Source organism: Chiloscyllium punctatum, chromosome 7, assembly GCF_047496795.1.
Source record: "Chiloscyllium punctatum isolate Juve2018m chromosome 7, sChiPun1.3, whole genome shotgun sequence".
NCBI lineage: Eukaryota > Metazoa > Chordata > Chondrichthyes > Orectolobiformes > Hemiscylliidae > Chiloscyllium > Chiloscyllium punctatum.
This window is the reverse complement of record NC_092745.1, coordinates 36,032,889-36,104,977: the sequence shown is the minus strand read 5'-3', so window position 1 is coordinate 36,104,977 and position 72,089 is coordinate 36,032,889. Positions and strand designations below refer to the sequence as shown.

At 45.2% G+C, this 72,089-nt stretch overlaps 1 gene segment (V, D, J or C); it reads left to right on the top strand.

Moving 5' to 3' along the window:
• The first annotated feature begins 22,980 nt into the window (after positions 1-22,980).
• LOC140479444 (immunoglobulin kappa constant-like) lies at positions 22,981-65,207 on the top strand. The segment is given in 4 exon segments: positions 22,981-23,057; positions 49,047-49,125; positions 54,018-54,149; positions 64,362-65,207. Coding segments are annotated over 3 exon segments (540 nt in total).
• The last annotated feature ends 6,882 nt before the right edge of the window (positions 65,208-72,089 follow it).

The window sequence follows — 72,089 nt, the reverse complement described above, 5'->3', positions numbered from 1 at the left end:
TTGAAGCTTTTGTCGTGCATACATCAGGACAATTTGCAAGAAATAGCACAGCAAAGGAAAATACCATTTACACTGAAGATCACAGTGGGTCAGGCAGCATCCATGGAGAGAAAGCAAGGCTAAACGAAATGATTTCACAAGAAGGCTTTTGCCTCACTCAAGTTCTATATGCTCAAATGACTATTTGATCCTGATTTCCTCTTTTGCTTCAGACCTGTTGAAATTCTAAAATGCAATTCTGTCTTTTTTTGAATGGAGCACTCATTTTATCATCATTGATCATTAAATTCCAATAACTGCATCAAAACATTTTCCCTGAATTCTTTTCTGTACCTGGTATATGACTTGAGAATATGTCATTTTGCCTTTCAGTTTGTCTGCTCTGATGGTAAATCTACATTTACTGCATTTCTTTGTTTAAGAACTTTTGAACATCAGAATACCCTCCCTACACTGTCGAGATCTTGTTCTGGCCTTCATAGAATCACAGAATTGAGGAATTCCTACAGGGTGGAAGCAGGCCACACAGTCCAGCAAGCTCATACCGACTCTTTGAAGGCCATCCCACCCCAACCCACACATCCCTTATCCTATCCTTATAACTCTGCATTTTCCATTTGCTAGCCTGCACATCTCTTGGACATAATGAGTAATTTAGCATGGCCAATCCCCCAACCTACGCATCTTCTCTCAGTTTTGCAAATGAAACATCAGTTTTGATTTTTACACTTTGGACAGTACAGTTGGAAACATGACTCTAGGCACACTTATTCACTCAAGTGACCCATTTCAATGCCCCCAATGGCAGCAAAATTTCTCCCAATGAATATCAGAACAGAAGTAGTGAACTGGAATTCCCAGCCACCATCAGATGATATCAACTAGACTGAGGAGCCAATTGACCCCTAAATTCCTGAATCTATCCTGATTTAATGACACCTCAGGGATTAATTCAGCTTAGCTTTCCCAAAATGTGTCCAATCAAGGGACCTTGCTTCAGATGATGTCCTCATGTTAAACCGCCACCTCTCCCATGACCCACACCTGCGTTTAGTTGCATTTCGTCTGGGATTCCATAATAAGCCAAGGTCTCCAGTGAGAGCCCTGTCTCCAACAAGCATTGCTCTGCTCGTTTCCAACTGGGGACCTCCCCATGAACCAGAAGGAGCTCCTCAGCAGTTCTGTCACTGATGGTTGAGATCGTTGTTGACCCACCTTAGAGTGCACTGAACCCAAACTTTCTGACTCCATGGAAGGAGTTCTACCAACTTAGCCAAGGCTGATACTTTAAAAAGTCATAAAATCTGTAAATAATTGGCACTGCTTTTGTGTAAGGTCAGAGTTTTGGAATGTAATGAAGTGTTACCATGGAGAATGTTGCTGCTGAGCAAGAGCAGCCAACTCTGCCCAAAACATCACCCCAATAATTAATACATCACCATCCAATCAAATGCTTTCTAGCATTACTTTCCCTTTATAATTGCTCTTTTTCAGGTTATTAAATCCCTTTTAAAATAGTGCACACATGGGAACACCGCCACCTGCAGGATTTTCCCTGACTTAGAAATACATCCCTGTTCCTTCGCTGTCACAAGGTTAAAATCAGGGAATTCTCTCCCTCAGGGCACACTGGGTCTACCTACAGCACATGGCTGCAGCGGGTGAAGGAAGGAAGCTCCTCACCATGTTCAAAGAAAATGGGGGACAGGCAGGAAATGCTGGCCAGCCAGCAGTGCCCATGTTCCACCAGAGAATAAAACATGGATAGGTTTTGTTTTAACAGCCTGTGGCAGAAAATTGCAAATTCTTACCACCTTCTGTGTAAAGAAATCCACATCCCGAAATAAAACCTTGTGACCGAGATCCCCTGTCCCTGTCCCATTCTGTATTGTCCCTCAAAGCAGCCCCTAACTGTGCACCATATTCTCGCCATGACCTAACCATTCTTCAGGACAGCTGCCATGGTCACTCTCCCCTCCATATACTCACTCTCAATATTCAATCCAAAATCACATTGACCTTTGTTTCTGATATTGTTCCCAAGTTAAAGGAGATATGTCACTTGACATCTTTTCTTGTGCACTGCAGTGTTGTTTATAATATAAACGGCCCTTCAACCTTTATCGTTCTCAAAGGCGTTATAACTGAGAAAACCCCTTCCAGATCTCAATGGAGAAATTCAGTTATTCCCGTTTCCCTGCTTCCTTTTTTGTGTGACTGTGCTTCTGGTGTGTTCAACAACATGACACTTGCCTGCCCAATGCTCTTACAACCACTGATGCCAATTGAGTTCTTCCAGATAAATTGCTGCTCTTTGCAATTTGGTGACCGGCTTTGATAGCCGTTTGTTTGGTCTTTGAGTGTAATTCATTTTGTGCCTGATCCCAGTGTCAATCCGAAGGACACTCCACCTTTCAGTCTGGCAAACCAGGTTCACCCATGTCATGGCTCTATTTCTAGCCTAGCCTCCAGTTTTTCAAAGAGATGAATTCAAGCCTCATCAGTTTGATCATTTGAAGTGTATCTCATTTATGTTGACTTCTCCTGGGATGGGGCGGGCACAAAAGTGGCTGCTATGTGTTGCACTTCCCTAATTGTCCTTGAGAGGGCAGTGGTGAGCCATGTAATATCTGGGAAGGAAGGCGCTGGGATCTGAACAAAAAAAACCCCATGAAACTCAATGTCATGTTCATGAATGTAGTTTGGACAAGGGAACCCAGTCATCACCTGGTCTGTGACTCCAGTCCCCCACAGTGACGCGATTACGGCCCCATGATCTGGATCGGAATTCAGTCCGAGCAACTGGAGATGGGCAATAAATTTGAGGCTTGATTTAAAATAGTTTATAAAATAGTCCATTCTAAAAATTATTTAAAATATTTAAATCTGAGTGCACAAGGCATAATTTCAAAATTTGCTGATGGTTTGAAACATGGATCTATTATGACTCATAAAAAAGATAGTGTCGAACTTCAATAAGGTAATGGAATGAACAAATGGTCGCAGATAGAACTTAATAGAAAGAGATGTCACTGATTCATTTTGGAAGGAAAACGTGAAGAGACAAAACAAACTAAAGGGTACAAGTATGGGTGGGTGAAGGGACAGTAGGACCTGGATATTTATGTGCATCAGCCATTGAAGGTGGCAGGATAGGCAACTGTTCTCATGAGAGAGCAGCTGATTAAAGCAGATGCCATATCAACATGAACATAGAATACAGCGTGGATGTGAAAAGAGTGTTTCCTTTTCAGGGAGAATATAAAACTAAAATAAGTTCCCTCAGTTAAGACCGAGAAAAACAGGGTTTTGATTTCTTGCAGAAGGTCATCGGTCTTTGGAACTCTTCTTCAAACATTGAAATGAAACCTCTGAATGCTTGTAGTGAAGAAGTAGACAGTCATTCCTTATCAAAAATCTGTCAGAGTAAGGTAAGAAGGTGAATAATCAGTTCAGCCATGGAGAGCAGTCTGAAGAGGATGATTCTCCTTCATTTGTCCCTATTTCGTATGACCGTGCATCCAGTTCCACCGTTGAAAGAACAGCGCCTTGAAAGCTTGTGGTTTTCAATAAAGTAACTGAAGTGGCTGCTGGTTTGTGTGGGCGCGAGTGGGAGGGGACTTTACCCATAATCCTCAGCAGCCGGGCAAGCACTCTCTCGCCACTAGAGGGCAGCTGCTTCACTGTCCCTGATCAGTAAAAAATAAACTGGGGCTCTGCTTGGAACTAACAGGCTCAATCTGGAGTGACCCATAGAGAGAGTTTACAGCTTCAAAAGCAGGGTACTTATCACAACACAATGAAAATATACCCTGTGGTAAGAAAAGTACTTCGGTGTGACTTTTGTTTGTCTTCACAGGTGCTGTTTTGTTCATTCTGTGTAACACGTAGACGATGTCTGTACTGAGTGGCACAAAGTATATTTCCTCCTCTAACCCCTTTCCAAACACCCTCTTCATCTTGCTTTACTCTCTATTGACTCTTCTACAATTGTCCCTGTTCCCTCACTCCATCCTGGTCCCAGAGGAATTGATGGCCAGAGTTCATGACCCTGCACTGTGTGAAGGTTGGTGTGAAGTGAGGCCAGTGTGTTGGAGCTTGGGCTCCTGCCTCAGGCCCAGGTGTAGGGGCCTGTTCAACAATCTGCACATTGTCCTTTTTCTCTTTCTGACCGTTCTGGAAATTTCATGCTGCAGTAACTTGCTGGCAACAAAGTGTCTTATCTAAAATGCTCCCAGCACTGGACATACCTCAGCTGTTGATTTTATTTCTCTCAGGAGCTAGCTCTTTATTCAGTGCCTGTTATCATTAGTTAGTTAGAGTTCACATGTCAGCTGCTGTTTCGTTGCTATGATACTGGAAAATAGTCATCAGTGCCTCTTGAGATTTAAATACTTCGTCTTCATGAAAGTTGTTCGCAAACTTTTTGACATCATTTAACAAGCTAATGATGTGAATGCATCAGTGTTGTTTCTGGCTGGGAGCATTTAACATCATGATACTAGTTTTTAATGGATCCTCATTCACGGTAATATAGTTTGCAATGGTTCTCTCTCCTTCTGTGTTTTAAGAGGCTTGCAAATGTGTTACGATGAGAACACCATGTGATGGAGTGGGTGGTTGTTTGAATTCTCATCTCATTATCGTCCAGCCTTCAAAGAAAATGATGTAGTCTTTGTAATGAGATTGTACTCAGTTTTTACACATATTGTGTTCGGAATTTATTTTTGGAATGCCAATTTTCATATAAAGTCCTGTTCAGTTTTGTAGCTCAGTAGTTGTGTTTGTTCCCTGAGATACTGAGCGTTTACACAACACTCCATTTGCCTGCGACCCAGTTTGTGGCTGAAGCCTCTGGTTGTTCGGTGAGTCCAAGCCATTGTCTTGTTCTCTGCAGTTATACCATCAACTTGGTTTCTCAGTGTGAGCCAGGAGACCACTGCGTGATGACTTCCTTTCCACTGTCGGGGTAAAGTGGGAACTGTCGAGTTTAATCCCATCATGAACATCAGAAGTTTATATTCAGCTGGAATTACATCCACTGACTAATTTCTTTGGCTGCAATTACAGTGTAAACAAATGTCTCCCTTTGCCAGTACAAAGAGAAAGTGTCTGTCAGATTCCCTCGTGTGTGATGGATTAGCCCAATAGGAGCAGCACTGTAGACCATGCTGCATCCGCCTGGACAGAAAGCTGGGCAACCTCCAAATAAAAGCATGGCTTCAGTAGATCTGCTGCCACACAAAATATGGAATTGGAATCATTGTTACCAAATCACCTCATCAAACCTAAATACAATTGAGAAAATATAAACCAAACCCATTTCTCAAGGACATATGCCACAACAAGAAAGTGGAGAGCAGACAGATACTGTTTGACTGTCTCTGGGGAGTGTCATGCATCCTGTCCTCTCTTTCTCTGCAGGATATCATTTTTACCATCCTTTCTGTCTGAGAATATTATTGTTCCTGTCCCCACTCTTGGGGACAGGGTGGGGGTGTCACGCCCACCCAGTTTGTTAGTTCCATTTACTCTCCCAAAATGGGGAATCCCTGCTTCACTATGTGAATGAGCCATGTGTGAAAGCCCTGCACAGCTAACCCTATATCTCAATCAGATCACAGGGTCTGAGGTTGGTCAGTACTGTCCCTACCCAGAACAATAACACTGACTGACTCAGACCAACTCAGACCAAGTCATATGGAGATTGCTATTGACCTTCATCCACAAAGCCCACTGAGGAGGTGATCATTAATCCCAGTGTTGTCATAGATTAAGTTCTCCCAGAGATTCATGATTCATTCCGGACTTGACACAAGTGTTGTTAGATAATAGATGTTAAGGCATGGAGATAAAATATAAAAAGGGAGAGAATTATATTTCTGTTATACCGTCCTTGAACTTAGGATGTTTGAAAATGTTTTACAGCCAATGGAATACTTCTGAAGTCCAGACATTGCTGTAATGTGGGAACTGTGACAGCCTGGCCAAGGCAGATCATTTGGCAGCACCACCTAGAGACTGGAGGCTGCTACTGCAGGCAGGCTCCAACCAGCTCTGCTGTGAGGGAAGGACACTGGAGCACACAAGGACATGGGAAATAGGAGCAGGAGGGTGACTCCAATGTCTGTCCATCCTTTCTTAAATACAGGGACCAAAATTGCACACAATACTCCAAATGCAGGCTCACTAACACCCTGTACAGTTTCAACAGGCTTTCTCTACTTTAAACTTCCAACCCCCAGCAATAAAGGCGAAAGTTCCATTCACCTTCTCAATTACTTGCTGTACCTGCACTAACTTTTAGTGTCCCATGCATAAGAACACCCAGATCACTCTGTACTGCACTGTGTTGGAATCTCTCACTATATAAATAATAGTCGGCCTTTAGATTATTCTGACCAAAGTGCATGGTCTCACACTTTCTGACATTAAATTCCGTCCACTGTATCTGAATGTTTCATTTCCAGTTTGGTCTTCTCTTTGTGAATGACCACCTCAATGCATCTATCTGTTGCATGTCCCATTTGTTTATAGCCCTAATACTTGATTGTCCAGCCTTTTCCTACAGTTTCCATTCAATGTAGACAGGGAGGAGGCTGGAGGAACACAGCAAGCCAGGCAGTGGAGTAGATTAGATTAGACTCCCAACAGTATGGAAACAGGCCATTCAGCCCAACCAGTCCACACCGACCCCCAAAGAGTAATCCACCCATACCCATTTCCCCTCTAATGCACCTAACACGATGGGCAATTTATCATGGCCAATTCATCTGACCTGCACATCTTTGGACTGTGGGAGGAAACTAGAACACCCGGAGAAAACCCACGCAGATACGGGGAAAATGTGCAAACTCCACGCAGACAGTCGTCCTAGGCTGGAATCGAACCTGGGACCCTAGCGCTGTGAGGCAGCAGTGCTGCACAATTCTCAATAGTGTGGAAACAGGCCCTTCAGCCCAACAAGTCCACACCGCCTCTCTGAAGAGTAACCCACCCAAACCCATTCCTCTACCCCATATTTACCCCTGACTAACACACCTAACACTGTGGGCAGTTTAGCATAGCCAATTCACCTGACCTGCACATTTTTGGATCATGGGAGGAAACTGGAGCACCCGGAAGAAACCCATGCAGACACAGGGAGAATGTGCAAATAGACAGGCAGGAATTGAACCCAGGTCCCTGGTGTTGTGGGGTAGCAGTGCTAACCACTGAGCCACCGTGCCATCCTAGTTGACATTTTGGTGTGGAACTCTTTTTCAGGAATGGCGGGGTGGGTGTAGGGGGAGCTAAGATAAAGGGGGTGGCAGGGACAGGATGATGAAGTGGGGATTGGTGATGACCGGTAGATTTTATGACATGTTTGGTCAATGGGAGGAGTGAATCCGGTTGGTGGCAGGAAGGAGTGGAAGGGAGGGAGAGAGATTGGGAAGAGAGACAGGGGAGTGGGAAGGGTGGTTATATGAAATTGAAGAACTCAATGTTGAGTCCTCTGGGCTGTTGGCCGCCCAGGCATAATATGGAGTGTTGTTCCTCCAATGTGCAGTTTGATTTATTGTGTCAATGGAGGAGGCCAAGGATGGTCATTTCAGAAAGGGAGTGGGAAGGGGAATTAAAATAGGCAGTGACTGGGAGGTCCAGTCAGCCCCTCCGGGCCCAGCTAAGATGCTCAGTGAACCATTCCCTAAGTTTATTTTTGGTCTTCCCAATGTAGAGAAGACCACAGTGGGAGAATCTGATGCAGTGAATTAGGTGGGAGGAGAGACAGGTGAACCTCTATCTAAACTGGAAGGACTGCTTGGGGCCCTGCATGGAGGTGAGAGATTGGTGTACCAGCAGGCTTTGCATCGTTTTGGGTTGCAGGGAAGGTACCTGGGGTTCGGGGGGGGGGGGGGGGGGGTTGCGGAGGTGGGGTAGGTGGGAGAGTGACGCAAACCAAGAATAGTCCTTGTGGAAGGCATCCGGCGGTGGGGAGAGGAAGATATATTTGGTGGTGTGGTCTAGTTGGAGTTAGCAGAAGTGTTCAAGGCTGATTCTTTGGATACGGAGATTGGTGGGCTGATAGGTGAGGATAATGGGGACTCTGTCTTCATTGTGTTTGGAGGGGGCTGGGTTTAGAGCAGTGGAATGGGAAATAGAGGGGATGCGTTGGATGACAGAAGGAGGAAAAGCACTTTGTTTGTAATAGATAGACATCTGTGATCAGTGGAAGGTCTCCTCCTCTGAGCAGATGGGGCGGAGGCAGAGGAATTGGGAGAATGGGATGGAGTTCTTGGAGGATACTGGATGGGAGGAGGTGTGGTCCAGTTAGATATGGGAGTCTGTGGCTTTGTAGTAAATGTCTGTCTGAAGATTGTCACCAGAATTGGAAATGGAGAGGTCAAGAAAGGGGAGGGAGGTGTCCGAGATGGACCAAGGGAATTTGAAGATGGTGTGGAAGTTGTGGGTGAAGTGAATGAACTGTTCCAGTTCAGCCTGGGTGCAGGCTGCTACACCAACACAGTCATTGATGTAATGGCGGAAGAGTTGGGGAATGGAGCCTGTGTAGGTACTGAAGAGGGATTGTTCGACAGAGTCGATAAAGAGGCAGGCGTAGCTGGTGCCCATCCGGGTGCCCATGGCCATATACTGGATTTGGAGGAAATGGGAGGAGTTAAAGTAAAAGTTATTGAGGGTGAGGACCAGTTTGGCGAGGTGGAAGTGGGTATTGGTGGAGAGGGACTGTATGGGTCTGTCGGAGAGGTAGAAGTGGAGGCCCTGGAGGCCATCCTTATCGGGTATGGACATATATGAGGACTGCATGTCCATAATGGAGATAAAGCGCTCAGGTCCGGGGAACTGGAGGTTACTGAAGAGATAGAGGGCATGGTTGGTGTAGCAGATGTAGTTGGGAAGTGCCTGAATGAAGGAGGAGAGGATGGAGTCGAGGTAGGATGAGAGGGGTTCAGTGGGGCAGCAGCATGCTGAAATGAGGGGTTCGCCAGGTAGTTGGGCTTGTGGATCTTGGGGAGCAGATAAAACTGGGCATTATGGGGTTGGGGTACTATGAGATTGGAGACAGTGGAGGCGAGATCACTTGAGGCAATGGGGGCACTGACAGTGTGAGTGATTTGGGTCTGATGGGTCACGGTGGGGTCATGGGCAAGGGGGGTAGAACATGGTGTCTGAGAGTTGGCGTTCGGCCTCTGTGACATGGCTACAGCCGTTCTCCAGATAACCACCCCTCTGCCATTGTCAGCGGGTTTAATAGTGAACCAGGGATTGGTGTGGAGAGAGTGCAGCAGTGCATGTTCGGAGGGAGTGTGATTGGAGAGTGTGAGGGGGTGGAGAAATTAAGGTGGCTGAAGACACATCAACAGTCAGTAATGAAGAGATCTAAGGTAGGGACACGTCTGGTGGGGGGGGGGGGGGGGTGACCAAGCAGAGGAGGAACATTGGAGGCAGGTGTAGGGGTCCTCAGAGGGAGGTTGTGAGTTTGTGTTAAAGAAGAAGACATGGAGGTAGAGGTGGCGGAAGAAGAGCTCCACATCCTGGAGGGTGTGGGATTTGTTGAGGTGGAAGCAGAGGGGAATGAATGGGAGCCCTTCCATGAGGATGGACCTTTTGGCCTCAGAATGTTTGAGGTCGGGGGCATAGTAAATATGTAACAAGGCTCGTGGGTGGAGTTTTTGTGGGAAAGGGTGATGGCATGTGGTGGGTGAGGGTTGGTTTTGATGTAGCACGGAGGAATGGGTGTGGGAGAGAAAGGGGATTGGGGCGGAGGTGGGTTGTGGAGTGAGGTGGGGGAGTGGGAAGGTGGGGATGAAGTAAAGAGGGAGAAGTGGAGGGATAGGGTGCACTGTGGGGGTGTATGGGTGAGGAGGGAGAGCGAGTGTTCTGGCTGGCTGCAGGTAGTCAGTAGGATTCAGGGGTGACCCTGGGAAATGTTGTTGCAGTCTTGGTTGCAGAGTGGGTGGGGCAGATGTGGAGGCTGAGGCTGGAGTGAAGTCAAGGCTTTTCTGAGTGTTTTGACCCAGGTTTGATTCCAGCCTCAGACAACTGTCTGTGTGCAGTTAGCATATTCTTCCCACGTCTGTGTAGGTTTCCTCTGGGTACTCTGGTTTTCTCTCAAAATTTAAAAACGTGCAGGTTAGGTGAATTGGCTGTGCTAAATTGGTCATAGTGATCAGGGATGTGTAGGTTAGGTTTAATAGTCGGGGAAAAGTAGAATAATAGGATAAGGGATTGGGTCTTGGGTGGGTAACTCTTCCAAGGATCAGTGTGGGCGTGTTGGTTCAAATAGCCTGTTTCCTCATTTTAGGGATTCTATGACAGTCTATTCCAGATTCTCACCACCTGCTGAGTGAAAAAGGTCTTCACCAAATCTTATTTGCAGTGTCCATGATGAAACCTTTCAAACCATTATTTTGTCTAGTGTCGTTTAGCTCTTGAGCTCCTTGTTCAATAAATGTTTTATTCTTTTTGATAAAATATGAGTTCTCTGACAGGGACAGTTAACCTTGTCAATCAGGGAGCCCTGGCTGACAGATAAAAAGGGGAGTGTCAGAAGGACTGATGCTCTGGGACCCGACTCTGAATAACAACCTGCCAACCAACCCCTTCCTTCTGTCACCCTCAATCTCTCCATGCTTACTCTTGATGCCCTTTCGATCCACCCTGTGCTGCCTTTGGGAGAAGTTGGCCTTCTCTCCATCACCCAGGAATGTGGTCATCATCCCAGAGCAGTCACACTTTTAATCCGAGGGTCATCACAGCTGGGGCGGTGTTGGGGGCGGGGGCGGGGGGCGGAGAAGGTAGCACCGTCATGGTGGTCAAACCTGTCATTAATCCACTGCAACCTCTCTTGGGGCTGCAAGAATTCAACCTCCCTCCATCAGACAGCTCCCCTCCCTGAAATGTAATATTGCTGCACCTAGTTTTGGGTTAATTAAGCAATGAAATATGACTATGGGGAGCCAGCAATGGCTGGGCAGGCAGTCACGACTGCTCTGACCCTGGATTCAGAGAATCCCCTCGGAATTGGGCAACACATTCCGGAGCACAGTGCCCACTGCCTCTGAAATCCCTCACTTACCGAGAATACACTCTCAGTATTCACCTTTCTCAGCTGCCATCTGAATTTACCATAAATTCTGTGTCCAATGATCCTGCCCCTCCAGCTGCCTGATGAAGGACCAGTGCTCTGAACGCTTTCTACTTCCAAATAAACCTGTTTGACTATAACCTGGTGTTGTGTGCTTTTTAACTTTGGCCATCTGAATGAGCTGCCATCTCAGGCTGAATCAGCTGAACTGTTTTTCATTCATGATTTGAGAAGATTAAAGCCTAATCTTCAATCCCGAGAACAAAGCCCGTTCTCAATACATCGCTCGGAGACACAGACCTCAGAGAGACACTGCCAGACAGCACAGAGTAACACATGCGCACTGAGAGAGACACCTGCAGGCAACAGTATGTAACACACGCACTCTGAGAGACAGGCAGCACTGAGGAACAGACTCGCGGTCCACAGGAGTCTCTGAATGTGGGTGTCTCTCTGAGTAACACACCCACACTCAGAGATCTACAGGCAACATTAAGTTAAACATTCACACTCAGAGAGACACACTAGGCCGACAATGTTGGTGAATGGCCAAAGATTGTTTCAGCGGCTAACCAACATGCAGCAGAGATTGCACAGTGCGATCCCATCAGCTGGGCCAGGACCAACAGAGTGATGAGGGAATGCATCAGATTGTACTTATTGAGTCCTAACAGCTTTCAGTTTGTGTTCTTTTTTGGAATCTTGTAACCTACACAAATCCCTGATCAAAGGGATCATTTGAAATGATTGATGATTATAATTGATTGGCAGGCCAACCAGCCAATCTTGAAAATGACCTGCTGAAATGCAGCCAACCAACTGAGGTGGGGGGGGAGGTCATCTATTTCCAAAGCACACAGAGACAGAGACTGAATTTTCATCTTTATTCCCTTTTCCAGATTCACATTGACAGAAAAAAACTGCAATTAACAGCCCAGACAGAGGAAGCTGCTCAAATTCACAGCCACAATGGAGCTTGAGAAAAACACTTGTGGAGATTTTCTCAATAACAGGATAATCCTGTCCCTTTAAACAGTGACCAAACCTTAAATTGGAACTGACAGCTAAGCAGGAAGAAGATCTGGTTTACTGAAGCAGAGAATTCTGAGGTTACATTGTTTTGTACAGCTGACAGTCTTCAGCAACTTCAAGAGATTTTTCTTGGCATCACAAGTCAACCCTGTCCCAATCAAACACTTTCTGGACAAGGTACAGCATGACGTTTGACATCGTGTAAAGCTCTCTTGACACTGTCGCAATGACCTGCTTTAATACCCAAACCTCAGAAGGTTCTCTGAGCCATCCTGAGAAGGAAAAGAGATGAAATTCAATGCTGACAATGACCTTTGTCCTGCAAGCTCAGCCCTGTTCTATTTAAAGTTGTGTCTCCTCTGCGGACTATCGCAAACACTTTAAACACATTCTGATCTCCTGATACTCTTGCTGAGGGGAGAGTGGAGTGTCACATGGGTGAGGGCACAGGAGAAGCGAGCATTGGACTCCCAGTCAGACCCAGAGAGGGTCAGCAGGCTGCTGACACTGTAGGTGCTGTCCGAAGCTCGCAGGTAGTTGCTGGTCTGAACCCCGTCCGAAATGACTGCACCGTCCTTCTTCCACTGCACCTCCAGCTCATCGGGATAGAAGTGATTGGCAAGGCACACCAGGGTGGCAGTGCTCTTGGCATTGACCTGCTCCGGGGAGGGGGGCAGAAGGGTCAGCTTGGGCTGAGAGTTCTCACGGCCTGAAAGATAAGAGGAGCAATTTTAATCCCTGCCATTCGAAGGGAATTCAACCCTCACAAATATTCACTGGCAACACAATCTTTTTGAACATTTTTAGACAATACAGAATAAACCCAACAAAAGAACAGATATTGTTCAAATTGCTTCTTGGGATGTGAGTGTCACTGGCAGGGCCAGCATTTATTGCCCAAGCCTAAATGCCCCTGAGAGAGAAGGGACAGTTTTAGACCATTGTTTATGGAATGAATGTGTGCACCTGGAAAGGCTATCAATGCGGGAGCATTTTCGTGACAGTGATCAGAACTCAGTGAGATTGAGAATATGGATGGAAATGGAGAACTGTGCAGTCAGTATAAAACTTTTCATTTTACTAAACTGTGTGGTGCTTTGGTAAAAGAGGACCGGGAGCAGTGACATGATGGGAAATCAGTGTCAGGGCAGTGGGAGCCCTTGAAGGACGAGACAGAGGTCATTCAGAATCTGTTCCCACAAAGAGTAAAGGTGGGACTTCCTGATCTAGACCGAATGAACAAGAGGATTGGGGCCATGTACTGACATGGATTGGGTACTGGTTGGCCGACAGCACAGAAAGAAGGAGTCTTTTTCTGAATGGCAAGTAATTACAACTTAGGGTGCCACAGGGGTCAGTCCTTGGTACCCAGTTACTCATAATAAATAATAATAGAGTCAGAGAGCCGGAAAGGCCCATCAGCCCATTGTGTCCACACTGGTCAAAAAACAACAACCTAATAATTGTCATCCATTTTTCCAGCAAAAGGTAATTAGATGCGGTGTATATTTAAGAAGGAATTAGATATAGTTCTTAGGATTAAAGGGATCAAAGAATGTGGGGAGAAAGCAGGAACAGGGGACTGTGTTGGACGATCAGCCATTATCATATTGAATGGTGGCGCAGGCTTGAAGGGCCGAATGGCCAACTGCTGCTCCTGTGTTTGATGTTTCGATCTGTTTCTCAGAAAATTGAGGAATGTCCCTCATCATTTTGAAGCTGGAAGTCAGATGTGTTTGGAGCTGAAGATGTGGCCATGGTGATTAATGAATGCGGGTCAGTAAGGTGGTTTAGAAGACACATGGCATAAACTGTTTTTCTTTTTCCCTTGATGGAATGAGGGCATTGCTGGATCGGCAGCATTTATTACCCATCCATAATCGCCCAGAGGGCAGTTTAGAGTCAACCACATTACTGTGGGTCTGGAGTCATATGGTGAGGATGGCAGTTTCCTTCCCTAAAGGACATTAGGGAATCAGATGGCTTTTTCTAACAATCAATGATGGTTTCATGGTCATCATTAAACTCTCAATTGCAGACTTTTTTTGTTTGAATTTGAATGCCACCATCTGCTGGATTCTAACCCTGGTCCCCAGAACATTATCTGGATCTCTGGATTAACAGCTCAGCAATAATGCCATGAGGCCCTTATCTCATTTTTGGTTGAGAGTGAAAGCAAGGAGTTTTTTTATTCTGGAATTGTATAAAACCCCAGTTAGAGTACACTGAGAGAACTGTGCACGGTTGTGGTCACCACATTCCAGGAAGGATGTGATCCCTCGAGAGACCAGGATAGAGGAGGAGTTTGTCTGGAATGGGAATTTTGAGCTTTGAGGAATGATTGGATTGGCTGGGAGTGTTTTCATTGGAACAGAGGAGGCAGAGGGGAGATTTGATGGTGTTGTGTAAAATGATGAGGGGCCTGGATGGATTGGATAGGAAGGACTGATTTCCACCAGCACAAAGGGCAATAACCATGGGGAGTTGAGGGTATTTGTTTTCACCCAGAGGTTGGTGGGATGTGGGACTCAATGTCTGAAAGGGTGGGAAAGGCAGAAACCCTCATCATATTGAAAAAAACACTTGGATGTTCACTTCAAACAGCGAAACCTCCAGAACTGTGGACCAAGAGCTGGAAAGTGGGATGGAGCTTGATATTTCTTTAACAAACCTCCGATCACCCACAGATCAGGAGAACCTTATCCGAGAACATTGGAGCAGACTCGGATGCACACATTTCAGGAAAGAGTCACATCGGGTGTCTGTGTAGAAGGTTCTGGATTATATTTCAAACCTTGCTGCACACTATTGGGCTGAGGGTCAAGGGTGAGGCTGCAAAGAGTCTCAGTGTCCTAGGGTCAGACAGGGTCACTGTTCCTAATGACCCCATGACCCCTGGAAGGTGAGAGTGCTCATACAATGGATGAGGATCCGAATCAGGAGACTCCAACCCTGAAAGAAAGACTTGCATTTGTGTAGCACCTGTCCCCATTTCAGGATGTCCCAATAGATCTTTCCAGCAGACTGTGCCCAGCAAGATCCCAAACCATGTGATAATTAGCAGAGAAATACATTCTTAGTGATTTTGACTGGGGGATAAATATTGACCAGGGACACCAGGGGGAACTGCCTGCTCTTTATCCAATAGTGCCATGGAATGGCATCTTTCACAACTGAAAGACTCTCAGTTCATCCAAAAAATGAAGAATAGTTCCTTGAAGACGAAGTTTCAGGTTGGTAGGGGAGTGACAAAGTCATTTGGTTTGCTTTCCTTTATTGGTCAGTGCATTGAGTATTGGAGTTGGGAGCTGTTGTGGCCGGACAGGACATTGATTAGGGCACTTTTGGAATACTGTGTGCAATTCTGCTCACCCTGTTACAGGAAAAATGTTGTGAATCTTAAAATGGTTCAGAAAAGATTTACAAAGATGTTGCCAAGGTTGGAGGATTTGCGCGAAAGTGAGAGGCTGAATAGGCTGAGGCTGTTTTCCCTGGATCATTGCAGGTTGATGGGTGACTGTATAGAGGTTTATAAAGTCATGGGTGGCATAGATAGGGTGAATAGAGAAGATCTTTTCTCCAGAGTGGGGGAGTCCAGGACCGCAGGGCATCGGTTGAAGGTGACGGGGAAAGATTTAAAAGGGACCTAAGGGACAACATTTTCATTCAGAGGGTGTTAAATGTGTGGAATGAGCTGCCAGAAGAAGTGGTGAGGGCTGGTACAATTACAACATTTAAAAGGCATGCATTTGTAAATAGGAACATGTTAGAATGATATGGGCCAAATGCTGGCAAATGAGACGAGATTAATTTAGGATATCTGGTCAACATGGACAAGTTGGAGCGAAGGGTCTGTTTCTGTGCTGTCCATCTCTCTGACTCTAATTGTATTTCAATCCAGCCCTTAACATTTCAGGCTCTCCAAAAGACTCCAACAGGTCGTTTTGTTTGACAAGCAGCCCCTGTTGCAATGTCAGTAACATGGCAGCCAGTTTCTGCACAGCAAGATCCCACTAGAAGCAATGAGATCAAAGAGCATTAATGATGTTGGCTCAACGATAAATATTGGCCTGAATTCAACCCAAAGAGAAAGTAATTTGGCTCAGTTGGATGAAGATGAGAAAATGGAAGGTAAAGGAGAAGGTAGGATTGCTGGTTAGTGATGGGATTACCAGAAAATAAAAGAAAGGGATGGAATTTTGAATATCAAAGGAAGCATAAAAGTGCAGGGAAAATCAATGATAGAACAAACTTAAAGAGGTTGTATCTAAATGCACGAAGCATTCCGAGTAAGGTCGACAAAGTGATGCCACATATCGAGGTAAATTGAGTTTCTAAGGAATTTAAACCAGTTAAAGTGGAGGGAGAGGTTTTTCAAGTTTCTAGAAGATGTAATAGGACAGAAAGTGTTGGAAGGATCAGAGATCAAACGTAAAGCACAGCAGATAAGAGGACAATGATGAGAAGGAGGGCAGTCAATGCAGGACTGAGGGTGTTGTACTTAAAAGCACACAGTATACACAATGATCTTGTCGTGCAGATTGAAACTGGCAGGTACGATGTTGTGGTTGTCACAGAGACATGGCTCTAAGGGGATCCGGGCTGGGATCTAAATATCCAAGGATACATGTCCCATCAAAAGGACAAGCAGATGGGCAAAGGGGCAAGTGTTGCCTTGTTAGTAAGAAATGAAATTAAATCAATAGCAAGAAGTGATAGAGAGACAGAAGGTGTAGAATCTGTGTGAGTCGAGCTGAGGAACCGCAAGAAATAAATAATCTGATGCAAGTTCTGTCCAGGCCTCCAAGCAGTAATCAGGGTGTGGGGAAGGAAATCAATCAGGAGATAGAAACGCCAGGTACAAAATGTCAAGGCAGACTTCAATGGATAGGTCGACTTGGTAGTGTATCTCAAGGAAAGGACTTCATGGAATGTCTACGAGATGGTTTTTGAAACAGCTTGTGGTTGATCATTTGGAACAGGCAGTTTTGTATTCAGTGATGTGTAATGAGGCAAGCTTGATTAGTGAGCTGAAGATGAAAGTATCCCTGAGGATAAGTGACCATAATATGATAGAAATCCCCCTGCAGTTTGAGAGGGAGAAGCTGCAATCAGATAGAACAGTGTTTCAATTGAGTAAAGGGAACTACAAAGACATGACGAAGGAGCTGACCAGAGTTGATTGGAAGGGGAGCCGAGCAGGTAAGATGGCAGGGCAGCAAATAGCAGAGTTTCTAGGGGTAATTCAGGAAGCAGAGTAGGAATTCATTCCAAAAAAGAAGAAACATACTAAGGGGAGGACAAGGTAACCATGGCTGATGAGGGACGTCAAGGACAGCATAAAAGCAAAAGGAAAAGGCATACAATGTGGTGGAAAATAGTGGGAAGCCAGTGGATTAGGAAGTCTTTAAAAACTTTTGGAGGATAACGAAAAAAGCACTCAGGGTTGAGAAGGTGAAATGTGAGGGTAAGCTGGCCAGTAATATACAATTAGATTGCAAGAGTTTTATCAGATATATAAAAAGGAAGAGGGAGGCAAAAATAGACTTTGGATCGCCGGAAAATGAGTCTGGAGAAAGAATAATAGGAAATGAAGGAATAGCCAAGGAATTGAATCGATACTTTGCGTCAGTCTGCACAATGGAAAACACCAGCAGCATACCAGTACTTCAAGACTGTCAGGGGGCAGAGGGGAGTGTAGTGGCCATCACTAAGGAGGAAGTACTGGGGAAGCTGAAAGGACTGAATGTGGATAACTCACCCAGACTGGATGAACTACACCAGTGTGTTCTGAAGGAGATTGCTGAGGAGATTGTGGGGGCATTGGTGATGATCGTTCAGGAATCAATGGAGTCAGGGTGTGGAGGTGGGGTAGGGTGGCATTTGGTGGGGGCAAGGGACAGGAAAATGGCTCACATAACAGCTCTGTTTAAGAAATGAGGGAGGTAGAAGATGGGACGTTATAGGCCAGTTACCCTGGACTCAGTTGTTGGTAAGGTTTTAGATTTCAATTGAAGGATGAAATTGTAGAGGACTTGGAAGTGCATTGAGAAAATAGGGCTGAGTCAAGGGGAGGTCATGCCTGGCAAATCTGTTAGAATTCCCAAAGGAGACAATGAGCCAGTCAGTCAAAGGAGAGTCTGAGGAAGTAACCTATTTGGATTTTCCAGAGGGCATTTGACATGAGATAAGCGCTGATAGTGTTAGGGGTGAGGTACTGGCATGGACTGAGGACTGGCAGGTTGGCATAAAGCAGAGAGCGAGGAACAATGGCAGCTGGTGACCGGTAAAGGTCTGCAGGGCCTTAGGACCTTAATTATTCATGTTATACATTAACAATCTGGATGAAGGAAATGAAGACATTGTTGCTAGGTTTTCAGATGACATGATATAAGTGGAGGGACAGGTAGTGTTGAGGAAGTGGGAAGGCTGTAAAAGGTCCTGGATATGCTCAGAGAGTGGGCAAAGAATTGGAAGATAGAATACAATGTGTTACAGTGTGAGGTTATGCCCTTTGGGAGGAAGAAGAAATGCAAAGACTGTTTGCTAAATGAGGAAAGCCTTTGGAAATTATAAGCACAAATCTCATTCAGGTTTCTCTTAAGGTTAACAGGCAGGTCCAGTTTGTGCTTGGGAAGGCAAATAAAATGTTTGCATTCATTTAAATAGGGCCAGAACACAAGAGCACCGATGTATTGCTGAGGCTGTGTAAGGCTCTAGTCAGACTGCATTTGGAATATTGTGAGCAGATTTGGGACCCATATTCTAAGGAACAATGTGCTGGCATTGGAGGGGTTTACAAGAATGATCCTGGGGATGAAGGGCTTGTCATATGAGACATGGTTGAGGACATTGGGTCTGTACTCGATGGAGTTTAGAAGGATGAGGAGGGATCTTATTGACATTTGCAGAATACAGATAGGCCTGGGTACAGTGGATGCAGATAAGATGTTTCCAAAAACAGGAGAGACTAGGTAACCAAGGCACAGCCTCAGAATGAAGGGCCAACACTTTCGAGCTGAGATGAGGACAAATTTCTTCAGCCAGAGGGTGGCGAATCTGTGGAACTCAGTGATACAGAGGGCAGTGGAGGCCACGTCACTGAGAGTAGTTAAGACAGAGATAGATAGGTTTGTGATTGTTCAGGGGATTGATGGTACCTGTGGAGTAGGCAGGAGAATGGGGTGAGAAGCATATCTGCCAAGATCAAATGGCAGAGCAGATTCAATGGGCTGAATGGCTGATTTCTGCTCCTATTTCTTAAAGTCTTCTGGAGAGTTTCCCCAAAACCCTGGAACACTGAACCCACAGCACTGTGAGCCCTGCTGTGAATCCTCCTCATCCTTCTAAACTCCATCGAGTACAGACCCAATGTCCTCAACCATGTCTCATATGACAAGTCCTTCATCCCCAGGATCATTCTTGTAAACCCCTCCAATGCCAGTACATTGTTCCTTAGAATATGGGTCCCAAATCTGCTCATCAGAACTTTGCCAAGAGGTAACCAAAGAGTGGAGAGAGTGTGCATCCATGTGGGAACTTCAGAATGCTTCCCAGTTCCTGGACTTGCAAGAGTGTAGGAAGTGTGGTCAGTGACAGCAGTTGGAGCTCCAGGTTTCGGAGCTTGAGCAGCAGCTGGTGTCAGTGCGGAGCGTCCGTGAGGCTGAGAGCTCCGTGGAGAGCACGTTTCTAGATGTGGTCACTCTGCAGCTTCAGAGTATGCAGGGAGAGAGGGAATGGGGGAGCAGCAGACAGTCCAAAAGGACCAGGCAGCTGGTACAGGAATCCCCTGAGTGCAGCTCACTCTCCAACCAGGATTCAGTTCGGAATCCTGATGAGAATGATGGTTCATCTGGGGAGTGCAGCCAGAGTCAAGTCACTGGCACCACGGGTGGCTCAGCTCTACAGGGGGGCACAACGAAGACTGGAAGAGTGACAGTGAGAGGAGATTCGAGAGGGAGGGCAATTGATAGGTGTTTCTGCAGTTGCAGATGGGAATCCAGGATGGTGTGTTGTCTCCTTGATGCCAGGCTCAAGGATATCACTGAGCGGCTGCAGAGCGCCCTGAGGGGAGAGGGGGAACAGTCAGCAGTCGTGGTCCACATCGGTCCCAGTGACAGAGGGAGAAATAGGATGTAGTCCTGCAGTCAGAATTTAGGGAGCGTGGAAAGGAATTCGGAGCAGGAACTAAAAAGAAGGAATCTGCACATTACTTCCAGTGCCCCCCACAAGTGTGAAGAGGAACAGGAGGATAACACAGGTGACTGTGGGGCTGGAGAGCGGGTCCAGGAGGGAGGCTTTAGGTTCTTGGGACATTGAGAGTGGGTCTGGGGGAGATGAGAATTGGCCAGACCAGACAGCGTTGCTCCTGAACAGAGCTGTGACTGAGCTCCTTTGGGATGAGCTGGGCTATGGGAGCCAGTGGGGAATATCAGAATGAAACACCAAAGTCCACGGAATCCTCAGTGTAGACAATAATTCACCACCCAGTGGAAAGAATGTGGAGGAATACAAATGCAAGGAATTTACAGAGTCCTGCAAATATGACAGAATCGTTATAAATGGGGGACTGGGTCTTTAATTTCTGAATATAGATTAGGATAGTAGCAGTGTAACAGGCAGAGAGGGGCCAGAGTTGTGAGAGTGTGTTCAGGTGAATTTTCAGATGGCATTGTGGACAGCGAAGAAGGCTGTCTAAGAGTACAATGGGCTCTTGACCAACTGGGCCAGTGGGCTGAGGAATGGCAGATGGAGTTTAATTCAGATAAATGTGAGTGCTGTATTTTGGTAAGACACAGGAGATGGGTGAGATCCTAAGCAAATATTTCAGGTCAGTATTTATTGGGAAGACGGACATGAAAGTGAGGGAATTTGGAAAAATAGTGACGTATTGAAAAAGTCCACAATACAACTGAGGAGATGCGAAAGGTCTTAAAAGATATAAAGGATATAATCCCTCGTACCTGATCAGGTGTGTCCGAGAACATTGTGGGAAACTAGGGAAGAGATTTCTGGGCCCCCTTGCTGAGATATGTTTATCATTTCAGCTATAGGTAAGGTGTTGGAGGAGCAGAGAGGATGGCTAATGTTGTATCATTATTTCAGAAAGGCTATAAGGAAAAGCTAGGGAACTATAGACCAATGAGTCTGATGTCAGTGCTAGGTAAGATATTGGAGTGGATTCTGAGGGACAGGATTTACATCCATTTGGATAATCAATGTGGTTTTGTGCATGGGAAATTTTGTCTCCCTGATTTGATTGAGGAGGCGACAAAGAAGATTGATGAAGGCAGAACAGTAGACAGTGTCTGTTCGGACTTCAGTAAACTGTTTCACAAGGTTCCACGTGATAGACTGGTTAGTAAGGTTAGACCACATGGGATCCAGGGGGAGCTAGCCATTTGGGTAAAAAAAAATTAGCTTGAAGATAGGAGAGAGAGTGTGGTGGTAAAGGGTTGATTTTCAGACTGGAGATCTGTGAAGAGCTGTGTGCCGCAAGGAATGGTGCTGGGTCCACTGCTTTTGGTCATTTAAAAAAAATGATTTCACTATGAATATAGGAGTTAACATCAGTTTGTAAATGACACCAAAATTGGTGGGACAGTGGATAGTGAAGAAGTTTATCTCAGGGGACAGTGGGACCTTGATCAGTTGGGGCAATGGGCTGAGGTGTGGCAAATGGAGTTCAATTTAGTTAAATGTGAGATGTTGCATTTTGGAAAGGCAAACCAGGGCAGGTTTTATACAGTTAATGGTAGGGCCCTGTGGAGTGTTGCTGAAAAAAGAGACGTGAAGGTGAAGGTGAAGGTGAAGGTGAAGGTGAAGGTGAAGGTGAAGGTGAAGGTGAAGGTGAAGGTAAGCTGCATTATTCCTTAAAACTGGATCACAGGGAGAAAGGGTGATAAAGAAGGTGTTGGAAACGTTTGCCTTTATTGGTCACTGTATTGAGTATCGGAGTTGGGACATCATGTTGCAGCTGTACAGGAGATTAGTGAGGCCACTTTGGGAATAATGTGAACAATTCTGATCATCCTGCGATAGGAAAGATATTGTTAAACTTTTAAAAGGTGCAGAAAAAGATTTAAAAAGATTTTGCTAGGAATTGGAAGATTTGAACGATCGGGAGAGGATGAATAAACTGGGGCAATTTTCCCTGCAACATCGGAGGGTGAGAAATTTATAAAATAATGAGGGACATAGGTAATGTGAATAATTCAGGAAGCTTGTGAATGTTTCGTAGAGGTGGCAAATTAAATTCCCAAAGGTCATTCCAGGGATGAGGAACATCAGTTATGAAGATCTACTGGAGAATTTGGGACTGTCTTCTTTGGAGAAGGCTGAGAGGAGATTTGTTGAAGGAATTAAAACCAGGAGGGGCCTGGACAGAAAAAATAAGGAGAAAATGTTCCCAATTGAGAAAGGATTGAGACTGAGAGACCACAAATTGAAAGTAATTGGGAAAAGTAACAAAAGTGAGATGGAGAACAACATGTTCAGCCAGTGAGTGGTTAAGGTGTGGAATGCACTGCCCGAGAGTGTGGTGGAGGCAGCTTCAATTGAAACATTCCGAAGGGAGTGATACTGTTATTTGAAAAGGAACAATGTGCAGGGTGACAGGGAGAAGACAGGAGAATGACACTCAGTCAATTACTCATTCAGAGAGCCAGTACAGATAGGACGGGTGGAATGGTCTCCTTTTACACTGTAACAATTCTGTGATTGTGTGATTGAGCAGAGTTAAGGCTGGGGGAGGTGGGAGCTCAGTGTCTCACTGTGCTGTGAGGTCAGTGAGAGCAGAGACTGGGACAGGGAGCCAGAGCTCACATCAAACTCTGCCCGTGTCTGTCACACTGAGACTGGCAGGAGGCTACTCACTGATTTCACTCCATGCTGCAGGAATGGGACCACAGGCTGCAAATGGACAGAGCTCCTCCACACGGTGAGTAAAACTGACTGACTTATATCTTGCTGTTTAAAGGGGGCAATGGAACTACAGAAGTACAGCTGGACACTCTGTTAGACACAGTGCTCCTCAATCAACCATTTCATTCGCTGCAGCTGCTCAATAACACCTTCAACAATTCAGCATTTGTGTTTTAGAAATTGTGTTTCAGTATTGACAGGGTTAATAACGGAGGATTGAGGTTTACTTACTCAGTCTGAGCTTGGTTCCTGAACCGAACGTAAGCCACATTGAGAGCTCCCAGTGCAGAGGCAGCACAAAAACTTCTGCTCTTTGTTACTCTCCGTCACTCTCAACCTCATCCTGTCTCTCACTCACTCTTACCCTCTCCCTGCCCCTCTCTCTCTCCCTCACTCATGGCTTTTTCTCTGTCTGTCTGTATCTCTGGGTTGTGTCCAGCTAGGCTTGGGCAGTTTGCGAAATATATTTTTTGATGTTCAATCTTGCAGCTGCTCTTCAAGTGTGGCCATGGAGTGTAGGTGGAAACATGAGGCCTTCAGTGAGTGGTGGACACCACAGGGACTGGAGTGTGTTGTGGACAGTGACAATTCTGGCATAGGTTAGTTTGTTCAGTTTCATTTAGATGTAAATGTGATTGTGTCAGTTCAGGTGGTGGGATGGTGTGTCCATCATTATATATTTTATATAACTGTAGATTGGGTCAGTATAGGAGGTTGAGTTGAGTGTGAGTTGAGGTTTTTGTACGGCGTTGTATCACCGTGAAGACCAGCTGTAATGCTGCATACAGTAATAGTCAGCGACATCCTCATTCTGAATGTTGCTGATTGTCAAGGTGAAACTGGTCCCTGATCCACTGCCGGTGAATCGATCGGAGACTCCTGTGAATCGAGTTGTTGCACCATAGATCAGGAGAGAGGGTTTCTGACCTTCTCGCTGCTGGTACCAAGCAAGGTAGCTGCTAATGCTTTGACTGGCCTTACAGGTGATGGTTGCGGTCTGGCCCAGTCCCACTGACAGCACCGGGGGAGACTGGGTCATGGTGATGTCCCCATTGATACCTGAGGGGTCAGAGAGAAACACAGTGAAGTCAGAGCTGTCACAGAAAGAGCCTGTCAAATGAGAGATTGTTGGAGACACTGAGCATTCCTCTGGTTTCAGCATTTTCCCTTCAATCACAAGTCAGTGGAATTGGAGTGAAATGGAGAGCAGCGAAAGATTCAAGGTGGAAGGAGAGAGATTTGTACCTGCGACACAGAATGCCAGGGGCCAGATCAGCTGGATGTGTGAAATCATGGTGTGTGCTCCTGTCCCTGTGCCTGGTTCCTGATAAACTGTCCCTTCACTGGGCTCTGCTTTATAAAGCTGCAGCCTGTGAGAGTCTGACTGGGTGTTCCTCAGTATGTAAATGGCATCAGGCAGGGAGAGCCACGTCAGTACCTCTTTTCTCTCTCTCTCACTCCCATTCTCTCTCTCTGTCTCAGAAAGTCATTGAGGTTAACAGCACTGAGTGAGACCATTTGGCCCATTGTGTCTAAACTGGTCAGCAAAGATCTGATGACACTAATCCCATCCGCCAGCTCTTGGCCCATTACCGTGGGGGCTGCAGCAACACAAGTGAATATCTCAACACTGCTCCAATGTCCCGAGAGTTTGTGAGTCAACGAGCCTTTCAGGCAGTGAGTTCCAGACTCCCACCACCCTCTGGGTAAAAACATTTCTCCCCAACACACTTCTCACTCTCTAATCAACTGGGCCTGGACTCACTCGAGTTCAGAAGGATGAGAGAGGATCTGATTGAAACATATCACATTCTAACAGGGCTGGGCAGGGAGGAGGTTTCCCCTGGTTGGGGAGTCTGGAAGCAGGGGTCACAATCTCAGGGGGATACAGTGTAGACCATTTCAGACTGAGATGAGGAAACATTTCTTCACTCAGAGAGTAGTCAAACTGTGGAGGACAAGGAACTGAATATATTCAAGAGAAAGAGAGAGATAATTGTTTTACATTTTAACAGCATGAAGGAAATGAGGAGAAAGCAGGAATATGGCTTTGAGATGGAGGATCAGCCATGATCATACTGAATGACAGAGCAGGCTCAAAGGGCCGAATGGCCTACTCCTGCAGCAGTTTCTGTGTGGCCATGTCTGTGTTACCTTCAATGTTTGTCCCTGGTTATTGAATCCTTGACTCTTGTAAAAAGTGCCTTCCTGCTCACCCTATCACTGCCCTGAATAATCTTATACCCCTCTATCAGGTCCCCTCTCAACCTTCACTGCTCCAAAGAAAACAATCCCAACCTTTCCAAGCTTTCCTCACAGCTGGCCCTCCATCCCAGGCAGCATGCTGGTAAATCTCTGCACCCTCTCAAGTACAATCACATCCTTCCCAGAATGTGGTGACCAGGACCTGTCCACCTCTTTCTCTCTCTCTCTCAATCAGTCTCATAGCCACTCTCTCCAACTCACTCACGCTTCCTCACTCCGTCTCATAATCTCTCCTTCTGCATCTTTCTCTCTCACTGTCACTCACTCAATCTCTCGCATCAATTGAAAACCTCCAAATATTAATTGCCCCTCTCTATTCCTCTCTCTGTCTCTCCCTCCCTGCCTGCATTCCCAATCTACAGTCTCTCTCCCTCCCTCTCTGTCATTTTGTCTCTAACCATACTCATCTCTCTCTCTGACACACACACACTCAACCCGACCAACTCTCTCTTGATTCCTTTCATTCTTGGTATCACACCCATCCTGTCTCTTTCTCTCTCTCCATCCCTCTCAGTCACATCTTGATTCTCTCTGTCTATCCCTCAATCTCACTACTTCTACCTCCCTGTATCTCTCTCTTGGTCCCCTCACTTATCTCACACTGTCTCAGATGCTCCTCCCTCTATCCCTCAATTACACACACACACATACATCTTCTACCTCTCTCTCTGTCTCGCTTCTCTCTCTTTCTCAGTGTCCCGGGTGGTGACAATTGAATGCAGGACAAATCTCCCTCTGCTCTGCCCCACTAATGGATGTTAACCCTTGACCCCAGAAGCATGTCTTTTCCTGGATTAAGGCCCCATTTCTCACATTGACCGGGGTTTGGTCTCTCTCAGGAAGACTGACAGATTCTTGTCAAATGAAGGGCAGTTCTGTGCTGTTGACCGATTCTCACTGGGGACTGGATTGGACACAAAGCTCATTTCATGAAGGCCCAGCAGAGAAAGGAGATCCTCAGGCCATCAGTGTGAGCTGGATGGACAGGACAGGTTCTGACCCACTAACCCATTGTGTCCAATCCCTTCCTTTTCCTGCCCCTTTCCATGATCAGTCTTTGAGTCAGGCTTTTTGACTGGGATGAAGGTCAGAGCATCACACAGTTACAACAGAGAGAAACTGGACCCACACCAACCATGAACTCCATGACACACTGGATACTCCAACAGTGTCCAGTAAACATGAAATTCAGTTCACAAAGCTGCTTGATGGCGAAACATAGGCCTCTTTACCACTGAAGCCATAAAAGCAGTAAACATTGGCCTCCTTCCTACTGGACTCTCCAAAGGAGACCAGTAAACATGGGCCTCCTATTCACTGGAGTTTCCAATTGAGATGAGCAGCTGACTGAGTTTTTGAAGAAGTAATCAAGAAGAAGTAGATAGGTAGAGCAGTACACTCTGTCTACATGGACGTTAGCAAGGCCTTAGACAAGGTTCCCCATAGTAGACGGCTTAGTAAAATTATATCACATAGGATACAGGGAGAGCTCGCCAATTGGATATAAAATTGGCCTGATGGTAGGAGGCAGACGCTGGTGAGTGAGGCTTGTTCTTCAGACTGGAGGCCAATGACCAGCCGTCTGCCACGAGAACCGAACCTGGATCCACTGTTGTTCATCATTTAAATGAACAATTTGGCTGAGAAAATAGCAGGAATGAAAATGTGTTGCTGGAAAAGCGCAGTAGGTCAGGCAGCATCCAAGGAACAGGAGAATCGACATTTCGGACATAAGCCCCATAGCAGGAATGGTCAGGAAATTTGTGGCTGACATTAAAATTGTTGACATCGTGGACAGGGAAGAAGGTTATCCAAGAGTGCAATGTCATCTTGATCAACTGGGCCAGTGGGTCAACAAATCCAGATGGAGTTGAATTTTGAAAAGTGCAAGGAGTTACATTTTGGTAAGACATACCAGGGCAGGAATTACACAAATAATGGTAGAGCCATGGGGAGTGTTGTTGAACAGACAGACTGAGAGGTACAGGTACATAATTCCTTGGAAGTGGGACCACAGGTAGACAGGGTGATAAAGAAGGTATTTGGCACGCTCACCTTCACTGGTCAAAGCAGGGAGTTCAGGAGCTGGGACATCATGTTCCAGCTGTACAAGGCATTGGTAAGGCCACATTTGGACACTGTGTAAATTTTCCTTGAGAAAACACTTTTCTGTAAACTGGGTTGTCTGTTTCTCCCAGTCTTTGTGTAAAGGTGAGACTAAGTGTGTGTAAGCTCTTATACAGCACAGACAGAGGTCACTGGGCCGTATGTGCCTGTTAGTCAAATGAGTCCAATGTGTCCCATTTACCCAGCCCTTTCTGTATAACCCTGCAATTGTTTCCATTTCAGCTATTTCTCCAAATGCCCTTTTGAAAGTTGCTGTTGAATCCACTTCCACTCACCTTGCAGACCGTCATCATGAACTCGCTGGATAAAAATGTTCCTATCTTCTCCCTTGTCCTTCAGACCCTTTCTGAAATGTGTGCCCTCTGGTTACTGACCCTCCTGCCTGGAGAAACAATTTGTCCTGTATTTACTGCATGCAAACTCTCCAATTGTGAACTCCTCATTGAGTGAGACCTATTTCCAGCACAGGGGGAGAACATTCAGCCTGTCAGGGAAATGCTGTCATTTCATGGGGCAATCCAGTCAGTACCACCCCCTCCCCTCCTCAGCCCCCAGAGCCTTGCAGGTTTATTTCCATCAAGAGCCCATCCAATCTGTCATTGTAATAACTGAGTGTCTTCACCTGCCTCACCTGAAAGGGTACTAATTTCCAAGTCATTACCAATTGCTGCTAAAAACAAAGTTCTTCCTGACATCCTGTATCTCTTGCCCAACAAAAGATAAGGTAATCTCAATGTGAAGATGGGATTTTGTCTCCACACGGACTGTGCTGTGGTCACTCTTACTGATACGGTCATGGACAGATACACCAGCAGCAGGCAGATTGGTGAGGGTGACAGTGAGTATGTTTTTCCCTCTTGTTGGTTCCCACGCCACCTGCCCCAGCTCCATTCTCACAGCGGAATCACTTGGAACTTGACCTGCTTGTTCAGTAGTGATGCTTTTGAGCAGCTCTTGATGGTGGGCTTTGAAGTCCCTTACTCAGAGTATATCCTGCATCCTTCCCTCCCTCAGTGCTCCCTCCAAGTGTTGTTCAACATGGAGGAGGACTGACTGCTCAGTTGAGGTTGGAGGGGAGGGAGGTTTCCTTCCCCATGTTTGATCTACTGTCATGATGCTTCATGGGTTCCATAGTTAATGGTGAGGACTCCCAGGGCAACTCCCTTCCGAATGTACACACCACTGTGTTGCCTCCCCTGCTTGTTCTATCCTGCCAGTTAAAAACTGAATGAGGAAAACATTCTGTGTAGGCTTCACAGCTTGGAGACAGAGCTGCTGCTGGATTCTGTTTTTGATCTCTGAGTGTGTGTTTGTGAGAGAGTGACTGACACTTTTACCATCATTATACTCAGGATCCTAGTCCTTATTTTCTTATGTGCTGTCAGATTCTAGGGAGTGCAGATGGTTCACAGTTTTCTCCCATCTCAGTAACAAACAGCCAGCTGCTCCGAGCTCCTTCTTTCACTTCCTCTTTTGGTGAAGTTTAAAACTTGCGATCTGACAGTCTTTGCAGTTATTTTTTACACTGGGGCTTTCTGCTGTGGTCAGAATCTCGAATAATAAGTGTCCAATCAGTGACAATCACAGCAGCTCAGAGCAGTCAGGACTGAGGAGCCAGGCTCACTGGGAAACACATTGGGAAGATTAAAGCCATCCTCTTCAGCTCCCGGTACAAACTCCATCCCTCTCCCTGAGCACTGTCTGCTGCTCAAACAGACTCATTACAACCTTGACCTCATCTTTGAGGCTGATCTAAGCCCCACATCACAATCCCCCACCCTAATCACCCATGCTCGCTGACCTACATTGGCTCCCGGTTGAGCAACAGTTCGATTTTCAAATTCTCATCCTTGTTCTCAAACCCCTCCCTGCCCTCCCTCCACAGCCAGATCATTCTTCCTCAGATAAGGGGACCAAAACTGCACATAATCGAATCATAAAATCATAGTACAGAAGAGGCCCTTCAGCCCATTGAACCTGTGCCAGCCAAACAACATTAAACCTGCATGAGTCCCACTTTCCAATATTAGGCCCATAGTCTTGAATGCTATGACATTTCAGTGTTCATCCAAAGATTATGAAGTTTCCTACCGAAACTATCTTCCCAGTCAACGTATTCCAACTGTCACCATCTTCTGGGTGAAAGATATGCTCCTCAAATCACCTCTGAAGCTCCTGCCTTTCACATTTGAATGTGTGCCACCATATTATTATCTCTCTGCCTCAGGAGAACTTTCAATCCATCCTGTGAATTCCCCTCATAACTTTATACATCTCTCTCAGGGACCCCTTAACCTTCTCTGCTACAAAGAGAACAACCTGAGCTTATCCAGCATCTCTTCATCATTGAAATGCTCCACCCCAAGCAACTTCCTGGTTAATCTCATCTGCACCCCATCCAGTGTAATCGCATCCTTCCTATCGTGTGGTGACCAGAACTGCACACAGTACTTCAGCTCTCACCTCCCCTAAGTTCTGAACATTTCCAACATAACCTCCCTGTTTTTATCACCCACCCCTGAAACGGTAAAGGGAAGTGTCCTGTATGTTTTCATTCCTGCCCTGTTAACCTGCTGTGTCTTCCACAGTGCTTCACCTCACATTTAGCAGAGTTAAATTCCATCTGCCTTTGCTCTGCCTCTCTGAACAATCCATTTACATCCTCCTGTAACCTCACACCTTCTTCCTCACTGTTAACCATCCTCCAATCTTCATATCATATACCAACTTAGATATCATTCACTAACCCCACCCCTCACTCCATCACATTCTCATCCACATTGTTTCTAAGTGTCACAAACAATAAGGGACCCAGCACTGATCCCTGTGGTATCCCACTGCACACTGGATCCAGTCACGCAAACAACTTTCTGCCTCTTCGCTCTGTCTCCTGTCACTGAGCCAAATTTTAATGGAATACTCAAGGTATGATCTCACTGAAGCCCTGCAACATTGCAGCAAGATACCTCTGGCCCTGTTCTTGAATCCTATCGCTATGAAGACTTAAATACCATTGGCCTTCTTCACGACTGCTGCTTCTGCAATGCTTACTTTTAGCAACTGGTGTATAAGGACACCCAGGTCTTATTGTATCTCCCCATTCCCAATCTATCCCCATCCGGATAATAATCTGCCTTCCTGTTTTTGATACTAAACTGGGTAACTTCACATTTATCCACATTATATTTCATCTGTGACTTACTCAACCCATCCAAATCACACAGAAGCATCTCTGCATCCTCCTGACAGCTCCCCCTCTCAACCAGCTTTGTGTCATCTGCTAAACTGGAGATATTAATCTTAATTCCCTTATCTAAATCATTAACATATGATGTGAGTAGCTGGTATCCAGGCCTGTGGTCCAGACCTGAGCTCATCCAGCCCTTTCAGAAAAAAGCCCGTTTATTTCAAAATTCCATCTATGTTAATGATTTGGATGAGACTGTACAAGGCATGATTCATAAATTTCCAAATGACACTAAAATAGGCGGTATCGTGGACAGTGAGGAAGGTGATCAGAAAGTGCAGCAGGACTTTGATCAGCTGGGGAAGTGGGCTGAGAAATGGCAAATGGAATTTAATATAGACAAGTGTGAGGTCTTGGATTTTGGAAAGTCAAATCAAGGTAGGAGTTTCATGGTGAATGGTGAAGGAGTGTAGTGGATCAGAGGGACCTTGGAGTTCAGGTGCACAATTCTCTGAAAGTGGAGTCACTGTTGGACAGGGCAGTGAGGAAGGCTTTTGGCACACTGACCTTCATCAGTCAGGGCATTGACTGTAGAAGTTGGGAAGTTATATTGCAGTTATACAGGATGTTGGTGAGGCCACACTTGGATTATTGTGTTCAGTTTTGGACACCTTGTTATAGGAAGGATATTATTAAACGGAAAAAGTGCAAGTGAAATTTATGAGGATGTTGCCAGAACTCAAGGGTCTGAGTTATAGAGAGAGGGTGGTCAAGCTAGGAATTTATTTCTTTGGAGCATAGAAGACTGAGGGGGGAGTCTTAAAGCAGTGTGTAAGATCATGAGAGGCATGGATAGGGTGAATGAACTCAATCTTTTTCCCAGGGTTTGTGAATAGAGGACGAGAGGACATCAGTTTAAGGTTAGACAGTAAGGAATAAAAGGGAACCTGAGGGCCACTTTTTTACGCAAATGATGGTCCGCATATGGAATGAGCTACCAGCAGAAGTGGTTGCACTGGGTACATTGACAACATTTCAAAGGCATTTAGCCAAATACATGAATAGGAAAGATTCAGAAGGACATGGGCCAAGTGTATGGAAATTGGGTTAGCGTGGTCAGACATTGTGGTCGGAGTGGGCCAGTTTAGGCCGAAGGGCCTGTCTCTGTGCTGGAGGACTCAATGACTCTATGACTTTGTTTCCTGTCTGCAATCAGTTCTCTATCCATGTCAGTACACTGCCCCCAATCCTATGAGCTTTAATTTTATATGCAATGCTCTTTTGTGGGATTATCAGAAGTCTCTTGAAAGTGCAAATGAAGCACATTAATCCAGAATTAAGAAGCTAATAATGACCATGCATCCACCGTTGATTGTTGGAAAAAAACCATCTGGTTCACTGATGTCCTTTAGGGAAGGAATTTGCTATCTGTACCTGGTCTGGACGACCTGTGGCTCCAGACCCACAACAATGTGGTTGACTTTTAACTAATTAGAGAAGGGCAATAAATGCTGGCTATCCAGTGATGCCCTCATCCCATGAATGAATAAAGAAAAACAAACATTCACTAGCTCCCCCTTATTAAATCCACTCCTTACATCCTCAAACAATTCCAGTTGATTGTTCAGTATGATTTCCCTTCCCACAATCCATGCTGACTGTGTCCAATCCTGTCACTGTTTTCCATGTGTTCAGCTGTTACATTTTTTACAACGGACTCAAGAATTTTCCGCAATACCACCATTAGGCTGACTGATCAAAAATTCCCTGTTTTCTCACTCCCTCCCATTTTAAGAGTAAGGTTACATCAGCAACTCTCCAATATCAAGGAACTGTTCCAGAATCAATACAATCTTCGAAGATGACCACCAATGTTTCCAAAATTTTTGAGCCATTTCCTGAATACTTAGTATGTCGATTATCAAACTTTAATCCCATCAATTTTCCCAAAACAATTTCCCTTTAATAAATGATTTTCTCCAGTTCCTCCCTCACTCTAGACTCTGTGAACCCAACAATTTGGGGATGTTTTAGAGTCTTCCTTTGTGTACAAAAATCCTGAATATGTATTTAATTATTCTGCCATCTTGTTGTTCTCATTATATGATTATAACTTTTGTGTGCAACTTTCTTGAATGCCTTCTGGAAATTCATATCAACAACACCCATCGACATTCCATTATCTCACACATTAGTAACCTCTTTAATAAAATGTAACCAAGTTAGTTCAAGGTGTTTAACCCTGACAAAATCCATGCTGACTTTCTTGAATCAGTTCATATTTGTCAGACATTCTCTCTTAAAAACAGATTCAATCACTTCCCAACAAGAGACATTCAATGGAGAGGTTCATTGTGAATAAATTAGTAAACAGCTAGCACTGACACAAGGGGCTGAACAGCCTCCTCCTTTGCTGGAGCCTTCTCTGTCTCCTTGACTGTAACATTCCGATAGGAATAGGAGCTGGGCTGCAGCTTCGACAATGAGTTCAATGTGGACGGATGGAGTGTAATTAGTGGGGAATTGTGTCCAGGAGCCTCTCGAAAAGATGTCTTTCTCTTTCTCCCTTTTCAGCTCCAGGGCTGGCATGAAGGAGTTGAAAGAATCTTTGGTGAAGAAGTTTCCAGACGGTGAGGGCTGTATGAAGGGTTTCAGCAGTGACTCATGATTGCAGCTCCTTGTTCACTGTGCTCCTTCCCCACCACTGATCAAGCCATGTAACCTCCTGTCACATTGAGTGACATTGCAATCGATATCATAGTGTCAGTGCCAGCAAAAAACAGCATCACAGTCTGACCCACTGGGACAGCCATCACTGCCTGACATCATAGAACGGAGCCTGTATCCCCTCCCCCACCACACTCATAAACCATACAGCATCAAAAACATAATGAGACCCAATCCCTTCGATGAAACACTGGCTCCCAGAGAACCCCTTCAGAGGTAGAAGTCAGCACCAAGACAGAGAGAGAGAGAGAGAGAGAGTCCCTATTCCTTTTGTTCTAATGATGGTGTCATTGTGTGTTGAGAAATGTTGAAACTGCTCTGGATTTAATGATGGAGCTGGAAGCCAGGAGGAGCTGCAGAAGCTTCAGTTTCTAACCAGGAACTGCCCACTCAGTCTCTTGGACACCATGAGCTGGTTCACTGTGCCCAGCGCCGACAACCCCTCCCTCCCTCCCCTACAAGAGTTTGTCTGCTTGGATTCTCATTGTTACCTTTTCCTGGTTCTGGAGGAAACTCCCCCTCTGATCCAGCATTCACACTCACTACTAAAACCTGACCCGAGGTCTCCTAAGATCCAGAGTGGACCTGTTTCTGTCCAATATCGAGTCCAATGATGACATTTGACTTGCTGTGGGGAAAGAATCAGCCAGGGTCCTGTGATTGCAATCAAGGATTCTCTCATCCAGTGCAGTCTCCATCCAGAGCACCATTCATCCAGTGCAGTCTCCATCCAGAGCACCATTCATCCAGTGCAGTCTCCATCCAGAGCACCATTCATCCAGTGCAGTCTCCATCCAGAGCACCATTCATCCAGTACAGTCTCCATCCAGAGCACCATTCATCCAGTGCAGTCTCCATCCAGAGCACCATTCATCCAGTGCAGTCTCCATCCAGAGCACCATTCATCCAGTACAGTCTCCATCCAGAGCACCATTCATCCAGTGCAGTCTCCATCCAGAGCACCATTCATCCAGTGCAGTCTCCATCCAGAGCACCATTCATCCAGTGCAGTCTCCATCCAGAGCACCATTCATCCAGTACAGTCTCCATCCAGAGCACTATTCATCCAGTGCAGTCTGCATCCTGAGCACCATTCATCCAGTACAGTCTCCATCTAGAGCACCATTCATCCAGTACAGTCTCCATCTAGAGCACCATTCATCCAGTACAGTCTCCATCCAGAGCACCATTCATCCATTGCAGTCTCCATCTAGAACACCGTGCATCCATTGCAGTCTCCAGTCAAAGCATTCTCTTCTGAGTTCCATCTCTCTCTCTCTTTTTCTCTCACTCTCTCTCACTCTCTCTCACTCTCTCTCTCTCTCTCTCTGTCTGTCTCTCTCTGTCTCTGAGCTCCAGCCCTCCCTCCATTTGAGCTGCTGGGAGTCTGATCTGAGCCAATTCAGTGAGTCCCATGAAGAATAATGACGGGATATTTGGAATGTAAGTGTGTTGATGTAAATGTGAACTATTGCAGCAAAGACATTACAGACGGTTTGTACAGACAGCAAAGCCCAAACCAGAACATTGTGTCAATCAACACAGAACTCATGAAAGCTTCAGTAAAAATGATTATTAATATGATTCTCAGAGATGTGTCATTATTCTTGTTTCAAACGACGCTTTCCTAGAGAACGTCCTGAATGGCCTCCTCTTGTTCCAGAGATCTGTGGGATGTGTTCTGAACTCAAATTCCAATACTTTAGATGATTTTCCCAAGTCTGAATCCTGGCCCCACCTAGATTCAACACACATACACACACACACACACGCGCATGCACACACACAACACATCAACATTGGCCATGGTCTCTCGCAGACAAGGATGACTCTCTTCCACCCTCAGAATGAGTCTGTAGGTGGCTGCACAGACTGATGTGGCTACCACAGGCTCTGTTACACTTGGGACAGGTGGTGGTCAAGGGAAGGGATGGATGGGACATTGGTGTGGTAGTGTGTCCTTTCTGTTGTTTTAGCCTGGCTTCCATTTTTTTCCCGGTGGCAAGTCTCGGGATGCCCGATGCCTTCCTGGATGCTTCTCCTCCACGTTAGACAGTTTTGGGCTAGTGAATCCCAGGTGCCTGGGGAATGCAGCACTTTGCCAATGAGGCCTTGAGGGTATATCCCTGAACCACTTCCGCTGTTCACCTGGGGCTTGCCTGCTGTGTCGAAGCTGGGAGTAGAGCACCTGCTTAAGGAGTCTTGTGTCGGTCATGCAGACGATGTGCCCAGCCCATCGTGGTCAATCAGGAATGGTCAGTGCCTCGATGCTGGGGATATTAGCCTGTTTGAGCACTAACTGGTGTTAGTGTGTCTGTCTTTCCTGCTGATTCACATGATCTTGAGCAGGCAGCATTGGTGATCATACTCCAGTGCCTTGAGGTGTTTGCTCTGACAGTCCATGTCTCAGAGCCATATTGGAGGCTGGGAACCCCCACAGCTCTGTAAACCATGAGCCTGGTCTTGGATCTGATGCTTTTGTCTTTGTACACCCTTTTGCTCAAGGAGCTGAAGACTGTGCTAAGACATTGGAGGTGATGTTGGATCTCTTCATCAACAGTTGCTTTGGCTGACAGGAGACTTCTAAGTTATTGGAAGTGGTCTCTCAGGCTAATATTTATTGGTTAGATCAGTGAGGAAGGGTTGGCAGATGAAGTTAATGTGGGAAAATGTGAAGTTGTATCTTTTGGAAGGGAGAACAAAACAACAGAATATTATTTAAATGGAGAAAAACTGAGAAAGCTGCAACAGGGGGCATTGCATTATTCACAAAGGAAACCATCACTGCAGTCATGAGGGAGGATGTCTTAGAATTGTCTTCAAATGAGGCCATCTGGGTTGATCTAAGAAATAAAATAGGTGCCATCACTTCACTGGGATTATACTGCAGGCCTCCCAATACTCAGAGGGAGATAGAAGAGTAGATATGTCAGCAAATCACAGAGAGATGTTGGAGGAATAGGGTTATGTTAGGAGGGAATATCAACGATGTGAACATTAACTAGGATTATCTTTGTGTGAAATGCGATTGCCTTTGTGTGAAAGGATCAGACAGGACGGAAATTTTGAAATCCATCCAGGAGATCTTTTTGTACCAGTTCGTAGATAGTCTCAGTAGAGATGGGGCAGAGCTTGGGAACGATTCCGGTCAAGTGGTTGAAGTGTCAATGGGTGAGCACAGTGACCACAACTCTGTAAATTTTAAAGTCATTATGGAAAGGGATAAAGACAGTGCACAATTTGTGTCTTAATTTGGGGAAGGCCAATTTCAATGTCATTCGACAGGATCTGGCAAACATAGACTGGGAGCAGTTACTTGCAGGTCAGTCTATATTTGGAAAGTGGGCATCTTTTAAAAGTGGTATCGTGAGAATTCAGGAACAGCGTGAACCCCGAAGTGTGAAGGGCAGGGACAGCAAGCTCAGGGAGCCCTGGATGTGAAAGGATAGTGAGAGTTTGATGAAGAAAAAGAAAGAAGCATATGTCACATAAAAAGAATTAAAAGCAGGGGAGACCCTTCAGAAGTATAATGTACTGGGTGGGTGCTTAAAAAGGAAATTAGGAGGGTAAAGAGGGACCATGAAATATCTTTGTGAGATAGGATCAAGCAGAATCCCAAAACATTTTATATGGATGTTTAGGGCAAGAGGATGACCAGGGAAATAGTGAAATCTAATCGTGACCAGAGGGACAATCTTTGTGTGTATGTAGATGAGGTCTTAAATGAAATTTATTCATCTGCATTCACAAAGGAGAAAGACATTGTAAATGGAGATTTTACTTCTGATAATGACGTTCTAGTTAATGTTATTATTGGTAAGAAGGAACTATTGGATGTTGTAGAAGGCATAAAGTTGCATAAATCCCCAGGGCCTAATGAAATGTATCGCAGGCTGCTATGGGTGACAAGGGAGGTGATTGCTGGAACCCTGAAGGAGATATTCAAACTTCACTAACCACAGGTGAAGTGCCAGGTAACTGGAGGATTGCTGACGTGCTCTGATTTGCTCAAGAAGAGTGACAGGGATAGGCCAGGAAATTAAAAACCAATTAATCTGACACCAGTGTGAGGGAAATTATTGGAAACAATTCTGACGAACAGAATTAATCAACACTTATAAAGCCAGAGATGCCAGCACAGATTTTTTAGAGGGCAATCCTGTCTGAATAATTTAATTGAGTGTTTTGAAAAGGTGAATAATCATATTGATGAGATTGTGAATTTGATGTGTTTTATATGGACTTCAGTGACACGGTCCCATATGGAAGGCTGGCCCAAAGTCTAAGAGCCCATTTGAATCCAAGGCAGGTTAGGATCCAAAACCAGCTTCCAAATAAGAGGCAAAGAGGGATGGTGGAAGATTTCAAGCCTGGGACCAGTGTTGCACCGCAGGAAACAACACTCGGGCCCTTGCTGTTTGCTGTATGCATTAACAATTGGATGTGATTGTACACGGTATAATTTGTAAATTTGCAGATGTTGATAATAGTGAGGAGGAAGGTTTCAGGCTTCAGACTGATATTGATCAGCTGGTAAACTGAACAGAGCAATGGAAGATAGAATTTAATCCTGATAAGTGCGAGGTATTGCACTTTGGGAGGTCTAATAAGGGAAGGATACACACAATGAGTGGTAGGTCCATCGGGAGTGCTGAGTAACAAAGAGACCTGGGTGTACAAATCCATAGACTCCTGAAGGTGTCAGCACAGACAGACAGGGTGGGGAAGAAGGATGCGTGACTTCATCAGCCAGGGTGCAGAAGATAGGAACAAGAAAGTTTGTTGCTACTTTACAGAGCCCTGATTAGTCCACAGCTGGAATACTGTGTGCAGATCTGGTCACCACACTATCAGAAGGACATGATTGCACTGAAGAGGGTGCAGAGAAGATACACTAGGATGTTGCCTAGGATGGAAAGTCTCAGTTATGAGGAAAGACCAGACAGGCTGGGTTTGTTTTCCCTGGAGCAGAGGAGCCTTAGGGGTACACCTGATTGAGGAACACAAAATTATGAAAGGCAGAGACAAAGTAGATCATGAGAATCTTTACCCTGTGGAAGATGTGTCTAAGACCAGAAGGCATAAGATTAAGATGAAGATTAAGTGGTTTGGAAAGGATCTGAGCAAATGTTTTTTTCACCCAGGCGATACAAAGATGGGACAGGCTGCCTGAGAGGATGGTGAAGGCAGGTATTCTCATAATATTTAAGAAGCATCCGAACAAGCACTTAAAATGCCAGGGCATGTCGGCTATGGGACAAGTGCAGGTTCATGGGATTAGTGCAGTTTGGTGTTTGTTGGTCAGCACAGACATGGTGGGCTGAAGGGCTTGTTTCTGTGCTATACCACTCCATAACTATGACTTTATGTTGAAGACAGTGAAGCCTGTGATAACATTTAAAGAGAAGGAAATGGAAGCATTTCCCACGTTGTTTGAGAAGATAGCAACATAAGTGAAGTGGCCAAAAGCAGACTGGAGCTTGCCCATGCTCTTATCAACATCTGCAAAACTAGGAAGGCACAAGAGATTTCTACATCCCTGTCTAAGGAGCATTCTCACGATCAAGAGGAGAGGAAAAGAGCTATTCTAAATACATATGAGTCGGTTCCAGAAACATACAGACAGAGGTGACAGAATGTACGGAAACAGCCTGGATAAACTTCTACTGAGTTTGGGAGGGATTAACAAAATACTGTTGACAGGTGGATAAGAGCGTTAAAGGCTGAGAATACTTAACAATACTCTCAGAGAAATTATTCTTTGAGAAGAATTTATGACTTATTTTTCTTCCAGAATCAAAATTCTTGTAGAAGACCAAAGGCCAACCGCAAGACAAGCAGATACAATGATAACTGATCCAGAAAGCTTTCTCAGTCAGCTCCAGAAATGGGAGAAAAATTAAAATTGGGAGAGTGTGAGGAAGGCAGGGAGCCAGGGGAGAGAATGGACAGGAGGGACCAGGCCAAGAACTCCTCCTCAAATTAAGAAGGAAATTGCTGAGGGTGGAAGTGATGATCAGAAGCTGAAATGTTTCTCTGGGAATAAGGTGGACCATGTGTGTTTGGAATGTTGGAAGTTGTGAGATAGACCCATGGGATTTATAGGAGTTAGTAAAAATGAGTCAGAGAAGGGAACACAAACAGATAATCCCACGGAGCAGGTTGTAGCTGTAACTATAACAAAAAGGCTGGAGGTGAATTCTGTCATTAGTGAAGGAAGTTGGAAGGTAGATGAGAGGGGGACAGGATTTTTATCAAAAGGAACGGTGACCACTTTTCCTTCAGCTAAACCCAGAACCAAACTGAGAAATACAGGGGCAACAAAATCACTTTGACTGGAGAAAGAATTGATTTTCCTTCCAGAAGCTTGATGGGAGCTAAGGTATTAATCAATGGGATTGGTGGAGAATATATTCCACTTCGATTGTATAAAGTGCATCTGGAACGTGATTTGTTATCAGGAGAAGTAATTGCCAGAGTGGGTAAAACATTCCCTGTTGAGGGAATCGACTTCCTTCTGGCGAATGATTTGTCAGGACTAAAGGCAGTAGCTTCCCCGATAATTACAGAATGTCCAAAGGAAGTCCAAGAAACAGAACAATGACAGGGACAGGTTCCTGGTCTTTCTCCTTCGTGTGAGGTAACCAGGGCAATGGTTAAACAAAATCCATCAATAAGGGGTGATGTGACACCACAGCAAGTGAAAGGATCGCTGAAACTATCCGAAAGGGTGACGATATTCCAGGTGGAGTATTTGGTATGATGTCACTAATTACAGTAGATCCAAAAAGCAGAACGTGAATGAAATAAATAAACATAGTCAGTTAATACTGAAATCAAGGCTGAAGGAATTGCAGAGTGCTATCATCTTCAGAATGGAATGCTGATGAGGAATTGGAGACCCCCTCACAGACCAACAGATGAAGAATGGTTGGTTAGACATCGGCTAGTGGTCCCACCCAGCTATCGTAGTGCAAGGAGTACATGAGACTTCCATGGCAGGTCACATGGGGATTTGGAAAACACAGGCATCCAGAAACAGGTATTTTACTGAGCCACAATTGGATAAAGATGTGGTTCAGTTTTATAAAATGTGTCCTACTTGTCAAGTTTTAGGTAAACCTCAACACAAAACCAGCATCCTTAATTCCTCTCCCAAGTTTTGAGGAACCATCCTGACATGTACAGGTTTGTCAAGTAGTGAGTAAAATCAAGGAGGGGATGAGAAAATGTTTAAGATCGAAAAATAACTGGACAATTCCCAAAGTGAACTTCCTGTTATTAGGTGAACAAATTCAGAGGTATTAGAGAATTCAGACACTGTACTTTTGTATTTGGAGAAAGATCAACAGGTAGATTTAGTGATATTGCTCAGAAAATACAAAGATGTTTGTATGAGGAGTCATTGAGGACTTTGGTTCTGTACTTGATGGAGTTTAGAAGGATGAAGGGAATGCCATTGAAGTTTACAGAATACAGAGAGTCCTGGATAGACTGGACGTGGAGAAGATGTTTCCAATAATAGGAGAGTTGAAGACCCAAGGGCACAGCCTCAGAGTGAAGAGACGATCTTTCGAACTGAGTTGAAGAGGAATTTGTTCAGCCAGAGTGTTGTTAACTTGTGGAACTGATTGCTACAGTGGGCCATGGAAGCCAGGTCATTGAGTGAATTAAGATAGAGATAGATTGGCTCTTGATTGGTCAAGGGATCAAGATGTACAGGGAGAAGGTAAGAGATTGGGGTTGAGAAACATTGTCAACTGTAAATGAACAGTGGATCAGACTTGATGTGCCAAATGGCCCAATTCTGCTCCGTTATCTTGTGGACTTTTATTGAAACATTTCAATGGACCACATGATTCAAGTATGAAATGGATTTGATAATTCAGACACAATAAAACAAACACGAACAGAAACAGGCTAATGTAACAGAGGGCTTCCATGTTGGAGAATCAGTTGATTGAACCAAGTCAGAGTAATTCGAGTTCTCTTGCAGTATTGGCTCCTGAACCAAACTGTTCAATTTGATTCTGTGTAGACTCTAGGAAAATGTATATAGTCACAAATTCATTCCCTATTCCCGGACAAGAAGATTGCACAGACAGGGTAGGTAGTGTATCATTCTTACCTAAAATTGAGTTGTTAAAAAGATATTGACAAGAACTCACTGATCGCTAGAACGAAGTGAGTTCTGTAATTGTCACACCTCATGGATGACACCCAATGATGAATTTTGTAATTTGTACTTAAGGGCGGTCCAGTCACATTTGAATGATTATTGTGAAAGAGAACAAGGTCACACTCCCCCACAATACACTCCATCTGCCAACATTTCTCCAAAGCCCAGCTGTACCTAATATTCAGCAGGATGGACCCCTTCACTGGGAAAGAGTAATTTGTAACTAGAATAATGACACATCTCTGCGAATCTCATGATTAACTGTTCTTATTGAAGCTTTCATTGGTTCTGTGTTGATTGACACAATGCTCTGGTTTGGGCTTTGTTGTCTGTACAAACCATCTGTAATGTCTTTGCTGCAATGGTTCACATTTCCATCATCAAACTCACACTCAAAATATCCCATCATTATTCTTCATGGGATTCATTGGAACTGGCTCAGATCAGACTCCCAGCAGCTCAAATGGAGGGAGAGGTGGGGCTTAGAGAGAGAGAGAGAGAGAGAGAGAGATATGGAGCACTGAGAGAGGGGGGGATGGAGCATGGAGAGAGAAAGAGGGATGGAACTCAGAGTGAGATCTATCCAGCTGAGGTAGGGAAGTGAGTGGGGAGAGACAGTGAGAGGGAGAGATGGAGGTGAAGGAGTTGTAAATCAAAGACAAATTAGACACTGTTAAAGACTGCCCTGGATGAATGCTGTATGACGCTATGAGTCTATCAACACTATCTACAATGCTGCCTAACTTTGTGTCATGAGCAAAGTAGAATATCTGACTTTCTATGCCATTATCCAAGTCATTCATAACTAATGTAACTAATTGAGGTGTGAGCACACATTCCTATTGGACACCACTGGTCACATCCTGCCAATTTCAGCACTTACTCATTATCCCTATTTTCAGTCACCTGTCACTCAACCAATTTCCAAGTGTGTCAGTATTTTAGCCTCAATTCTGCAGATGTCTCCCTGAGTTAACAGTTTCTTACATGGGACTTTATCAAATGCCTTCTGGATGTCTATATAAACAACATCCATAGACATTACAGTGTCCAGGAATTTCATCTTCTCTTCAACAAAGTTCAGTGAGGTTTTTCACCATAACCAACTTCTCATGAATCCATGCTGACTCTACCTGATTAACTGACCATTTTCAAGGTCTTCAGTTACCCTCATCCTTGATAATAGACTCCAACAATTTCCACACCACAAATATTGGCTTAGTGATCTGTAATTCCCTGGATTTTCTCTCATATCCTTGTTAAAGGTGAAGTGACATTTGCAATTTTCCAATCCAGAGGTAAGACTGATGTATCCAGGGAACTCTGAAAGATTATAGTCAGGGTGTCTAAATGTGGTCTGTTACTACCTTTATCACTCCCAGATGGAAACTGTCAGGTCCTGAGGATTTGTCACTCTTTAGTTCCATTATTTTCCTCATTACAGATGTTTTACTGACATTAATTTTATTCAGTTGCTGTCCGTGATCCTCTGTTAATTCCTTTGGGACTACAAGCAAGTCCTCCTTCTTTTATCCTGCAAATCTTGAGGTAAAGTATTTATTTAACATGGCTGTCATTTCCCCATTGTCACTGACAATATCCCCCACTTTTAATCGTTAACATTGCTCCTGACCTCCCAGCTTCCCTTTTATGGAACTGTAACATTTCTCCTTATTGATTTTGTTATCCCTTACATGTTTCCTTTCAGAAGCCCTTTTGGTAGCTCTTCGAAGCTGCTTTGTGACCCTTTGTATCTTTCCCATTCAGCAGAATCTGTCATTTTATTTGCTTTTTGTAAGTTTTTTTTAGTTTTATTCTTTTCCTTATCTCTTTAATTGTCCATTGTTATTTGTTCGAAGAAGTGGAGATTTTCCCTCTCAGGTATCAACTGGTTTTGTTTTGTGGTGAATGTTTCTTTCAACATTCCCCACTGTTCTTCAGTTGTTTTACCCATGAGCAGATTTTCCCAGTTTACTGTGGACAGTCTCTGTCTCATCTCGGAAAAGTCGGCCCTTACCTTAATCTCAAACTCAAGCAGGTGATTCATGCTTTTCACTTTCAAATGTGATGTTTAACTCAATCGTGTTATGATCACTATTTGATAAATGTTCATGCACAAAGGTTTCATAACTAAATCTGGCTCATTATTCATTGCTAATTTCAATATTGCTTGTCCCCTTGTTACATCCAGAACCAATTGCTGTTGGAACTATTCCGGATACACTCCAGAAATTCACTACCTTTCTGACAGAGTACTTGTCTATCTCCCAATCTAAGTTAAAGTTAAACTTCCCCATTAATAATGCACTGGCTTTGCTACACACTTGTCTAATTCCTGCATTTATATAATCCAGCACCTCAGAGCTGCTGCCAGGGGGCCTGTATCCAACATCTATTACAGTTTTAGATCCTTTCCTGCTCCTCAGTTCCACTGAATGCTTTCCCCTCATTATAACGTCCCTCACCATTGAAGTCATTTTGTTTCTAATCAATAAAGCTGCTCCACCTCTTCTGCCATTTCCCCATGTCCATCCTGTGAAACTTCTAACCCGATATATTTAGTTCCCAATCCTAATGATTCTGCAAATATATCTCAGTAATTGATCCGACAGCAAAATCTTAAATTTGAATTTCTGCGAGCAGATTATTGAATTTACTCCTTATATTCCAAGCATTTGTATTCTTATTTGGTGCATTCACTGGAATCTGTTCCTCAGCCCTGATGCTGTATTCACCTCTTTCTTATTTCTCTCGATCTGTTTAATCTGATATATACTTCTGATATCTTTCCTAATATTGCCCACGTAGGACCTTTTGCCTATTTTTACTGAGGTTGTTGGTCCCAACGCAACAAGAACAACTGGATTCTCCCCCACTCCCCGCTCCCCCCTCCCCCGACTCTGCGAAGCTTTAAACCCAGTTTGAGATGCCCCTTACCTTGGCACCAGGCAGGCGACACACCATGTGGGACTCTCAATCCTGCTCACAAAGGATGCTATCAGCCTCCCTCATTATCAAATCCCCCTCTTTTTTTTGTGCTCCCCTGCCTGAATGGTCTCCTGGACCATGATGCAGTGGTTTTCTTTCATTCATTCATAGAATATTGGCATCTCTGGCCACGCCAGCATTTCCTGCCCATAGGGCAGTTAACATTCAACCACATGGAATCAGAGAATCCATACAGTGTGAAACAGGCCATTCAGCGCCATTAGTTCACACCAACATTCTGAGGAGCATCCCACCCAGACCTATCCCCCTACCCCTGCATCTCCCATGGTTAATGCACCTAACCTACACATCCCTGAACACTATGGGTTATTTAGCATGGCCAATCCACCTAACTTGCACATCTTTGAACTGTGGGAGGAAACCAGAGCATCTGATGGAAACCCACGTAAACATGGGGTGAACGTGCAAATTCCACGCAGACAGTCCATGAGGGTGGAATCAAACTCGGGACCCTGGCACTGTGTGACAGCAGTGTGAATCACTGAGTCACCATGCCGCCCATTGCTAGGGGTCTGGAGTGACATGTAGGCCAGGCCAGGTAAGGATGACAGATTTCCTTCTCTAAAACACATTAGTGACTGAATGGGCTTTCCCCATCGTCAACAATACATCAATACTCACCATCAGACTCTTAATTCCAGAACCATTCTTGAATTCAAATTCCACTGTCTGCCATGGCAAGATTTGACCCAGGTCCCCAGGACATTAGCTGAGTTTCTGGATTAATAATCCAGTGATAATACCACGAGGACATTGCCTCCCCCTGTGTGTGCCTATCTAATGGTGCTGAAATTGGCCGTCCCCCCGTTTAGACACTTAATTTCTACTCCATCTTTATCTCTTTATATAATGACTTTGAAATTTATGGAGTTCTGGTCACTTTCACCGAAATGCTCACACCACATCTGTCCATTCTCCCGACAATCCATTGACACAGGGAGCAAGTACCTCATTCCTGTTGGACAAGGAGCTGAGGCTCCTCCAATGCTAAATCCAGGCTGCATCGACCTACTCACTGATAGTCACACCCTCCTGTCCCTGACCACTGGCCATAATTTGAAGTATTTAAACTACAAGGTGTGACTGCCTCCTCAAACACAGTGCCCAGGAAACTCTCCCCCTCCCTGATGTGTCACAGTGTTTGAAGCTCAGACTTCAGCTCATCAACTTTGAGCTGGAGTGCCTTGAGCAACCAACACTTGCTGCAGATGTGGTCACTCTGAGCTACAATGCGGTCCACCAGCTTCCCCAACGCACAATTACGACACATCGCCTGGCCCTGTATGTGGAAATTACTTGAGGAGTTTTTAATTTGTATTTTTAAATTTGCTGTTGGTCTTTAGTTTTTATCTGTAAAATATTTCTGTCAAGGAGACAGAGGAGGCTCCAGCACAGGAGGAGGCTATTCAGCCCCTCGTGTCAGTGCTAGCTGTTTACTCACCTCATTCACAATGAACATCTCTGTTGAATGTTTGTTGTCAAGAAGTGATTGAGTCTGTTTTTAGAGACAGAATAACAGAAAAATATGAACTATTCCGAGAGTCAGCATGGATTTACAAAGGTTCAGACATCTTTAACTAACCTTGTTACACTTTGTTAGGAGCTCCCTATTGGGTGATATAAGGGAATGTTGATGGCTATTGTCAATAGGGAATTCCAGAAGACATTTAAGAATGTTCCACAAAAGAAACATGGAGTCAGATCTTACATTCCACAACCATCTGATGAAGGAGCAGTGCTCTGAAAGCTGGTGATTCCAAATAAACCGGTTGGATTAAAACCTGGTGTTCTGTGATTTTTAACTTTGTACATGACAGTCCAACATCGGCACCTCCAAATCATGGAATCAGATGGAATTTGAGAAACGCATTTCCCTTGCGTCAGGAATGGGTCCAGAGTTAAGAGACAGAGAGGGGGGATTATGTGTGTGTTTTCCAATGAGTGATGTCAATTGTGGTATTCCCAGGATTCTGTGCTGGGACCTCAGCTTCTCACAATATTTCTCAATGACTTGGATGAAGAAGCAGAGAGGCATGTCTCTAAGATTGCTGACCACACTGAGTGAGGCAGCTTGGAGGAGGTTACAGAGATAGGGAGGGTGGAGGGCAGGGAGGGATTTGAGAACAAGGATGAGAAGTTGAAAATTGAGGTGTTGCTGGACCTGGAGCCTATGTCGGTCAGTGAGGATGGGGGTGGTCGTGGTGGGGTGGGGTGGGGTGGGGGACTTGGTGAGAGTTCGAATACTGACAGCAGAATTTGGGATGAGCTGAGGTGTATCGGCCGTTGTGATGTGGGCCAGGATAACATTGATTAGGAGACGCCAGTGTTGGAGTTGGGCTGTTGTCTGCAGGGAATTCTGGAAGACATTTAAGAATGTTCCACAAAAGAAACATGGAATCAGATCTTATTCTCCACAGCTACCTAATGAAGGAGCAGCGCTCCGACAGCTGCTGCTTCCAAATAAACCTGTTGGACGAGAACCTGGTGTTCTGTGATTTTTAACTTTGTACACGACAGCCCAACACCAGCACCTCCAACATTGCACTCTACAACATACACACAGGTAAACGGACACACACACATATAAGGTTGTGGGGTGAATTCGTATTTGCAGAATTACATTTTATTTTGCTCAAAAACTGCATGAATCCATGTAAGATTCTCTCTATCCGTTTTTTGAATGAGTATCAGTCTGAACATTGTGGCACAGATAACCTCACAGGGAGTTAACACCTTCAATACCTTATCAGAGCCGACATGACACAAATTGTTAAAGTTCAGTAGAGAATGTAACTTTTAAAAAATGTTTTACATATGAAAAAACTGAAACTAACATGATCATTCTAAAAGGTGAGAGACTCAACAAACAATCGGGTCTTTTTCAATATATAATTCCAGTGACATCACACTGAAAACTTTTCCTATAAATTCAGTGTCTTACAATCTTATTCTCCACAACCACCTGATGAAGGAGCAGTGCTCCGAAAGCTAGTGCTTCCAAATAAACCTGTTGGACTATAACCTGGTGTTGTATGATTTATAACCAGGATATCATTGGAATGGTCATGTTTGGAGTCCCCATGACATTGCTGAGATTTTCAGTGGCTGATCTTTGTGATGTGGAGGATATGGGGCTCTAATCAGCCTCAAAGATGAGGCTAAAATTGTAAAGAGTCTGGTTGAGCAGCAGACAGTGCTCAGGGAGAGGGATGGAGTTTGTACCGGGAGCTGAAGAGGATGGCTTTGATCTTCCCAATGTGTTTCCCAGTGAACCTGGCTCCTCAGTCCTGACTGCTCTTAGCTGCTGTGATTGTCACTGCTTGGACACTTATTATTAGAGATTCTGACCACAGCAGAAAGCCCCAGTGTAAAAAATAACTGCAAAGACTGTCAGATTGCAAGGTTGAAACTTCACCAATAGAGGAAGTGAAAGAAGGAGCTCAGAGCAGCTGGACATTTGTAACTGAGTCGGAAGAAAACTGTGAATTGTCTGAACTCCCTGGAATCTTACAGCACAGGACGAGGCCATTCAGCCCATCATGCCTTTGAATGACCCAATTAGTCCCACTGCTCCTCCCTCTCCCCATAACCCAGCATATCTTTCCTTTTCAGCTCAATCTCCAATTCCCACTTATGGACCTGGGGCCACAGAATGAGACTGCCCTGAAGCTGGGTTCCAAATTGGCATCTCATTCATTCATTGGGAGACAAACTGCCTGGGCTGGGAAATGGAGCTCAGGACCCTGAACATTCCCTCTCCCCTCCTGAGGGACACTTCATTTGGTTTTGTACATTTACTCGTGGGAAGTGGGCCTCAAAGGCTGGGCCAGCATTTTTTACCCTGTCCTAGTTGCCCTTGAGGATTTTAGATTTGATTCCCTTCAATACGGAAACAGGCCCTTCGGCCCAACAACTCCACAGCGACCCTCCAAAGAGTAACCCACCAGATCCATTACTCATGACTAATGCACCTAACATTCTAAGCAATTTAATATGGCCTGCGCATCTTTGGATTGTGGGAGGACACCCATGCAGACACGGGGAGAATATGAAAACTTTACACAGACAGTTGACCGAGGCTGGAATCGAACCTGTGAGGCAGCAGTGCTAAACATTTGAGCCACCGTACCATCCCAAAGGTGATGGGAAGCTGCCTTCTTGAATCTTTATAGTCCATAAGCTGTAAGTTGACCTACAATGTTCTTGGGAGGGAATGCCAGCATTTTGACCCAGCAACAGTTAAGGAACAGCAATATATTTTCAAGTCAGGATGCTATTTTTTTTGAGGGAAATGTGTAGCTCATAGTGTTCCCATGTACCTGCTGCTATTGTTCTAAATGGAAGTGGACGTGGGCTTGGAAGGAAACCAAAAGAACTGCAGATGCTGTAAATCCGAGACAAAAATAGAAATTGCTGGAAAAGCTCAGCAGGTCTGGTAGTATCTGTGGAGAGAAATCAGAATTAATATTTCATGCTTGATCCAAAATGTTAACTCTGATTTCTCTCCCCAGATGCTGCCAGACCTGCTGAGCTTTCCTGCAATTTCTATTTTTGTCCAAGGGTTTGGAAGGTGCTATCTGAGGATCTTTGGTGAGTTTCTGCAGTGCATCTTGTCGATATCTGCTGCTACTGAGCATCGGTGATGGTGAGAGTGGATGTGATGCCAATCAAGCAGGCTGCTTTGCTCTGGATGGTATCAAACTTTTTGAGTGGATAAGAAAGACATAGGATACAATAGACATAGACAGGAATCGATGAGAGGGATATGGGCCAAATGCAAATGAGACTAGTTCACTTCAGAACACCTGGTCAGCATGTAAAAGTTTGGCTAAAGGGTTTGTTTCTGTGCTGTATGACTCTATGACACTATCAATCTATAAATGTTGTTGAAGCTGCACCCATCCAGGCAAGTGGGGAGTATTCGATCACACCCCTGACTTGGTTGACAGGCTTTGGGGGAATCCGGAGGTGAATTACTCGATACAGTATTCCTTGCCTCTAATCTGCTCTTGTAATCATTCTGTTTCTGTGGTGAGTCCAGTTGAGTTTCTGGTCAATGGTACCACAAAATGTTGACAGTGGGGATTCAGTGACGGTGATAGCATTGACTGTCAAGGGGCGATAGCTAGATTGTCTGTTATTGCTGATGGTCATTGGCTGGCATTTGCATGGCACCAATGGGAAATGTTGCTTCTCAGATGAAACCTGGGTATTGTGCAGATATTGCTGCATTTGAACATGGACTGTTTCTGTATATGAGACGTTGAGATTGTGCACTTATTGGCAATGATCCACATTCATGCTCTTGCCTTGAGTTGCAATATCTGTTTGGAGTCTGTCCAATAGTAGATAGATAGTACCACACACCAAAATGGAGGGTAGTCTCGATGCGAAAGTCAAACTTTGTTTCAACAAAGACTATGTTATGGTCACTCTTATGAATTCTGTCAAGAACAGATGCATCTACAGCTGAGGTGAGGATGGGGTCAAGTACGTTTTTCCATCTTTTTGGTTCCTTCACCACCAGCTGCAGAGCCAGTCCCTCAGCTACGCCCATTAGGAACCAACCAGCTCGATCAGAAATGCTGCTGCCAAGCCACTCTCAGTGGTGGACATTGAAATCCCACACCCAGCGTAAAGTCTGTGCCTGTCACCACCCTCAGTGCTTCCTCCAAATGCTGTTCAACATGGAGGGGACCAATTCATCAGCTGAGGGAGGAGACCAATTCATCAGCTGAGGGAGCAAGATATCTTGTAATCACCAGGAGGTTTCCTCGTCCATGTTTAACCTGGGGTCATAAGACTTCATGGGGTCTGGAGTCAACTTTGAGGCCTTTCAGGGTAACTCCCTCCTGGCTGGAGACCAATGTGTCATCAGCTCTCCTGGGTCTGCCTTTCTGGTTGGACAGGACACATGCGGGACAGTGATGGCGGTGTCTGGGACATTGTCTGTAAGGTATGGTTCTGTGAGTATGACTGTGTCAGGCTGTTGCATGACTAGTCTGTGAGACAGCTCTCCTGAATTTGGCACTTGCCCCCAGATGTCAGTAAGGAGGATGGAGCAGGGAAGACAGGGTTGTTTCTGTCAATACCTTTACTGTGTCAAGATTGATGCCAGGCAGTCCGTTTGGTTTCATTTCTTTGTTGAGATGTCGTCACAATTGATACAACTGAGAGCCTTGCTCAGCCATTTCAGAGGGCAGTTAAGGGTCAACCACATTGCTGGGAGACAGTGCCATGAATCCCAACATCACATTCTGACTTCCCCGACTTTCCCTTTCTGTATGTGGAAGGCCGAAGCCTGCCAGCAGGATATTCAACTGCAGGAGCTATCACAGTCCCTGCATAATTCTTTCCCCACATTAATCCAACGCAAATCTTGAATTCACATCACACCTTCAATGTCCAAAACATTCCAGGATGTTGCACAAACTTGCAGTATGAGGAATGGGGGAGGGTGGTGGAAGAACATAAGAACTAGGAGCAGGAGCAGGCAATTCAGCCCCTCGAGCCCGCTCCACCATTTAATACAATCATGGCTGATCCCGTCTCAGCCTCAACTCCACTTTCCTGCCCACTCTCCATCATCCTTTAACCCATTACTCAGTAAATATCTGCCCATTTCCTCCTTGGTGTGAGACAGGGAAGGGACGACTCCATTTCAGACAGTTGGGCTTTATGGAGTGGGTGGAAGAAAGGTGAGAGAGGACACCGGAATTATGGAATTAGGAGGTGGGATGAACAGGCATAAGGGTTTCTGCAGTCAAGGGGCTGACGTAGTGATGGAGGGGATGTGGGGTTTGAAGCTCAGATACTGGAGGGTGCAGTGATAAGAACGCCCATATTTACTGGTCTCTATTGGAAGATACAGTGGTAACAGGATGCATGTCTACTGGTCTCCATTGTAAGGTCCAGGGCAAAGAAGGACCGAGTTTACTGGCCTCTACTGAAGTGTCTTGTGAGATGGTGACCCATGTTTATTGGAGTCTATTAGAGCATCCAGTGGGCTGGGGGCCTGTGATTACTGGTATCTGTTGAAGGGCCCAGTGTAATGGAGGTCTATGTTTACTGATATGTATTGGATGATCCAATGGAATGGAGATCCATATATACTGGTCTCTGCTGGACATTCAGTGGGAAGGAGGCCTATGTTTACTGGTCTCCATTGGATAGTCCAGTGCACCATGGACACCATGGTGGGTGTGGGGCTCAGTTCCTTTCCGCTGTAATTGTGTGATGGTCCTGACCTCATCCCAGTAAAACACCCTGACCCAGAACCTGACCGTGGAAGGGGAAGGAGAAGGGAAGGGATTAGGTCATGTTGTGAATGGACGGGATGTGTCAGTGGGTCAGAACCTGTCCTGTCCTTCCAGCTTACACTGATGGCCTGAAGATCTCCTCTCTCTGCTGGGCCTTCATGGAATGAGGTTTGTGTCCAAACCAATCCTCAGTGAGAACAGGCCAACAACACAGAACTGCCCATTGTTTAACAAGAATCTGTCCATCATCATGAGACAGGCTAATGCCTGGTCAATGTGGAAAATGGGGACTTAGTCCTGGAGAAGACATGCTTCTGGGGTCAAGGGTTAACATCCATTAGTGGGCCAGAGCAGAGGGAAATTTGCCCTGCAATTAACTGTCACCACCTGGGATACTGTGAGAAAGAGAGGGAAGAGAGACAGAATGAGGGTTGGAGGGAGAGTGTGTGTGTGTGAGAGAGAGGGAGAGAGGGTAGTGTGTCTGCAATAATGTGAGATGTGTGGAGGGAGTGAGAGAGATGCAGACCTGGAAGTAGAGATGATGAGGTTGAAGGATATGGGGAGAGAAATAGAGTGGGAGACAGCGTGACTGAGAGGGACGGAGAGAGAGACAGAAAGAGACCAGGAGATGTGAGACCAAGAGTGAAGGGAATCAAGAGAGAGACGGTAGGGTTGAAAGTGTGTGTGTGTGTGTGTGTGTGTGTGTGTGTGAGAGAGAGAGAGAGAGAGAGAGGATGGGAGAGATTAAGAGTGCAAAGAGAGAGACAGAAAGAAAGAGTTGGCAGATGTGAGACAGAATGGGAAGAGAGGGAGTGATAAAGAGAGAAAGTGATAAAAAGAGAGAGACAGCATCTGGGCGCCACATTGTGGGAAGGAAATGATTGTACTCGGGAAGGTGCAGAGATTTCCCAGGATGCTGCCTGGGCTGTAGGGTCTGAGTGATGAGGAAAGATTGGAAAGACAGGGGTTGTTTTCCTTGGAGCAGTGAAGGTTGAAAAGAGACCTGACAGAGGACTATAAGATTACGAGGGGCAAAGATCGATTCGACAGGAAGGCAGTTTTTATATGAGTAGAGGAGTCAAAAACCAGGGTCAGAAACTGAAGGTAACACAGACACAGAAACACAGAAACTAGAAGCAGGAGTAGGCCATTCGGCCCTTTGAGTCTGCTCTGTCATTCACATTGACCAGGCATTAGTCTGTCTCATGGCTGATCCTCCATCTCAAAGCCATATTCCTGATTCCTCCCCATTCCCTTCATGCTGTGAAGAGGCAAAACAATAACCTGAAATACATTCAATTCCCTCTCCTCCATAGCCGTCTGCATTGTAGGTACAGAATTTAACAGGTTGACTATCCTCAGAGTGAAGAAATGTTTCCTCATCTCAGCCCTAAATGGTCAACCTTGTATCCCCCAAGTCTGGGTCCCCTGGTTCCAGAATTCCCAACCAGGGGAAACCTCCTCATTGTCCAGCTCTGTTAGAATATTATACATATCAATCAGATCCCCTTTTATCCTTCCGAACTCGAGTGAGTCTCGGCCCAGTGGAGTTGGAGAATGAGAGGAGAGTTGAGGCAAAATGTTTTCACCCAGAGGGTGGTAGGATTCTGGAACTCACTGTCTGAAAGGATGGTTGAGTCACAAACTCTCATGACATTGGAGCAGGGTTTAGATAATCACTTGTGTTGCTGTAGCTTCCAGGACGATGGAACAAGAGCGGGAAAATGGGATTAGTTTGTCAAGGTCTTTGTTGTCTAGCACAGACACAATGGGCCAAATGGACTCATTCAGAGCTGTTCACATCAATGACTCTCTGAGACAGACAGAGAGAGAGTGAGAGTGCAGGGCTGACGTGGCTCTCTCTGTCTGATGCCATTTACATACTGAGGAACACCCAGTCAGACTCTCACAGGCTGCAGCTTTATAAAGCAGAGCCCAGTGAAGGGAGAGTTTATAAGGAACCAGGCACAGGGACAGGAGCACACACCATGATTTCACACATCCAGCTGATCTGGCCCCTGGCATTCTGCATCTCAGGTACAAATCTCTCTCCTTCCACCTTGAATCTTTAGCTGCTCTCCATTTCATTCCAATTCCACTGATTTGTGGTTGAAGGGAAAATGCTGAAACCAGAGGAATGCTCAGTGTCTCCAACAATCTCTCATTTGACAGGCTCTTTCTGTTACAGTTCTGACTTCACTGTGTTTCTCTCTGACCCCTCAGGTATCAATGGGGACATCACCATGACCCAGTCTCCCCCGGCGCTGTCAGTGGAACTGGGCCAGACCGCAACCATCACCTGTACGGCCCGCGAAGACATTAGCAGCTACCTTGCTTGGTACCAGCAGCGAGAAGGTCAGAAACCCTCTCTCCTGATCTATGGTGCAACAACTCGATTCACAGGAGTCTCCAAGCGATTCATCGGCAGTGGATCAGGGACCAGTTTCACCCTGACAATCAGCAACGTTCAGAATGAGGATGTCGCTGACTATTACTGTATGCAGCGTTACACCAGACCTTCCCAGTGATACAGAGCCGTATAAAAACCTCAGTACACACAGCACCACCTCCTGTATTGATACATTCAAAATTACATGTTGCATGTAATAATGGACACACAACCCTACCTCCACCAACAATACACATAGTTAGATATAAATGAAACTGAACAAATTACCCCATGCAGGGATTGTCACTGTCCACAACACACTCCAATCCCTGTGGTGTCCACCGCTCACTTAAGGCCTCAAGTTTCCCTCTTACACTCCATGGCCACATGTGAAGAGCAGCTACAAGATTTAACATCGATAAATAAAGTTCACAAACCGTCCGAGCCCAGCTGGACACAGCCCAGAGAGAGAAACAGAATGAGACAAACAGAGAGAAAGAAAGACATGAATGAGGGAGAGACACAGAGGGGCAGGGAGAGGCTGAGGGTGAATGAGAGACGGACAGGAAGAGGGTGAGAGTGATGGAGGGAAGCAGAGAGAAGAGGTTTTTGTACAGCTTCTGCACTGGGAGCTCTCACTGTGGTACACGTTCGGTAAAGGAACCAAGCTCAGACTGAGTAAGTTAACCCCAATCCTCTGTTATTAAGCACTGAAACTTTCTAAAACACAAATGCTGAATTATAGAGTCATAAAGTCATAGCGATGTACAGCATGGAAACAGACCCTTTGGTACAACCCATCCATGCTGACCAGATATCTTAATCCAATCTAGTCCGACCTGCTAGCACCCAGCCCATAAGATCATAAGACCAAAGGCATAGGAGTGGAAGTAACGCCATTTGTCCCATCGAGTCCACTCTGCCATTCAATCATGGCTGATGGGCATTTCAATTCCACTTACCCGCATTCTCCCCGTAGCCCTTAATTGCTTGTGACATCAAGAATTTATCAATCTCTGCTTTGAAGACATTTAGCGTCCCGGCCTCCACTGCCCTCCACGGCAATGAATTCCACAGGCCCACCACTCTCTGGCTGAAGAAATGTCTTCGCATTTCTGGACTGAATTTACCCCCTCTAATTCTAAGGCTGTGTCCACGGGTCCTAGTCTCCTCGTCTAACGGAACCAATTTCCTTGCGTCCACCCTTTCCAAGCCATGTATAATCTTGTAAGTTTCTATTAGATCTCCCCTTAATCTTCTAAACTCCAGTGAATACAATCCCAGGATCCTCAGCCATTCCTCATATGTTAGACCTACCATTCCAGGGATCATCCGTGTGAACCTCCGCTGGACACGCTCCAGTGCCAGTATGTCCTTCCTGATGTGTGGGGCCCACAGCTGGACACAATACTCCAAATGGGGCCTAACCAGAGCTTTATAAAGTCTCAGTAGCACAGCAGTGCTTTTATATTCCAACCCTCTTGAGATAAATTACAACATTGCATTCGCTTTCTTAATCATGGACTCAACCTGCATGTTTACCTTTAGAGAATCCTTGACTAGCACTCCCAGATCCCTTTGTACTTTGGAAAGTACTTTGTATTTTGGCCATATCCCTCCAAATCCTTCCTATTCATAATCCATCCAAATGCCTCTTCAATGTTGCAATTGTACCACCCTCCAATTGTTGAAGGTGTTAGTGGGGAGCTTCAGTGAATGAAATGCTTGATTGAGGAGCACTGTGTCTAACAGGGGTCCAGCTGTATTTCTTTAGTTCCATTGCCCCCTTGAAGCAGCAGTTATACTCACTGTGTGGAGGAGCTCTGCCCATTTGCAGCCTGTGGGCCCATTCCTGCAGCATGGAGTGAAATCAGTGAGTAGCCTCCTGCCAGTCTCAGTGTGACGGACACGGGCAGAGTTTGATGTGAGCTCTGGCTCCCTGTCCCAGTCTCTGATCTCACTGACCTCAGCAGCAGCAGCAGCAGCAGCAGCAGCAGCAGCAGCAGCAGCACAGTGAGACACCGAGCTCCCACCTCACCCAGCTTTAACTCTACTCAACCACGCAATCACAGAATTGTTACAGTGCACAAGGAGACCATTCTGCCCATCCTGTCTGGACCAGCTCTAAATGAGCAATGACTGATTGTCATTTTCCTGCCTTCTCCCTGTCACCCTGAACATTGTTCCTTTTCAAATAACAGTCTCATTCCCTTTGGAATGTTTCAATTGAAGCTGCCTCCACCACACTCTCAGGCAGCGCATTCCACACCTTAACCACTCACTGGCTGAAAATTATTTTTCTTCATTTTACTTTTGTTTCTTTGAACAATTACTTTCAATCTGTGGCCTCTCACACTCAAACTTTTTCCCGATTGGGAACATTTTCTTTCTATTTACTGTATCCAAACTCCTCGTGATGCTGAATTCCTTGAACAAACCTCCTCTCAGCCTTCTCTTCTCCAAGGAAGACAGTCCCAACTTCTCCAATCCACCTTCATCACTGACATTCCTCACCACTGGAATGACCTTTGGTTTCTCCAGATAGCCCAAACCCACCAGTCCCAGCAACAGATGAACAACACCTTGCTCAGCAACACTCCACAGGGCCCTCCAATTCACTGTATGGGTTCTCCGTGGGTTGGCTTTCCAAAATGCAGCATCTCACTTACTCTATATCGGAACACATCTGCCACTCCTCCACCCATTGCCTTATCTGATCAAGGTCCTGCTGTACTCTGAAATAATCTTCTTTTCTATAGACTGCATAGTGTAATATACACTGTTAGTAAACTCACTAATTGTACCACCTACATTCACATCCAAACCATGCTTTCAAATTACAAAAGTCAGTGGACCCAGCATCAATCCTTGTTTCATACCACTGGTCACAGACCCCCAGTCTGAAAAGTAGCTCTCTGCCACCATTCTTTGTCTCCTATCTTCAAGCCAATTTTATATCCAAATGGATCCCCTGGATCCCATGTGATCGAACCTTTCTAATCTGTGTACCATGTGGAATCTTGTGAAATGCTTTGCTGAAGTCCATGTTGAAAATGTCTGCCTTTATCAATCTTCTTTGCCGCTGCTTCAATAAATCTCAGTCCTTCAGAATCCCCTCAAAAAACGTATCCCCCACTGACATCAGGCTCACTTGTCTATATTTCCCTGGCTTTTCCTGACAGCCTTTCTGAAATAATGGCTGTCAGGAACCTCTCCAGTTCTCTAGCTCCTCACCCGTGGCTGTTGATGACACAAATATCTCAGCAAGGGGCCCAGCAATCTCTTTCCTAGATTCCCACAGTATTCTGGGATACACCTGACCAGGTCCCAGAGATTTTTCCAAGTTCCCTAGCTTCCATGTTGTTCTCCACAGTAAACACAGCCACAAAAATATTCGTTTGAGATCTCACCTATCTCCTCTGTCTTACCAAAATGCAGCACTTTGCATTTATCTGAATTAAACTCCATCTGCCATTTCTCGGCCCAATGGCCCAGTTGATCAGGATCCCATTGTGCTCTCAGATAACCTTCTTCAGTGTCCACTGTGCTACCAATTTTGGTGTCTTCCACAGATGTACTAACGATTCATCCTTTCTTCACATCCAAATCATTTATATAAATATTGAACAACAATAGCACAAGTTTCCACAAAAAAACCGCCATGCTGACGATCCCAAATCAGTCCTTGCCTTTCCAAATGCATGTAGATGCTGTCTCTCAGAATTCCTTCCAACACCTTACACACCACTGGTGTTAGACTCACTGGCCTGTAGTTCATTAGCTTTTCCTCACAGCTGTTCCTCAATAATGGAACAACATTAGCCACCCTCGAATCAGACAGCACCTGACCCCTGGCTGTTGATAATACAAATTCCTCAGCAAGGGACACAGGCAATCTCTTCTCTAGCTTCTCACAATGTCCTGGGATACACTTAGAGTCATAGATCAGATTTATCAAATTTATGCATTTTAAGATCTCCTCTTCTGAAATGGGGATTCTTGTCAAGACATTGTTATTTATTTCCCTGAGTTCCCGAGCTTTCATGTCTTTCTCCCCAGTAAATACATTCATGAAATATCCCTTTAGGATCTCACTTGTCTTCTCTGGGCCCACACATATGTGACCTCATTTATCCTTAAGGGGCCCTATTCTGTCCCCAGCTAATCTTTTGCCCTTTTATTATTCAAAGAACACAGAACATAGAACATTACAGCCCAGTACAGGCCCTTCAGCCCTCGATGTTGCACCGAAGTGTGGAACCAATTTGAAGCCCATCTATCCCACATTATTCTATTTTCATTCCACATGTTTATCCAATAACCATTTCAATGCCCTTAAAGTTGGCAAATATACTACTGTTGCAGGCAGTGCATTACACTCCCCTAATCCTCTCTGAATAAAGAAGCTACCTCTGACATCTGTCCTATATCCATCAACCCTCAATTTGAAGCAATGTCCCCTCATGCTATCCATCACCATCTGGGGAAAAAGTCTCTCACTGTCCACCCTTTCTAATCCTCTGATTATCTTGTATGTCTCAATTAAGTCATCTCTCAACCTTCTTCTCTCTAATGAAAACAGTCTCAAGTCCCTTACCCTTCCTTCATAAGACCTTGCCTCCATACCAGGCAACATCCTAGTCAATCTCCTCTGAACCCTTTCCAAAGCTTCCACATCCTTCTGATAATGCTGTGACCAGAACTATAGGCAATACCCCAAGTGCGGCCGCACCAGAGTTTTGTACAGCTGCAACATGACCTCATGGCTCCGAAACTCAATCACTCTGCCAATAAAAGCTAACACACCTTACGCCTTCTTAACAATCCCATCAACCTGGGTGGCAACTTTCAGGAATCTATGTATATGGACACCGAGATCTCTCTGGTCACCTAAACTACCAAGAATCTTACCATTAGCCCAATACTCTTTATTCCTATTGCACCTTCCAAAATGAATTATCTCACACTTCTCCACATAAAACTCCATTTGTCACCTCTCAGACCACCTCTGCAGCTTATCTATATACCTGTGTAATCTATAATATCCTTCGGCACTATCCACAACTACACTGACCTCAGTGTCATTCGCAAATTTACTAACCCATCCATCAGCACCCTCATCGAGCTCATTTATAAAAATGACAATCAACGATGACCCCAAAACAGATCCTTGTAGTACACCACTAATAACTGAACTGCAGGATGAACATTTCCCATCAACCACCACCCTCTGTCCTCTTTCAGCAAGCCAATTTCTGATCCAAACCACTAAATCACCTTCAATCTCATGCCTCTGTATTTTGTGCAATAGCCTACTGTGGGGAACCTTGTCAAATGCCTTACTGAAATTCATATACATCACATCAACCACTTTACCCTCATTCCCCCTGTTTGGTCACCATCTCAAAGAACTCAATCAGGTTTGTGAGACACGACCCACCCTTCACAAAACCATGTTGAGTTTTCCAAATCAACTTATTTCTCGCTGGATGATTATAAATCCTATCTCTTAGAAATTTTTCCAACACTTACCCACGACCGAAGTAAGGCTCACTGGTCTGTGATTACCAGGGTTGCCTCTACTCCCCTTCTTAAAATCTCCTTTTTATTCACTTTAATTCTTCTACTTCTGCCCTCAAAAGGGCTCAGGGATTGCTTGCCCTCCCTTAAGTATACTTTGACTGTTGCTGATCTATACCCCATATTATTCACCTCAGGAATTTCTTGCCAACCTTTGACCTTAGTTTATTCAGAGATGATGTGTCCTTACCCCATGGAAGTTGGTGATTTCCCCATTTGGTCATTTTGACCCCCGAATGGTCTTTGTTCTTTTCCACTGTCTCCCTAAACTTTGTGATACAATAATCACTCTTCCCTAAATGTCCTCTCACTGACACTTGATTTACTTGAGCCTCCTCATTCCCAAAATCCAGGTTGAGCAGAGCCTCCTTTCTCATTGGATTGGAAACACACAACTGGAGAAAATTCACCTGAACACACTCCCACAATCATGGCCAAGCTCTGCCTGTGACGCTGCTCCAATCACAGGCTATATTCAGATAATTAAGTCCCCCATTATAATAACTCAGTCATGTTTCCACTTCCCTGTAAGTTCCTTGGAGATTTATTCATCTGCATCCAGCCCACTGCTTGGTGACCTATAGACTGCACTGAGGATTCTGTGGTCCTTGGTGTTCGTCTCTGATGTTACATCCTGGTTTCCATAGCCCTGCCAAATTCGTTTATATCCTCTCCAATAACACTAACAAATTACCCCACAAGGAAATCTGTCCCAGCTCTGTTCAGGAGCAATCCATCTGTTCTCTTCAAGTCCCGTCTCCCCCTGACCCAGTCCTAGTGTCCCAAGAATCAAAGATCCTCCATCCTGTATCCTCTCTCCATCCCCACAGTCACTGGAATTATCCTTCAGTTCCTAATCTCACTTGCAAGGAAGCACTGGAAATAATCTGGAGATTCCTACCTTTTAGTACCTGCTCCTAATTCTTTCCCGAACTCCCTAAATTCTGACTGCAGGACCATATCCCTTTTCTCCCTCTATCACTGGGACTGATGTGGACCACGATTGCTGCCTGTTCCCCCTCTCCCCTCAGGGTGCTGTGCAGCCACTCAGTGATATCCTTGACCCTGGCACCAGGGAGACAACACACCATCCTGGATTCTCATTTACAGCTGCAGAAACACTTATTGATTGCCCTCACTATCGAATCTCCCCTCACAGTCTTCCCTGTGCCCCCCTGTACAGCTGAGCCCCCCCCCCCCGCCGCGGTGGTGCCATGGACTTGGCTCTGGCTGCACTCCCCAGATGAACAATCATTCTTATCAGGATTCTGAAGTGAATCTTGGTTGGAGAGTGGGATGCACTCAGGGAATTCCTGTACTAGCTGTTTGGTCCTCTTGGACTGTCTGCTGCTCCCCCATTCCCTCTCTCCCTGTATACTCTGAAACTGCAGAGTGACCATATCTAGAAACATGCTCTCCATGGAGCTCTCAGCCTCACGGATGCTCCGCACTGACACCAGCTGCTGCTCCAGCTCCGAAACCCGGTGCTCCAACTGCTGTCACTGACCACACTTCCTGCTCTCATGGTGGGAAGCATTCAGATCCTAGCTACCTCTGTGTGAAGTATGCTCAATGAAAGGGCCTCCATATCTTTTTGCAGCAGTGAGTTCAATAGATTCACAACCCTATGGCAGAAGGAATTCCTCCTTATCTCAGTTCAAAAGGGTCTTCACTTCACTCTGAGGCTGTGCGGTCATGTCCCGGTCTCTTCCCCTGTTGGAAACATCTTCTCCGCGTCCACTCGAGACAGATCTCTCAGTATTCTGTAAGTTTCAATGAGATTCCCCTCATCCTTCTAAACTCCATCGAGTCCTCAACTGTTCCTCATATGATAAGCCCTTCATCCCCAAGATCATTTTTGTAAAACTCTTCTGTACACCCTACAATGCCTGCACATTTTTCCTTATATACAGGGCCCAAAACTACTCACAATAAATGAATTGTGTTCTGCAGTACATCTCTTTTCTTGTGTTCTAGCTTTCTGGAAATGAATGCTGACATTGCATTTGTGCTCCTAACTGCCAATTTAACCAACATGCTAACGTTGAGAAAAACCTGATTATGACTCCTTAGTCCCTTTGTGATTCAGATTTCTGAATACTTTCCTCATTTAGAAAACAGTCTATGCCTTTATCCTTCTTACTAAAGTGCATAAGCTCACACTTTCCCACACTGTATTCCATCTGCCACTCCTTTGTCAACTCTCTGAGCCTGATCAACTCTTTCGTCAGCTTCTCCACTTCCTTAACACGACCTGTCCCTCCACTTTTCTTTGGGTTGCCTGCAGATTTGGCAGCAATGCCATCAAATCCTTTGTCCAGATCATTAATTAATAATTCATTTTTGGTGAAGAGCTGTAGTCCCAGCATGGACCTTTGCAGAACCACACTAGTGTACCGGTTGCCATCCTGAAAAAGATCCTTTTATCCCACTCTCTGCCTTCTGCCAGGCGGCCAATCTTCTATCCATGCCAAGGCCTTGCTCCTAACACCATGGGCTCATCTCTTCTTCAGTAGCCTCCTGTATGTCACTTTGTCAAATTCTGTCTGTAAATCCAAATAGATCATGTCCACTGGTTCTCGTTTATCTAACTTGTTCATTCCTTCCTCCAAGAATTCGAACAGATTTGTCAGGCCTCACCTTGATGAAGCCATGCTGACACAGCCCGACCTGACTGTGCACTTCCAACTCCCCTGCAATCTCAACCTTAAACTGAAGTCTACAATCTCACTCATGACTGAGGTCAGACTAACCAGCCTATAATTTCCCATCTTCTGCTTCACTCCTTTCTGAAACAGGAGCGTTACATTAAGAATTTTAAAGTCCTCTTGGAGTCTCCCTGACTCCAGTGATTCCTGAAAGATCACCATCAATTTCTCCACAATCTGCTCGGCTATCTCCTTCAAACTCTGGGGTGTAGTCTATCCAGTCCTGTTAACTTATCCATCTCAGAACTTTCAGAATCCCCAGCACCTTCTCCCCAGTGATAACCATTACTCTCATCTCTGCCCCGGAATCTCTTTAAGTTCTGGTATACTACTGGTGTCTTCCAGCATGAAGACTGATGTAAAGGCACTATTCAGATCCTCTGCCATTTCTTTGTTCCCCATTAGTACTTCTCCAGCCTCATTTTCCAGCAGTCCAACATCCAGCCTTGCATTCCTTTTAGCTTTTATATTTCAACAAAAAAAAACAGTCTTGCAGTCTTCTTTTATATTGCCAGCTGGCATTTCATCATCTCATATTTTATCTTCTAACCCCGTATTGCATTGTTAGTGAAAAGCTTACAGGATCTGTGGGTTTTAAATTAGAGAATAATGTGTAAAAGCAAGGAACTGATGCTCCACCTCTATAAATCACTGATCAGTCCAGATTTGGAGGATTGTGTTCAGTTCTGAGCACCTTATTTAAAGAACAATATTAAAACCCTGGAGAGTGTTCAAAGGAGTTTTATTGGAATAATACCAGGAATGAGGGATTTTCGATACAAGGAAAGCTTAGAGAGATTGGGCTTATTCTGCTCTGAGCAGAGAAGATTAAGTGGTGATCTTTTCGAGTTGTTCACTGTTTTGAACAATTTTGACAGCGTTAAGGAGGATATTCCGTTTCCATGAGTTGGTATGTCTGTAACTATGGGTAACAATTTCAAGATGGTCAGCAAGACAGCTAGGAGTGAGGTGGGGAGGAATGTCTTTACGAAGAGAGTTGTTAAGATTTGGAACATGCTGCCTGATAGGATGGTGGAGGTGGATTCTGTTGAAGGTTTCAGTGTGTATATTTGAAATTGATGAAGTTAGAGAGCAACAGAGATCAGTCTGGAGAGTGGGACTGGCTTGGAGATGGGTTGAATAGCCTACTTCTGTACTGTCAATTCTATTATTCCATTTTATCCTGTCAGCTCTTTGCCTTCCTCTGGTCTTGTTCAATTTCACCCCTGCATTTTCTATCCTCCTCTTAACTTTCTGCAGGATTGAACACCAGATAACGAAGATCACCTTCCCTGTTTGGTCTGCCCTACTCTGCCTGCTTTGACACATTCCAGACTGAGAGTCTAGATTTGTACATCCCCATCCTTAATCTTTGTGGGAACAGATTCTGAACGATCTCTGTCTCGTCCTTCGAGGCCTTCCACTGCCCTGACACTGAGTTCCCGTCCAGTCGCTGTTTCCAGTCCACTTTTACCAAATCACCACACAATTTAGTAAAATGCTTCATTTCCAAATGAAAACTTTCACACTTGCTCCATGGTTTTCCATTTCCATCCCTCCTCTCAATCTCACTGTGTTCTGATCACTGTTACTGAAATGCTCCCTCATTGATAGCCCTTCCAGCTGCCCACATTCATTCTATAAACGATGGTCTAAAACTGTCCCTTCTCTCTCTGCTGCGTCACCATCATTTTCTCAGGGGCAATTAGGGATGGGTAATAAATGCTGGTCCTGCCAGTGACACTCACATCCCAAGAAACAATTTGTCTTTTGTCAGGTTTGTTAGGTATTGACTACAAATGTTCAAATGGATTGTTTTGCCTTTTAATGTTCGAAGAGTTGAAAGCCCTTCGAATGACAGGGATTAAAATTGTTTCTGTTGGCTTTCAGGCCGTGAGAACTCTCAGCCCAAGCTGACCCTGCTGCCCCCCTCCCCAGAGCAGGTCAATACCAAGGGCACTGCCACCCTGGTGTGCCTTGCCAATCACTTCTATCCCGATGAGCTGGAGGTGCAGTGGAAGAAGGACGGTGCAGTCATTTCGGACGGGGTTCAGACCAGCAACTACCTGCAAGCTTCGGACAGTACCTACAGTGTCAGCAGCCTGCTGACCCTCTCTGGGTCTGACTGGGAGTCCAACGCTCGCTTCTCCTGTGCCCTCACCCACGTGACCCTCCCCTCTCCCCTCAGCAAGAGCATCAGGAGATCAGAATGTGTGTAGTTTGAGACAGTCCACAGCGGAGACAGAACTTAAAACAGAACAGGGCTGAGCTTGCAGGTCAAAGGTCATTGTTAGCACTGAATTTCAATTCTCTTCCTTCTCAGGACTGGCTCAGAGACACTTCTGAGGTTCAGGGGTTAAGACAGGATACTGGGACAGGTTAGAGAGAGTTTTATGCTGTGTCAAATCTCATGTTGTCCTTGTCCTGGGAGTGTATGATGGGAACAGTGTTGTTTTGTGATGCCAAGTAAAAACTTTCAAAGGTGCTGAAGACTGTCAGCTGTACAAAACAATGTGAACCCCAGAAGTCTCTGCTTCAGTAAACCAGATCTCCTTCCTGCTCAGCCGCCAGTTCCATTTTAAGGTTTTGTCACTGTTTAAAGGGACAGGATTCTCATGTTATTGAGAAAATCTCCACAAGTGTTTTGCCTCAAGCTCCATTGTGGCAGTGAATTTGTGCAGCTTCCTCTGTCTGGGCTGTTACTTGCAGTCTATTTTCTGTCAATGTCAATCTGGAAAAAGGAATAAAGATGAAGAAGATTCAGTCTCTGTCTCTGTGTACTTTGGATTTTTTTTAAAGTAAGAGAATATCTGACACTCCTGTTGTTTTATTTTATAACACTCCCACACCATCCCCTAACTGTGGTACTGCTTATATTTTCCCCAGCTTCCATGTTGTGTGTATGCAGGTGTGGAACACAGTGAAAGATACAAGGTATACAAATACTTATTCAATTTCCACAACCAGAAAGAAAGGAAACACCCAAGTGTCGAGTGACAAGCAGTGTCCTTCTTCGGGGGCAATGCTACATGATCAAACAGTGAAGGGGAGGGCTGTGTACATTGGAAATGGACTGCTGCCTGAGCTGCATTTCAGCAGGTTATTGTCACAATTGGCTACTTTGCCTGTCAATCAATTCCATGTCTGTTGTAGGTGATACTGACAGCCAATCAGCAATCACTTTTAAATGATCCATTTGATCTGGAATCTGTCAAGGTTACAAACAGAACGAAAACTGAAAGCTGTTGGGACTCAATAATTCCAATCTGAGGCATTCCCTCCTCACTCTGTTGGTCCAGATGCAGCTGGTGGGATTGCACTGTGCACTCTGTTGTTTGCGTGGTATCACCTGAAATGATGTTCAGCCTATCACAGATACTGCAGGCTATGTGTTTCTGTAAGTGTGAGTGTATTACTTAATGCTGCTTGTACATGTCTCTTTGAGGTATGAGTGTGTGTGTGAGTGTGTTACACAGACATATACCGACTGACAGCACTGAGTAACACACCCACATTCAGACAGACACCTCCAGGCAGCACTGAGTAACAAGCTCACAGAGACACATCGACAGGCAGCATGGAGTGTGAGCATTTTACACAGTGCTGCCTGTCTCTCTGACTGTGTGTGTTACTTAGCACAGCGTGTCGGTGTCTCTTTGAGGTACTTGTCTCTTAGCGGTGGATACAGAATGGGATTTGTGCTAGAGATTAAAGATTAGGCTTTAATTTTCTCAAATCATGAATGAAAAACAGTTCAGCTGATTCAGTCTGAGATGGCAGCTCATTGGGATGGCCAAATTTCCTCAGCTGCCTGAGGCGAGACACTGACTGGCAGCACTGCATAACCTGCTCACGCTCAGAGAGACACCTACAGGCAGCATGGAGTGTGAGCATGTTACTCAGCGCTGTCTGGCTCTCTCAGTGTGTGTGTTATTCTGTTCCGATCGTCGGTATCTCACTGAGTGTGAGTATGCTACTCTGTGATGCCTGTAGGTAACTCTGAGGTATTTGTCTCTTAGCATTGGATAGAGAATGGGCTTTGTGATGGGGATTGAAGATTAGTCTTTAATCTTCTCAAATCTCAAATGAAAAACAATTCAGTCTGAGATGGCACCTCAGTGAGATGGCTAAAGTTAAAAATCACACAACACCGTGTTAGAGTCCAATTGGTTTATTTACAGTGAAATTGAGATGGTAGCTGAGAAAGGTGAATACTGAGAGTGTTTTCTCAGTAAGGGAGGGACTTCAGAGTCAGTGCACACTGTGTTCCCTAATGTGTTGCCTGATTACAAGGGGATTTTCTGGAGCCAGGGTCATTTCAGTAGTGGCTGCCTGCTCAGCTAATGCTGGTGAGCCATAGTCATATTTCAATGGTCAATCAGCGCTACACTAAATGCAGCAATATTACCTTACAGGGAGGGGAGCTGTCTGAATGAGGGAGATTAAACTCTTGCAGGCCCAAGAGACCCAAACTCACACATTCCTGAATACAATGGGCAATTTTAGCATGACCAATTCACCTAACTTGCACATGTTCGGAATGTGGGACAAAACCCACAAAGACACAGGGAGAATGTGCAAACTGTGCAGAAGCAGTCACCTGGGGCTGGAATCGACCCAGGTCCCTAGTGCTGTGAAGCAGCAATGCTAACCACTGAGCCACCTTGCCATCCATTAAAAAGGGCCAAAGAGTTGAGCTTTTGTTAATCTCCATGAGCCTGAGGTGATATAAACTCTAAACACACAACCCTCTGCCAGGGAAGGTCGTGGAGGGTGGAAACCTCAGAATCTTTAAATAGAATAACATTTAAGGATCTGGGACAAGTGCAGGAAATTGGGATTAGAGTGCCTTTCGTGGTAACTATGTTGGTGCAGACTCAGTGGGCCAAAGGGCCTCTTCTGTGCTGTATCAATCTATTCTCCATGCTGAGAGCACAGTGCAAGTTAATGGTGACTAGGTTAGGCTGTTCCAAGATGGCAAACTCATCATCAAGGATCGGCGGAAATGGCTCAAGCTTCAGTGAAGGCCCAAGTAGGTGCTTGGAAGGAGGGTCAAGGTTAATGGAGACAAGGTTAATGGAGACTGAGTGAGGGCACAGGGTGCTGGTTGGCATCTCCAGGAGTTGTAATGAGGCATGTGGGGACAAGAGGGGAGTGTGTAGGGAGGGAGTGCAGTTTCAGATGAAATGCGTCCTTTGCCAGCAGCAACGTGACCTTCAGCACCAGGGGGTGTCCCTGACTGTGTCAGGCTCACTGGCTGCTCTTTGTGTGATTCCACACAGCCACTTGTCTGGTCACCATGCAAAGCCTTGCTCATGTCGACACGACCATCTACACCACCATCTGCACCCCCTGTCTGCACCCAGCATCCACCCAACAGCCATTGTCTGCACCCTCCATTTACACCTCCCATATATCTGCTGTTGTACGATTGTATCCAATAATTCCATTGAGATTACTGCAACAGAAACCTGAATTTCAGAATTGGCAATGATTATCTTCAAACCCTGACCTTCAAAGTCTGTGTTCCACAATGAGCTGATTAATATTAATTAGTGAATGCCATTTGATTTCTGTGATGGCAGGCCTGACGTATAAGGAGAGGTTGAGTTGGTAACGATTGTGTTCACTGGAGTTGAGAAGGATGAAGGAAGGGAATCTTGGAGAAAGCTATAAATTGGAACCAGACAAGACAAATGGAGTTTGGATGTTCCCAATGGTGAGAAGTCCAGAACCAGGGCTCATAGTTTAAGGTTGATGGGTAAACCCTATAGGACAGAGACGAGGCAAAATGTCTTCACCCAGAGAGTGGTGATCCTGTGGAATTCTCTGTCACAGAAAGTGGTTGATGCCAAAACATGATGTTTTCAAGAAGGAGGTAGAGATAGCTCTTGTGGCTAAAGAATCAAGGGATATGGGAGTAGAGAGGGATTACAGCATAGTGCTCAATGATCAGCCACAATCATTTAGAATGGCAGAGCAGGCTGGAGGGGCTGAATGGCCTACTCCTGCTTCTATCCTCTATGTTTCAATGGAGCGTAAAATAGATTGCCAGGTGGAGGGCATTCTGTCAGATGGGTAAGTATCCATTCACAGATTCTACTCACACCACTACCATTCCATTTTAATTGGGCCCACTCCCTCTCTTGCTACGTCTTTGTTATTTGACCAGTGACCACACCTCCCCACCACCATGTACCACCACGTCACCCCCCAAATCCTGGCGGGAGCTGTGCTTGTCACCAATTGTTTGTTTTAACTTACGAATTGGGTAATGTGATGGTGAGGTTTTCCAAGGCTGGAAGAGCTGAATTCTTATCATCCCTTGTGCTGATTTTGTTGTGTGCCTCCCTCAATATGGGCGACACAGCACTGCTGCCTCACAGAGCCAGTGAGCCAGGTTCGAGAGTCATACAGAACAGAAATAGGCCCTTCGGCCCACCATGTCAATGCTGACCAACAAACACTAAACTACACTCATCCCATTTACCCACAGTTGCCTGGAGCCTACTATGCCCTGGCATTATAAGTGCTCATCCAAATGTATTTTAAAGATTGTGAGATTTTCAGCCTGCACCACCCTCTCAGGCAGCATGTTCCATATACCTACCACACGCTGGGTCAAAAAATACTTCCACCTTAATCTTATAACCTCTGGTCTTAAACAGGTCTGGGTGAGGAGCAGAAGCTGCAGAACAGTGTGAGAGGTCAGGAGTGGAGAGAGGGAGAACAGTTTGAGGATGAGGAATGGAGGCTGGAGCAGGAAGACACTTGTGTTCTGGAAAGCAGTACATATAGGGAAGAGATCCTAGAGCTGGTAGGAATAGTCTCCATGCTTCCTATCAGTAGCTTTATGGTGGGAAAGAGAATAGATCAGGAGATAATGAGGGCCTGGAACTCAGGCTGCTCATTAATTACAAATGACTTTAATCGTTATGTCAATTGTTTATAGCCAGAATTTTCTTTTTAATTCATTCATAGGATGAGGGCATCACTGACTCAGACAGCATTTATTACCCACCCTTAATTGCCCCAGAGGGCAATTAACAGTCAACCGCATTGCTGTAGGATTGGATTCCCATGTAGACCAGACCAGGTCAGGATGGCAGTTTCCTTCCCTAAAGGAATTTAATGAACCGGATGGGTTTTCCTGACAATCAACATGGATTCATGGTCATCGTTAGGCTCCTAACTGCAGATTTTAAAAATTGATTTCAAATTCCCCCATCTGCCATGGTGGGATTTGAGCAAGCGTCCCCGGAACCATATCTAGGGCTCTGTGCATTAATCACAGAAGGTTAGTGTGTAGATACAGTAAGTCATCAGGAAATCTCATAGAACGTTATGGTGTGTTGTGAGGGGAAACTGAAAGCAAGACTTCATTGAAACATGTAAGATCCTGAGGTGCCATGTCCGGGTGGATGTGTAAAGGATGTTTTCTCTTGTGGGAGAATCCAGAACCAGGGATCACAGTTTAAAATTAAGGGAGAATCCATTCAGAACAGCGATTAGGAAATATGTTTTTACTCTCAAAGTTTGCCAGTCTTTGGAATTCTCTTCCTTAAAAGGCAGTGGATGCAGAATCTTTAGATATTTTTAAGGCAGAGGTAGATAGATTCTTGATGACTGAAGGGATGGAACATTATTGGAGAATGTGAAGTTAAGGTTTAAATCAGATCATCCATAATCTTATTGAATGTGGGAGTAGGTTCAAAGGGCCGAGTGGCCTACTTTTGTTCCTTTCTCATATGTTGCCTCATACATTTTCACACGATCGGAGACTATCGCTCGTATTTTCTATCTGCAGATTAAGCTGCTTGTGCAATAGGCCTCATCTGCACAGTGTTTTCTCCAGCCTTTCACTGTGACATGTTAAAGACACTGGTCCCATGATCAATGCATTAATTCTGAGTTGGTTTACTTAAACAATAAAACACATTACAAGTCATGAAGCAGACATTACAGCAAGCAATAATGGGCAGCACAGAGCCTCAATGGTTAGCACTGCTGCCTCACATCGCGCGGGACCTGGGTTCGATTCCACCCTTAGGTGACTGTATGTGGAGTTTGCACATTCTCCCCGGGTCTGTGTGGGTGCCCTCTGGGTGCTCCGGTTTCCTCCACAATCCAAAGATGTGCAGGTCGGGTGAATTGGCCATGGTGTTCGGGGATGTGTGGGTAGGTGCAGTTGTCAGGGAAAATGTTGAGTAATAGAGTGGGGGAATGGGATGCTTTTGGAGATTCAGTGTGGACTTGTTGGGATTCTGTGAATTGATCTCAGTCTGTGCAGCTTGCAGGCTCACAGATGATTAACTGGTAAGTGGAGTACATACACAGGCTTGGATTTTCTCAAAGGCAATATGTTCACACACCACACAGCCACTGAACATCAAGAAGAGATAGCTGCATTCTCTCTTGTTAGAGACAGTCATTGACTGGCAGTTGTGTGGCACAAATGTAACCTTATTCATGTTCCAAGCCCACATCTCCAGCAGTAAACTGCTTCGGAACATCCTCAGGTGATAAAAAGTGCCATACATTTGGGTGTATGATGGCTAAGTGGTTAGCACTGCTGCCTCACCGCACAAGGGACCCACCTCAGCCATGTCTGTGTTGAGTCTGCACATTCTCCTTGTGTCTGTGTGGGCTTCCCTGGGTGCTCTGGTTTCCTCCCACAGTCCAAAGATCTGCAGCCTCAGTAAATTGGCCATGCTAAATTGCCCATAATGTCCAGGGATATGCAGGCTAGGTGGATTAGCTATTGGAAAATACTGGGATAGCACAGGGGGCTAGGTGGAGTGCTCTTCAGATGGGCAATGTGGACTTGATGGGCTGAATGGCCCACTTCCACGCTATAGGGATTCTGTGCAAGTTCCTTTTTTCCATTCTAGCCATGTGGTTCTGTCTCATATCTACTCAAGAGATGGCAGCCCTTTGAAGACAGCAGCAGCCTCTATTCGTTTGGAAAGTGCTTCTTCCACACTGTGTCCTTCACAGCCTTGTAGACAGCAACAATGAGATCGGGAAATAACCCAAAGCTATAATCTTCTGGACTCTTCATTAAACTGTGGAACCTGAAATTTACAATTAATGGCCAAGTCAATGAAGATATATCTCAGCAATCCCTAAATGCTGAGTTTTAGTACTCAGCATGCCCCAGGAGTCAAACTAACTGAGTAGATCATTGCTCTGAATTGCTCATAAATGTCACCTACACATTTCTGGAGGCTTTGATCAAAAAGGTTGTTTACCCCTCTCCAATATACAGCTTAAAATCACCTTAAACTCCCAACCATCCAACTGAGAGCGGAGCCCTGTACAAACTGGAACCTGGTCAGTGGGAGCACTGTCACCTCTGTCTCAGAAGCTTTGTCTCATTAAAACAGAGACTTTGCTAGGCAATCATTTAGCACAGAAACAGACCCTTTGGTTCAACTCATCCATGCCAACCAGATATCCTAAATTAATCTATTCCCATTTGCCAGGATTTGGCCCATATCCCTCTAAACCGTTCCTATTCATAAACCCATACAGATGCCTTTTTAATGTTGCAATTGTAACAGCCTCCGGCAGCTAATTCCATACACGCACCACCCTCTGCATGAAAATGTTGCCCCT